General features: G+C 47.1%; 1 protein-coding gene across 1 annotated transcript; it reads right to left on the minus strand.

Moving 5' to 3' along the window:
- Nucleotides 1-9,636: 9,636 nt before the first annotated feature.
- YWHAG (tyrosine 3-monooxygenase/tryptophan 5-monooxygenase activation protein gamma) lies at nucleotides 9,637-41,746 on the minus strand. Its single transcript, XM_032778036.2, has 2 exons — nucleotides 41,462-41,746; nucleotides 9,637-13,078 (listed from the first exon to the last, which is right to left on the minus strand). The coding sequence occupies exons 1-2, from the start codon at nucleotides 41,546-41,548 to the stop codon at nucleotides 12,422-12,424; spliced, it is 744 nt and encodes a 247-aa protein (XP_032633927.1). The 5' UTR covers nucleotides 41,549-41,746; the 3' UTR covers nucleotides 9,637-12,421.
- Nucleotides 41,747-72,089: the final 30,343 nt, after the last annotated feature.

Below are 72,089 nucleotides of genomic sequence, written 5' to 3' on the forward strand. Positions count from 1 at the left end.
GACCCCCCCGGTGTTGGTCACAACAGGCCTAGCTCTGATCCCCAACTCCCCGGGGTCTGCCAGGGGTGCGGGCAGCCTGCAGCTGTTTACAGTGGCCCTACACTGCTCTTGAACTGTAGAAATCCTCCTCCCGCTTTCAGGGCCCCATCCGCTGCCCAGGCAGCATGTGGCAACCAGGCTGGGCTCCGCAGCACACCCCAGGCTCTCCCTTGTGTGCACTGATTGCCCGGGGCAGGCAGAGTCCTTGAGTTGCTCTCTCCAGCCGCCAGCCATGGCGCCAGGCCAGCTCTGCCGGAACAAATGGCATTACTGCCGGGGCAGCAGGCCAGAGCTGGGCCTGCGCCAGGGGTGAGTGGTCAGCCTGGGGCAGGTGAGGGCTCCCTGGGGCCTGGCTTTATAACCCACCACCTGGGAGATTCCTCAGAGAAAGCGCTGCTGCATGAACGGCAAGAGGGTGCCCGCTTCGGCAGGCATGGGCATCAGAGCCACCAGAACGGGTACACACCTGCCAAAGCACAAGGACTGCCCCCTGAGCGGGAACATCTCCTGACCTCATCCTCCCTCCTTCCACCTGGATTCTTAGTGCAAGCCGGCCTGATCGCTCGTGCCTGGCTCAGCACCAAGCGCGTTACTTACGCTGTGCTTAGTAAGTGCACATTCCCCACCGCCACCAAGCCTTTCCCTCCCAGGGGAGGAAAGATCACACTTCTCGAGCACCATGCCTCCCGCCTTGCTCCTGCCTCTCTTTGAGCTGTTCCCAAGCTGAATCACCCACCCAATTCCTTAATCACTTAGGACTAAAGCCAGTACCTCCTCACTGCTTCCAAAGTGCCCAGAGTGGTGAGTGGTCTCCATTCCGCTCCCTCAGTCCATACAGACAGAGCGTGACCTGCCCAGGAGGTCTATGGCCTGCCGGGGTAAGGGAGAAGGCTGGGAGAGATCCCGCGAAGATGGGAGACGTGCTGAAAAGAAGGCAGTGGCAGGAGCTGTGCTAGGATGGACAGGGGGCCAGGCTGCCACGCAGTGGCTAGCACGCACTTTGAAGTGGCTTTGAGTGGATAACCGGAGGGGGCCTTGGTGGTCACCCCTGCCCCTGGCAAGGAAAGCTGCAGGCGGGTTGTGCAGTGCAACATGATGGGGCATGTGGCGGGGAGGGCAGTCTTAGCATGGACTGGCCATGAAAGCTGAGAGGCAAAATCTAATCTAGAATGTGGCTACCTAGGGTCTGATCCAAAGACCATGGGAGCTGACTGGGCTTTGGCCCAGGCCTACAGCCAGCCAGTTAGTCCTCTCAGTAGCCATCTCCCTCCTCTGGCCTCTCTCCAGCTGGACCTGGCTGCTCCGTGGGCAGAGCCATGGTCAGCTAGCAACCGCACTCAGCCCTGTGCTCGTTTAGCAGCGGTGTGCTACAGCCTGCTGCAGAGTCCACGGTGCAGCCCCACGGCTGGGATCACGGCCAAGCCCGGAGCCAGGTCCACGCTTCACAGCGCAGGGCTAATGGGACGAGCTTCCCCGGCTGGGCGAAGGCTCCGGGCCCAGAAAGCAAGCAGCTCTGTGTTAACAGCAGCTACCTAGAGTGCAGCAACTGCCTGGGAGGGCTGGGTACAGGAGAGGAGGAAGGCAAATAGCACTGAGGTGACTCACCCCTTCCGCAGCTTGTCTGCCGCCAGCAAGCACAGCTCTGTGCGTCTCTAGGAGCACTGGGAGAGGGGGAATTCCCAGCACTCCTGGCAAGCTCAGGCCTCCGCACTTCCCTTGCCTACCATCAGCCGCAGCTTCCTTAACCAGCGCCATGCTCGGAAGATGGACCCTGCCATGCCTTCAGGTAGCCCCCACCCCTGAGTCATCTGCTGGGAAAAACGGGGTGGAGCCCCAGGCCCAAGGGAGCTATAACATCATGCAGCTGTCAGCCATGGTTTTTTCATGGATGGTACATTAACCCTACACGCGTGTGCTGTAACGGGCAGCCCCACCTGTACACGTCGACTGATTTCTTACTAACAAACTCCTCTGCCTACTGTAATGGGTTGGAGTGCCTGAACACAGTCACTATTAGCAGGTGCCTGAGTGGTCCAACACTGGGGTGACCGTCAGTAAAAACTGAGCAACCGTTTCTGTCAAAGTCGGGATTTTTCAGTAAAAAGCAGTAAAAGCTGAAAACGAAGGACGTTAGCCATCACCTGCTCTGTGCTCTTCCCTCCCTCCCCCACCTGCGGAGGCCCTGCTTTAAGGGTCCTCTTGCTCCAGGACAGTGCCCAGGGTGCATTTTTATCCTCACCTGGGTTGAGCCGTGCCTGTGGCAGCTTTAATAGCTGCAGGAATCAACAGCTACGACCTACGACCATGGTTTTCAGAAGGGCTCAGCAGAACTTTCTGGGTGCTGAGCTCTATTGAACACCAGTGGTGGCCCCACGTGATCATGGGTGGGTTCCTTGGGGCTCCCAAGCCCCCTGCAGCCCCTATTCAGCTGGAAGAGCAAGTCAGGCGGACGTCAGGAACCTTCTTTCCCATGAGCGGCTTTTCACGCGCGCAGAGGGGTGTTGAAAGCGCTGCTGGGCACACACAGTTCTAGGTTGTTTAAAGAAATTCTGTGAAGGAGGCGAGAAGTAGAGAATGCGGGGGCTGGAAGAGGAGTCAGACTCGAGAGGGGAGGAACTCCTGCTTGCTGAGCTCTGTCATTGATTCCACAGTCAAGGGAAACCTTGAAACAGTCCATTCAGCTCTTGGCGCGACTGGAAGAAGGATTTGCTTTTACTAGGGCAGTTTGAAGAAGCTGGGACCCTGCTAGGACAGCTGCTTTCAAAGAGAGTCCAGACTGAAGGCCATGATGCAGACCAATTAAAAGCAAAGAAAATCAGAGTTAAACCTGACCTCTTCCCCTTTTGTCTTGGACTAGAGGTTGAAGGAATCTCATACAGGAGCCTGTACTTAGCTAGGGCCCCAGCTTCTCAGTATTTGTTTTGTGAAGATTAGGGCTTTCGATGGAGCTGATACAGGCCAGGGTTATCTTGAGCTGAGTAAAGAAGCTGCACGATTGATTAACTAGTAGATGAGATAGAGACTCACCAGATTTGACACAGGCTTTGGAAGTCAAGATCAAAATTTTGTTATTTCTATCACCTAAACGATGGAGAAAAATCAGTTTCTATCAGTTCCAACTCTTTAACCAAACACCAAGACAGCCAGATTTGACAGGATGCTCTTCCTCTTGGATTCTTACATGTGGCGTGCTAATTTTCAAGTCTTCTTCCTCATAAACAAAAGAATGAGCATCAAATAGCTAAAATGGTCAGGAACAGAGCCCATTATAGAGCTGCTTAAGCTAATCAAAGTCTGCATACAGGAATAATATCGTCTCTTATTCAGTGGGTCATTTAAAAATAGGTGTCTACATGAATGATTGATACAGATGTGCTAAGAATGACCATTTTAATTAGAATGATGATGTATTATTTGTATCACAGTAGCAGCCCCTAGTGCCTTGCACCAGGACCCAGCTGTGGTAGGTGGGGAAGTTCTGTGGTCTGTGTTATACAGGAGGTCGGACTGGATGATCAATGGTTCCTTTTGGCCAGAGAATCAGCAAATCATTTAAAGTTCTGCCAAAGTATATTTGATAACCAGTAACACTTGAAAGGAAAGTCCAATGTTATTTAACAAGTACTAAGATCCCCTGCATGTAGACAGTCAAAGAGCAAACGTGACTATTTGTCATGTCCCCGTGTGAAACGAACACTCAGAGCTGATCAGTGTTGATGTCACACACAGTGGCACCTGGCTCGGCTTTTCTCGCTTCTTCCCGATCTAGTGAACGTGCAGCTGGGGGGGGGGGGCAGGGGGAGAGGAGTACTCAACAGTTCTCGGGATCTAGAACTTTCACGGAGGAAGTACCCAAGAACGTCGACACCGCAAATACGTGGCATTCTGGGGCTGCGGGTCGTTTATTTCGCAAGCCCCCATTCTCTGAGTCTGGCTGGGGTGGCGCTTTGTCGGTTGAAGCCAAGCACCAGACACTCAGCTTATACCACATAGTCTGGGCTGCAATGGTCCAGTGCAATGGACAGAGGCGTAGGAGCCCAGGAGTGGTCTACGGTTGAAGGGTTTTGGCCGGCGGTGGCTCTCCTTGGGTTCCAGCTGGTTCATGGCCAAGGCCCTGATTCAGCAAAGCATGCACTTTGGTCCCATTAACTTCAGTGGAAGGGAAGCGTGCATGTAAATGGTTTGCTGAGTCAGGGCCCCAGTAAGCACAGGATGGAGCCCTAGCGTGCCCAGGTGGCGTCTCCAGGGATTGACCAATATACCCTGCAGACTGGTTATATCCCCTCCTGATTCTGACCCCGGCAGAGATGATCTGTTAACCGCAGGGCTGGCTGAGGGCTCCCGGCTCACATGGAAGACAATGAATGATGGCAGCCCCCTGAACCTCCAGGAGCAGGCCCTTACAGAGCCACTCATTTTAATCTAGAGAAGAGAAGGCAGAGGGGGAACATGATAGCCTGGCGTTACATGAAGGACTGTTAGAAAGAGGATGGTGATCAGGTGTTCTCTGTGTCCACCAAGGGTAGGACAGGGAGGAATTTGCTTAATCTACAGCAAGGGAGATTTAGGTTAGATATTAGGAAGAACTCTCTAATCAGAAGGATAATCACTGGAGCAGGTTACGTGGGGAGCTTGTGGCATCCCTGTCAGTGGAGGTTTTTAAGAACAGGGTGGACAAACCGTAGTCCAGGATGGTCTGGGTTCACTTGGTCCTACCTCAGCGTAGGGAGTGAAGAGAGGAAGGGACTAGATGACCTCTCCAGCTCCCTTCCAGCCCTGCATTTCTAGGATTCTCTCAGGCCCAGATTTACTGAGTGAAAACTGACTAAGCAGCAGGCCCACTGAAGTCCATGGGGCTAATCACATACGTAAAGTTAGACATGTGCATAAGTAGCTTTTCCACTCGGGTTTCAAATACCAGCAAGTGGATGTGGCTAGGGTGGAGACGAACGCACTAATTTCTCTCTAGGCAGCACACACAATTGCCCTGTGTTCCAGCAGTAGCTTCTGGAGGACAGGACACCTACACAGCAGCACATCCATAACAAGCAAATCCTCCTCCACTTTAAAACCCTCTTGCCCTGGCAAGACAGAATCCATAAATACCAAAGGACACTAGGTGCTCCCCCATTCCCTGTATGCCACTTCCCAGCATGTTCTTCCCCACCCCCACAGGCAGAGGGAATGATCTGATTCTTCTATAGGTACCTGGCCACCCAGAACTGCGTAAGGTTTTAATCCATCTTGAGCCTCTGAGTCATTCTTGGGGGACAGAGCCTTAGCTGGTGGATATCACCAGAGCTCCACAGAAGGCACCAGCCAAGAATCTGGCCCTGAGTGTTTGTGTGCACAGGTAAGTGAAAAGGGAAAGTAACCTACATTTCAGGCAGAAACCATCATCTGCCCACAGCTGTGTTTTTGTGGGGGGGAGAACCCATAAACCGATGCACAAGGTGGCACCAGCTCCTTGTACAGAGATCAAGTGACCTCATTTCATGGGCTAGATTGTTATCTAGAAACCATGAAAAGGTGCCAGCAGCTTGGGAAAGGTTTAGACACTTTGAGAGAAGTACAAGCAGGTTCAACCAAACAGAGCTCTGCAAACTGGGAGCATCTCCCAGCCACATCACGCTTAGCTGTTTGTTGGAGGTCTGGTGGCTCTGCAGAGACCTTAGTTGTTTTTGCTCTCCCAAAGCTGGGAAGACAGTTGTACACACTGTACCCTCTTCAGCATGGAGCTCATTTGCAGGGTGAATGAGTCAAGCCAGGCACATTGTAGACGTACAGTTTCAAGGGAAGGAGTGTCTCTCTCTCACACACACACACACACACCTCTTAGAGTGGAAAAACCTGGGGTGGGGAGCCAGCTCCTTGCTGTTTAATGCACGTCCCTATTTATTCCCAACAACTCCTGTTTTAGCACTAGAACTGTTCTTTCTCCACCCTTACTCCTCTGAGACCAGTATATTCCTGGAAGTCACAGTGAGTAAACCTGGAAAGTAAGATGCAGCTGTTTTCCCTCACTCCCAAAATCCTGTATAATAAGGCTTTTAATGTGTGTGTGGGGGGGGGAATCAACTGCAGAGCAAGATCATTTATGCGACAGGGTTCTCTCTTTCCCCTCTGAGTTCAGGCCCAAGAGCAAAGGCCATCTGACTTTTGATCTAAGCCAGGAGTCGAAGGTAGAATTTTAAGGGGAAAAACAACTATTAACCCACAGAACAACCCCACAGCTGAGCACGGTTACTTGGAGGAACAAAGTTACTTGAAATAAGACAAAGGCAGGTTGTGTGTTTCACGTACAAGGTGGGTAGTTATTCAAACAGAGCAAGTCAAAGAGCAGGAGATCTATACAGCAGGGCTAAGATTCCCCCACCTCCCTTTTAGATAAGGGTGAGCCATCCATCTTCTCTGATCTCAGCTCAGGACTCATGCCTCCTTTTCTTAGGAGCGGGAGGGGCTTCCCAGCTGCTTGTGCTGTGACAGGCATGAGAGGCATCATTTGCCTGGAGATAAAGCAGGTGGCACTGTCTGGAGGAAGCAGCAGCTGCTACCTGTGAAGCAGGGTGTGGGTAGTTAGGGTAGAAAGAACATCTGTGCACTCATGACACTGCGCGCAGCACGGCGGGGGGGAGTGAACAGAAAGCCAGCTAATCCTGTCGCTGGCCTTACTGAGTGCTAAATAGGGCCCCTCCTCCACACTCCTACTTCCTCATTCCTTTTGACAAGAGCAGGAAGGCTCTGTCCTTATTACTGAGGGAGGGCAGCCCCCTATCCCCCCGTCAGCAGAGCATCCCAGAGACAAGGGCCAAAACACATTACAGGCACCCACAAGTCTGTTACTTTCTGCTACCAACCCTGTATCTGACTGAGGATTGGAGGGACAGCTGCCAGATGTGCTTGGTAGTGGCTGGTGCTTCTCTTACCATCCACTCCCCACCCCACCCGTGCAGATTAGGAGCTGCTGATGGAGCAGTTTAGAGCCTCCCACTGTCTTCCTGGAAAAAGGAGTCTAGAGTGAGTCTTACTAGCTGCACTATATCACCGCCTCCCACCAGCGAGACCAAGATTGGAACTGCTCATGCACATGCATGCACCCTTTCACAGAGGGCGATTTCAAGAATAGCAGCCACAATCGTAAAAGCCATCTGCACAGAGGCTTTAAGCAAAGCACTGTTCCATCAGAGGGCAGAATTCTCCTTACACACAGAATCCACCTTATGAGAGCAACTCCCCTGGCATTAAATTAATATATTAAAGGTGAACTGCAAGAGCAAATCCCTGTTGACACTGATCAAGGTGCCTACACAGCACAAAGGATGCAGTAAAAGGCACAAAGCTGGTGGTTGGCTTTGGACAGTCATGGACAGAGCGAGAATAACCAACCTACAGAAGACTCAAGGCCTCTTCCCCCCCACCCCATTCCATTTTGGAAGGATCACTAGCTACAGTGGGACTTTATGGTGGCCCCAGTGGCTAGCAAGCCTATGCCAACATAGCCTTCTGGTGTAGATGCAACATATGCTGACAGAAGGAGATTTTCTGCTACCATAGTACCACGACCTCCCCAAATTAGGTTAACTAGGCCAGATGCTCTCTGCATCTACCCAGGAGGCTTTGCCAACATAGCTATAGCACCTGGGTTGTGAGACTTTTTCCATACTCCTAGCCCACACTGCTATCCTGGCAAAACATGGACCAGACCTGGACACCTGAAACAGCCACAACCTTCCCCAATCTCCCTACCCCTGCCAATTCTTGGATTGGGACCAGCATGCACAGATTGACAGTGTGGCTAGACTCCTCACACACTAGCAGTAGTTTCAAGAATTGGGTTTGAAACCAATTCCTTCCCCCATGAATACCCCTACAATCTCAATCCTGGTCTTGTGTATGGTCAAACTATGTGAAGCAGGGGGTTGGTGCTTAAGTCACCATGGAAACAGATGGCTCTACACAAAACCTTGGAACAGTTGATTAGTACTTCAGCAGTCAGCTAAGACTCTGAAAACAGGTTAGCTCCCAGCACTTCGGCTCTAGCCTACATCTAAGCGACATGGCACTTTTCTACACTGAAGCTGTCAAATGAAATGAAAGTTCATAGGACAGGGGAAGCCTGTTTAGAAACCCAAATTCCAAGGTGCGGACTCTTCCAAATGTATTCTGCCAAGCTCAGCTAGTACATTGAGTTGTATATTCTGGAGCTGCCTTTTTAAAAAAATTATTCCCTTGCTTGCTGTTTGAGGCTACTCTTTACTTCCAGATCTTGGTCTTACTATTTTAATGTTCATTTTACCAAGGACTAATTTGTGACGTTCAGATGAAATAGGCTGAAAGTACAAATTGTTAGTCCAAAAGGTGTCTTGAGAAACTACTGTTTTGATAGAAACAAGTCATCACAACAGCAAATGTTTTATCTGTGGACATCTACATCTTAATATCCTGCTACTTCCACACAGCACATTGGTCACTATTAGTCACCACAGCTGTATCAAGACACTTTAATCTTAAGTATACAGATGTGTTTGGTCTCATAGTAGTTTGAATTGTCTGAATCCTGAACATGTCTTTACCCTCCATAGAAAAGCAAAAATCAGACTAAACGCTCAACGTGATCTCTGGCCGTCAGATCTTGTACCAAAATTGTCCCTGTTTTCAGAGACCCGATATCTTTCTGAAACCAGGGTTTCATGGGGACTGGTGTACTTGGCGGCTCTGAATTTCAGTGAGCAAGAAGATTTGCATGTGCCTCAGGGCTTAGAAGTCTTCAGTCATGCTGCTGTATTCTCAAAGATGATCTAGTTAGATATCGTCTAAACAAAGACACTGCTGGCCCCTAGGTGATGTTTGATGGAAAGTATCATTTTGCCAGACTGCTTCTCTCTGTGAGGTTTCAGCCCACCTTCACACCAAGAATCAGATGATGTTCCCTGTTCTATTTATATGGACTGCTCATACTTGCCCAGAAATTGCAAGGTGGCTATAGGCACTTTCTGTACTTGAAAGTCTGTGTAAGGCTCTCAGACTGTCAGATGCAGCGTTTAGCTTTAAGAGCCCATCACTGCACAGCAGCTTCTATGCCATTTGCTTTGTTGATACTAAAGATCAGAGTATCTCAGGCTACTCCACATCTCTAGTGATCTGCTTTAGGTGAAGTGTCTGAACTACTCAACTAACACCTTGCTGAACAATGTACCCATCTTTCTTTTACCCCCCTCCCCCTCCAGAACTGGTGCATTAGAAACTGGAACCTGTCAGGCCATTGTCAGAAGATTAAATGGCCAAGGTGACAGTAAATACCAAGTTTCCCTAGTAGACACAAGGTGAGCGAGGAAATATTTTAATTGGATCAACTTTGTTATACAGAGCTGTGTAAGCTTGCAAGCTTCTCTTTCAACAGAAGTTGGTTCAATAAAAGATTCTTTCCCCTACTTTTCCCTCTAGTATCCTGGGACCAAGACAGCTACAACACTGCAAACAAATTCCCCAGTCCACAGTTTAAAAAGATCAACTGGGCAGTGACGTTCCCATCCCAGCAGAGCCAAAGAACAAAATTAATTCGAACACATAATGCAATACAATTAAGTAGCACTGACATCAGATCTGTAAGTTTATTTGCTCAATGTACGACGGCTACATAATGACTCACATTCATGATATTCCATCACTGAGGAAAAACTGCTAAGAATGGTCCGTGAGTGAAATAATTCCTTACAGAAACACGGAGTTGGAAAAATAATCACTGATTAGACCTTAAAAATAGTTCACTGCATAACATGACAAAAAGCACAAACAAAGGCTCATTCAAAGAACATAGTAATTGTTCTCCTACACTGTAATAGTTATAATCTCACCATGACATACACCAGACATTAAGATTAAGCTAACACTGGTGTTTCTTTTGCTTTTCCTTTTTTTAAAACAAAATCATATATAATTGCATGTCACTATAGCAACATCCATAACAGATCAGTTTGTTACGATAACTATTTGGTAGAGCAAACTTTACCCCCAAAAGAGAAAAAAAATAAATTAAAAAAAAAACTTTAAAAATTTTTTGAAGACTAGTTTGTCATAGGAATACATAACATCTACAGTATAAGTTAATAAATTTCAAGCTACTGTATAGAAATACGACACTAGCATGCACAATATTGTATCAATAGAGTAATGGAGCAGTAATCATTTCACTGGAGAGACAGTATCATAGGCAAGTGCATTTCTTAAAAAAATGAAAGAAACCATTCAAGCTGCTTAAAAATCAAGTCCCCGTCCCTATCCCCATTCCACCTTTTAGCCCTCTTGTGCGATCTTTCCTGCATAATTTTCTAAAGCAGCAAGAGCAAAAGCTGAAATAAAAAATAGGTTTTGTAATTCCAGTAAATCACTTCCAAATTATACAAGTAGGGACAACACTACTCACTGGACATGAAGTTAAAGTAAGTTAAGAAGCCTAAATAAATCTTCCAGTCCATGGCATTTACTGTAGGTTTCTGTCAGTTACCTAAGCTGCAAGCCTCTTCCTATTGATCTTTCCAGTAGGGATCATTAATCAGGCTATTTTAAGTTTACAGACTTGGGCTTCATTTGAAGTCACGGTGTAAACTTTGTGCTGTTGCATACAGTACATTCATTTAAAATATATGTGCACATGGTCATTTCTAGTGAGCATATCTTTACATGATTTCCATTGTAAATTCCATTTAAAAGCTTTGACGATATAATTGCAAAGTCACTCTTGGTTATGAATTTTAGCTACATTTCGGTCATTCCTCTTAACTCACTTTCTTAAAGATGACTAGTTATCTTTGCTGTCACATCAAGGAAAAAAGCTCCTTAAGTCCAACAGAGCCAGACTCTGTATCCAACCATACAATAAAACTGATTGTACTGTATATGCAACACCAAGATGCTCTGTTTACAGACTGACTACTGAATGGGATAATGAAAGCCTGTTTGAATATGACATTAACGAGTGCAGTTTCCTTCTACTGCGTAGTTTTAGTTAAAAATCTACGAAGTTCAGCAATCTGCGAAATCAGAAGGAAATGGCAGTGAACTTCCAACAATCGTGTAAAAAAATCTTTACCTCGGATGAGGGTAAATATTACCTGGTAAGCTTTATTTTCTCCCAGCCAAATCAAACAGATCTGGAAAATGGATATTTTCGAAGAGAATTAATTTACAGGGCTGCCGAGAGTTGATAGAAATGTTTATGATGGTAGCTCTTCCTTTGTGGATTTCTCTACCAAATGAGCTTCTAAACTCCTGAGGTTTCACACATTATACCACAAGCTTCCCCAGGAGAATGAACACCAAGCTGCATGAAGACAAAACAAGGAGTCTGGGCGCTACAGAGATCTGCTGGCGAACCTCATGGTACAGTGGGAGAAAGTCAGGGGAAAGTGAAATGGCAGTGTAATCCCTGAGGAAGGAGCTGTGGCACCTTAAATCAGGATGGTCTTTGAAATACCAAAACAGTACATGACATACAGACCTGAATTCTTTTTATCTAATGGTGTTTTAGTTTAATGTTTCCCCCCCATTTCTAATTAAGTTCTTAATCCTTTTGCTGTGGACTCGGTTTAAACAGCCGCTTGCCAAGCATCTGTTAATTTGCTGATCAAAAACTAGAGCAGCTTTGATGTTCCTCAGGCAGTCTTCTGGCCTTGGGAGACAAAGGACAGCCAAGCCAGTCCACAGGGGACTGGATAAGGACGGCAAGCGAAGACAGTTAGCAAAAGAAAGTGTACAATCAATGGCTTGATGTCACATATGGCTGTAATGTAGAAATACTGTAAACTGTAATTTAGTGTTAATACTGTAAGCTACCCTAATAAACATCTTAACAAAAAGATAAATGGCCTAAATCCTGGGGCTTTAGAAGCCCTGAAATGTAAGTCGTTTCAGTTTGGGACTGTAAGCTACGCCATGACAGGCACAGCGCACCCTGGGGATGCACTGCTACATGGTAAACATACGGCACTTGAACTGAGGAGACACATGCACATAAACCTTACTGGAACCACAGAACTTCATTTTTTAAAGTGAGGGCCATTTCTTTCAAGTTATTTCATCTTTAAACCCTTTTATTTCTAGCAATAAAGTTAAATTAAAGACAGCTCCACTTGTATTATTAATCTACAGAACAGTCCATATGCCAGTGTGAGGCTGCCATTCCATACCCAGCACAGCCAGCCTGACTTTCCACTAGTGGTGTTTTGGCAAAAATGTCAAAGAGGCAATCAAGACAGGTCATGGGGGCCTCCCTGGGAAGGTTACCCTTCCCTTCCCCTCCCCCACCCCGACCCCCCCACTCGTGGGAAAAAAATAAAGACTGCAGTAGTAGCATCAGCGTGCGGCTGCCAGTCCATTCGGGGGTCTAATTGTTGCCTTCTCCACCGTCGTCATCTTGCTGATCGCTTGTCCAGAGCGTTAGGTTGTCACGAAGGAGCTGCATGATGAGCGTTGAGTCTTTGTAGGAGTCCTCGTTGAGGGTGTCCAGCTCAGCAATGGCATCATCAAAAGCCGTCTTGGCCAGGTGGCATGCCTGCTCAGGCGCATTCTGGATCTCATAGTAGAAAACTGAGTAGTTAAGTGCCAGACCAAGCCTAATGGGATGAGTTGGTTGCATGTGCTCCTTGCTGATCTCATGGGCTTCGCTATAGGCTTTCTCCGAAGACTCCACCACGGTTGCCCTCTTCTCTCCTGTGGCCACCTCAGCTAGGTAACGATAATAGTCCCCTTTCATCTTCAGGTAAAAGACCTTACTCTCATACTGTGTTTCGCTGCAGTTCTTGATCAGATAGTTGTCTAGCAGGCTCAGCACATCTTGGCATACAGCTTCCAACTCCTTCTCTATTTTCTCACGGTAGGCCCGTACCATTTCGATCTTCTTTTCATTACCATCAGCAGACGTCTTCTGCTCAATGCTACTAATTACTCGCCAGGAAGAGCGCCGTGCCCCCACTACATTCTTATAGGCTACAGACAACAGGTTCCTTTCTTCATTGGACAGTGGCTCATTCAGCTCTGTGACCTGCATCAAGAAGGGAGAGAGAGGAAAGAGGGTTGGATTAAATTACACTATCATTTCCCATTTCCCATCTCGACCTCATACATTCTGCTGTTCTCACCTGCTACCTCTAGAAGAGTGACCTGAACAAGGTGCTAGTTGATAAGACTCCAGTTCATTTTATTTCTGATATCAGAAGTAAAAACCCTGCTCCGGCCGTGGGATGTAAAGGGAAAGGCATTGCAAATTCTGCAAGCTTTCACACACAGCTGGGAAACAACTTATGTACCATCAACGTGGATACTAGAGGCTGTGCTGCTTTACCAAAAAGTTATGTCAAAATTTCATCACTTTTCTAGCATCATTTTTCCAGTTATGAAAAGATGGTGTCTATCAAGGTATAACTTAAGCACCAACTGGGTGGATGTCAGGCCTCAATAAGAAGCAGAAGAGGTGATAGTAAGAGCTATAACAAAGATACTTGTACTCCTAAGACAGTAAGTAAACTAGCTGAATGAGATGAATTAAAGCTATAAAACTAGCTTAATGAATGTTTAGTTTCAGTTTTCTGAGAGGCTAGTTGTCTTCTTTTGAGATGTCCAGAGACTTCAGCAAACTGAGTTTAGACAGATTTCTTCAAGACATCCATTACATCTTTGATCTCTGTGACCAGTTAAAAGCTCACATGGTAGCACTATGCTATCTTTTTCCTACACAGAAGATATTCTCCACTGGTTGCAAGGAGAGTTTAGATGTACAACCCTCTCAACACCAGGATACATACACCACTAAGAGATTAATTGCCATAGCAATGGATGGCTATGGGGAATAGTAAAGAAATGTGGAACTATTTTGCTACAAGACTGCCAGTTTACATCCAGCCAAGATTATACTCTTCAATCATTAGCAAATCAACTTTATTGCTGGTAAGTGTCATATCTGAGCCTGACACCTCATTCCAGTGCCAATGGAACAGTGCCCACATCATCAAATCTATTGTACTGTCACTTGTTACCACCCTTAAGAGTTTCAGCAGTGAGGAAAGTGCTTGAATGGTTACAGAAACTACCTCCTATTTACAGGCAACATCTTTAGGTTAACACAAGGATGCTCATGCTGCAGTTGCCTGTGCTGTCTGTTCTGCTGAACCATGGCTGCAGGTATGGCACCTTTTACTAGCTTAGTAAATGTTAGTACTCGTGAATGTAACTGCCTTGGGTGGTTGTGGCAGTTAGGCTGATCCCTGTAGCAGTTCTCAGCACGGCTAGTCAATAAGCACCCATATTTCAATCTATCTAGCTACTTGAAGCAGTTGCTGGCAGACGGAGAATGAACGTGATTTACACCATTAAGTCAAGGTTACATGTGCCTAGTCAACTCCACTTGATCAAGGGAGATGTGATCTATTTCAGCAAACAGAACAGTGTTCATTCTTACTGAATCAATATGCAGGGGAAAGCCATGTAAAAATGCTGTAATTATCAAAAATCCTATTAGTAAATTCAAACCACCTTCCTCCTGCTGCCCCCCAAACCAAGCATTTCATACAGAAATTCTAAGCATCCAAATATTGTCTACCTTCAACACCACTTCAAAAAGTCAGACTGAGGCCACCTTAACACCCAAAGTTTCATTTCAGAGACCATAAACACCATAAGTTATATAGCGATTGTACTAACTCCAGCCTTTCTAGCCACACAGGCCACAAACATAACTTGCAAATTATTATTACTGTAGCACTAGCAGCCCCAACCACAGACTAGGACCCCATTGTGCTAGGCACTGTACAAACACGAGAGACAATCCCTGCCCCAAACACCGTTCAATCTAAGTGATTCCCAATTAGACAAAATTAGTACATTAAAGGCAATTAAGGGCACTTCCACTATAAGCTCAGAGCTCTGCAGTTGTATACATCCCTATCTTCAAGCCTTTTTCCAACCAGGTAGTGTAGTTATAGCACTTAATGCCCCACACTCACTTTTGCCTTTTGCTTGTATCTAACACACACATTACAGGAGAGTATGTAACTGGCCTTCACGCATCTCTGATCACACATACTAACTTCGCCAAATACAAGACAGCTGCAGGCTCTCTCAAGCCCAGTCCACAACCCAAATAAAATGCAGTAGAGTGGGTTAGAAAGGAACAAGAATGCCATCTTTGTAGAGCAGAGTTAAGGTTGTTTGGATGCATTTCCCTACTCACAGGTGCTTGTTTCTTCATTATTTTGTATCTTCTCTGATTTTCTAGTTTGTATTTTATAACCAATGTGCTGTTAGGTGGTTTATATACCTTTAAATGACACATGTACTCTCAGCCTTACCACTGCATATTGCTTTAAGGGTCACATTGCTGGTGTGTTACAATAATTAGAGCGGAAAGTACTCCCAGGACCCACAATTCAAGGAGTATGTTCAAGAAGGGCTCAGAGAAGAGCGACACAAATGATTGAAGGATTAGAAAACATGCCCTATAGGGACAGGCTCAAAGCATTCAACATACTTAGTTTAACAAAAAAGGCTACGGATTTACTTGATTATAGCATCTTAATGGAGAACAAATATTTAATAACAGGCTCTTCAATCTAGCAGAGAAAGGTCTAACATGAGGCAATGAAGCTAGATAAAGTCAGACCAGAAATAAGCTTTTCCCCCCAGTGAGGGTAATTAACGAGTGGAACAATTTACCAAGGTTGGGGTGGGCTGGATTCTCCATCACTGACAATTTTTAAATCCAGATTGATTTTTTTCCTATAAGATCTGCTGTAGGAATTATTTTGGGGAAGTTCTTGGCCTGGGTTAGAGAGGTCATCACCATGGTCTCTTCTGGCCTTGGAATCTATGAATAAGATTCAAAGACACTTACTTTAGGGCTGGACAGAAGAGACATGTCTGGTGTTGCACTCCTTGTAATTTAATATGTCTCACTAGAGCAGGGTGAGAGCTGGCTAACAAATCGCACAGATCATGTTCCAAATCCTTTTCCAAAGAGATTTTTCTTTTGGTTCATGAATCAGAGCTCAGGAAGTCTTAACTCCCTCACTCAAACAACTGGAATAATCCCTGAGGGTACATCTATATGACTGTGCTGCATAGCTGGGACTACGCCACTGTAGTGTAGATGTTTCCTACACCGATGGAAGGGGATTTTCCATCAATGTAGGTAATCCACTTTCCAAGAGGCAGTGAGTAAGTCAATAGAAGAATCCTTCTGTTGACCTGGCCATATCTACACCAGAGGTTAGGTTGACCAAACTATGGTGCTCAGGGTGTAAAATTTTTCATGGTCTTGAGCAACGTAGTTTGGTCAACCTATGTTTTAGGTGTAGACCAGGTCTGAGAAGAGGAGGCAATGACTAATCTGGGGAAGTTTATAATAGCAGGATAATATCGCCGCCCTTCCCGCCCCATTTTCTAATGAAAGGGCCTTCAGCTGAAAGTTTGTGCGATAGCCTTATGATCCAAAGGATGTGAATTTGAGTTGGCCCATTTTAAAAATACAGTGTTAACCAGGACTGTATTAGCACTGGCTTATAGGCATTTGGTCAGTATTCACATCTCACTGTCGAGGTTCCTGACAAATCAACACTTTCATAGTATGTGGGGATCTAATAAGTGTGTGTCCAAGCTTTGGACAGTTAAATTATTTTGGGCTCCAACAGAAGTTAATCACTATAAGCTTAACTGAGCTTCCACTGAAGTTAAAGAATCTTGTTACGATTTTAGCTTCCCTGATAGTTTTAGAAAGAGGTTTCAAGCACAGGACTAAATTTCTTTGTCTTTTGCATTTTTACTGTTATGCAACAAGACTGGCCCCCTTTGCTGCTCCTGTATGGCATTTTCAGAGTAATTAAGGAATGAAATCAGAGATCAGGACTTTGGGGTCAGGTAACAAATGCCACTGGTACCTAAGCATATTCACAACATCCCCTCCATGGAAGATGAAATATTTTGCTTTAATTTCTAGCTCTGTATGTACTTGACGTGTTAGAGGTATAAATCTGCAGTAAACAGCAAATATCGGACCCTACACATGGCAGGTCAGACAGCAGAGATGCCAACTTCTGATCTGGAAGGAGAAATGTACCCCTTTGCCCAGTGGGAGTTATTGAGATCACTCATTCTATATATAAAAAGGATTTTTCTCCTTATTCTTTCCAAGAAATTGAACGCCTTTCTTATGGGGTAAGAGGTCGTCTGCAAGAAGAAAAAAGTGGGGTTGTGCTCTTTTGCCTCTGCATTAGAGCTGATGAGAATATGGAGATTGTGAAAATGTTCCTATTTATCAAGTTTTCCCACAATCAGCTGCATTCTTTGATACATAAAGGTCTGATTTAGACTACAACTACACTAGAGACCTTACAGCTTCACAGCTGTACCGAGAAGGTGCGCCGCTGTAAGATCTCTCGTGTAGCCATGCTAAACTGACGGGAGAGAGCTCTCCCACAAACATACCACTGTGCATGCTACTAATTCTATTGCTCAGGCGGGTGTTTTTTCACACTGAGCAATGCAAGTTTTGCTGACATAAGTGGTCATGTAGATATGGCTTTAATTTTTGCTTGAAGTCATTCTACTCTGAAAACCACGTCCTAAATTTCTACAGGACTGTCCACACAGATTTTCACCACAGTAACTAGTTGAACTAATACCATAACAAAAGGGTTGTTTAAGTATAGGTGTAGACACTAATTTTTGTTTAAGAAAGTCATATCAGTGAAACCTGAGTCTTTACCAACTTCAGTTACATCAAAAGAAAATATAAATGTCCACACACATCTACACCGAAGCAAAAGATGCAAACAGCACCAAAACAACAATTTCAACTCTGTATAGGCCAGCCCAGTGACTGGGGAGCCAGTGAAACAACATAGGAGTCACACAAGCAAGAGCTGAGAAATCAAGAGACAATTTGTAGTCAGGCTGCTATAGAGTTTGGTTTTGTTAACACCTATTTAACTTAAGTCACCAATATTGTAGATAAATGCAGTCTATTGTGCGAGAGAGATTAAAATCTTTAACAAATGCGACAAGACGAGCTCAAGAAAAGCCAAGACCGAATATATTATATTGACCTTTTCAGCTCTCTTTATATTCCATGATACCAGCATCAGGCACAGTAATTTATAAGTGACACTTGCTAGTAGCACTGAAATAATTTCTGCTCCTAAGATGCAAAGAGCTAACTTCTAGAAACATTTCTCACTAAAGCACAGTTTGTTTGCACAAGATAGAAGCATTCTAGACCAGGGTAGTTTTAGATTTGGAGGGCTAAAATTTGTTTGATAAAAGCATCTGAATCGTTAAGTGTGCACACAACTCTTGTATGCAATGTTGTTGTACCTGTGTTGGTGACAGGATACTAGAGAGACAAGGTGGGTGAGGTAATCTTTTATTGGATAGGAAACTCTTGACAAGCACAAGTCTGAACTCTAAGGCAGGGGTGACCAATCTGAGCCTGAGAAGGAACCAGAATTTACCAATGTACATTGCCAAAGAGCCACAGTAATACGTCAGCAGCCCCCCTTCCCCACCTATCAGCACTGCCTCATCCCTCTCCACCTCTCCCAATCAGCTAGGGGGGATGGGGAGGAGCAATGGCACAGCAGGCTCAGGAGAGGGGGCAGGAAGGGCTGGAGTGGGGGTAGGGCCTATGGCAGAGCCAGGGGTTGAACAATGAGCACCCCCCAGCACATTGGAAAGTCGGTGCCTATACAAAGAGCTGCATATTAAGTTCTGAAGATACGCATGTGGCTCCAGAGCCACAGGCTGCCCACCCCTACACTAAGGGCTTACCTACACTGGCACTTTCGGCGCTGCAACCTTCTCCCCCAGTGGAGATATGAAAAAACTCCTCCCTGAGCTCGCAAGTTTCAGCACTATCAGGGGCCAGTGTAGACACTGCACCAGGCCTGGATGCCGCTCTCCCAGCACTGGTAGCTACTTCCCCCGTGGAGGTGGGCTTTTTAGAGCTCTCTCCCAGAGCTATGCTGTGATTACACAAGCCATAGCACTGGGAGGCCTCTGGCAGGCTTGAGGGGTCTCAGGTGTCACATCACAGTTACCAGCTCAGATGTGAGGTGAAGCTCCTAACAGAGGCAGACCTATGAGGCCAGCTTTCCAGCTCTCCAAAAGATTATATGATGGCTTCTTGGAAGACTTAAAGTATTAAGTAAACTACTTCTAAACCTTGTGCCATTTTGACACGGGGCCAGACTGAAACATGAAGTCATATGTAATTTTATTAGACTTCGTTGGCTCTGCTCTCCCACAACATTCACTGAATATTCTTTCCCTGATCAGAAAGCTGCCGATACAAACCTTCTGAAGTGTTTGTAGTCTTCGGACTTGAGATTGATCTCCTTACAGAGTCCACTGTGTGGTCCTCCACTCAGTTTTACCTGCCTGTTCTATGGAATTCTAGGTTTAATGCTATTCCTACTCCTCTGCAACCTAAAATACTCTTCCGATAGTTCATAGCCAAGAATTACAGTCCCTCACTGATTTGTCGTTCCACCATGTTTCAGTATTGCTTCTGTCAAGGTTCTCTTCCATAGCATTCCAGTTTTGTTTTTATTTTTTGCTTCTAAACTTATCAATGAACAAGAAGTTTATCTATTTCCAGTGTAAAATGTTTTGGGTGAAAAAGCTGGAGCCAGCTTTCCACGTGGACCAATAAGTGGCTTTCCAGTACACTTAAATTAATTTCTTCTGAGCAATAAGGTATCAAGAATACAGGCAAGATGCTAGTAGGAGCCAGTGATGTGGAAAACCTAGATGGACCTTTTAGGGTTTTTCTTATTCTTATGAAGCAGCTTAGTACATTCTTCACTGTGGTCATTGGTAATTAAAACTTATTTTTAATATCCCTGGGTCAAGCAGCAAGTTCACAGTATTCTACTGGCCTGTTTTTCTAGGTCTCCCAGTAACTAAGTAAGATCTATACAATTGCCAGACAAAGCACTCACAAATTATGCTGATAAAAAACCTGGGTCTCTTATTAACCCAGCTGTTCTCAACCAGGGGTATACATACTCCTCGGGATACGCAAAGGTCATCCAGGAGGTACTCAACGCATCTAAAAATCAGTGTTTCTCAACCTGGAGATGGCAATCCCCAGGAGGGCCACAGGACAGGCTTGGGGGGGGTCACAAATGAGGACTAGCATTAGGGGTAGCAAGCATGGCGATTACTAAGGGGCCCATGTCAGAGGGCCCCGCAATGCTAAGTTATATGCTTTAGCCCCAAGCCCCACTGCTCAGGCTTCAGACAAGGCTCACAAGTGAAAAACAGATTCAACTACCACACTGAAATGTAAGTACAATATTTATATTCCAATCTATTTTATAATTCTATGGTAAAAACAAGAAAGGAAGCAATCTCTCTGTAACAATGTGCTGTGACACTTTTGTACTTATGTCTGATTTTATAAGCAAGTAGTTTTTAAGTCAGGTAGAACTTGGGGTATGCAAGACAAAGCAGATTTCTGAAAGAGGTACAGTAGTCCAGAAAGGTTGAGAACCACTGCATTAACCCTTTAATGCCAAGTTCAGAGTTAGATCAGTTCTTATAACCTGGCATTTCACCTCTTAATTCAGAACTCTGGTCTGATGGAGTTTTTAAAGACATACACCAACTTCAAGTTTAGCCAGTTTCAAGACACTTGTTAGGCGTTTCAGGTGCTGAATCTGCTCAAGCCCCATGCCAAGTTCTCTTTAAAAATGTTTCTTCCCTGTTGCTGTATGGGACCTCTACGTAACCAAGGGAAACTGACCACAGAGAGCACTAGCAAATGGCCCAAAATAAAAAACTTCAAACGCCGAAAGAACAGAATCTAATCTCAGTATGTTTGTACTTTATGCATTTTTAGCCCTCTTGCTCCAGGTAACTATCCTGTTACCAAAAAACTTTTGTTAGCTTATGCAATCAGATGTGGAGAGCTATTTGACTTGAAACATGACAAGCTGGACATCATAATACCAACAAACTGGAAGAATAGGTGGTCTTTGTACATATATATTTTAAATACATATACTGGGCAGATTTGTATTTTACCCTCCATCCCTTTCACAATCTTGTACCATGGAGTCTAAAAACCTTCCTTGAATAAGAACTTGCCAAAGTATTTAAACCTGCTGAATTTTTCACATGATCTAGATGTTTGCTTCATGGAACATTAGGGTTGGAAGAGCCTTCAGGAGGTCATCTAGTCCAACCCCCTGCTCAAAGCAGGACCACCACCAACTAAATCATCCCAGCCAAGACTTTGTCAAGCCAGGCCTAAGGAAGGAGATTCCACCACCTCCCTAGGGAACCCATTCTAGGGCTTCACCATCCTCCTAGTGAAACAGCATTTCCTGTTATCCAACCTGGACCTCCCCCACTGCAACTTGAGATCATTGTACCTTGTTCTGTCATCTGTCATCATTGAGAACAGCCCAGCTCCATCCTCTTTGAAACCACCCCTTAAGGTAGTTGAAGGCTGCTATCAAATCCCCCCTCACTCTTCTGCAGACTAAACAATCCCAGTTCTCTCAGCCTCTCCTCGTAAGTCATGTGCCCCAGCCCCCTGATCATTTTCGTTGCCCTCTGCTGGACTCCCTCCAATTTGTCCACATCCTTTCTGTAATGGGAGGCCCAAAACTAGACGCAGTACTCCGGATGTGGCCTCACCAGTGCTGAATAGAGGGGAATAATCACTTCCCTCAATCTGCTGGCAATGCTCCTACTAATGAAGCCCAAAATGCCGTTAGTCTTCTTGGCAACAAAGGCAAACTGTTGACTCATATGCAGCTTCTGGTCCACTGTAATCCCCAGGTCCTTTTCTGCAGAGCTGCCGCTTAGCTAGTCAGTCCCCAGCCTGTAGCGGTGCATGGGATTCTTCCATCTTAAGTGTAAGACTCTGCACTTGTCATTGTTGAACCTCAGATGTCTTTTGGCCCAATCCTCTAATTTGTCTAGGTCACTCTGGAGCATCTGGCACCAGCCACAGACTGTAGACAGGATGCGGATCTAGATAGATCATTAATCTGGCCCATATGACTGTTCTTATGCATTCTCGCATTGACCTAGCTATGTTTGCATCGGGGGTTAGGTCAGCATAGCGATGGTGCTCAGGGATGTGGATTTTTTTTACACCATCGCTATGCTGACATACATTTTCAGTGTAAGCCAGGCCTAAACTGGAGGCAAGCATGACAGTTTACCCCAGTAGAGTGCAAGGACAGCCACCTGATAAGCCTAAGATGTGAATCCTGATCATCCATCTTCTTCTTCCCATTTCAGAACTTTACTTCTGGCTCATAGGCACCAGGCAAATTTGAAGCTGCTTTGGTTTACTGGAGTTATTTCCATCTTCATTTCCCTCCTGCTCACTCTGCTCATCTTTCCTCCATTCCCAGCATTTGACACTTTTTCTGCTTTGTTATTGTGCCATCTACAACATCCCCAGCTTGACACAGCAGGCTTGAACACAGGCAACTCCTGTAAGTTTGACTCGGTTGTTCCTGCTTGGGAAAACCAGTGCTGTTCCTGCAAGTGACATGCATCTGCTACAGAATGAAATGGGAAAAATCTCCCCCATGCACACAGCAGTTCTCTGCAGCAACACAATCTCTTAATGTTTCATTCGGGCAACTTCCCCACTGGCAGATCAAGGCAGGGCTTTGAAGGGTACTTTAAAATGTAAGTTAAACTATTAATTGCTTAAATAAAAACAGATTTTTGTTCAACATATGAACTATGAATAGCTTTACAAACATGAACAACAAAAGTGAAAATATTTTATTAGGTTAACTAATAGGTTCTTTAAGAAGCTAAGTGGGGGGGGGGGGTGGAAAGAGCAAGTTCTCAGCTCCTATGAAACAAGAGTTTCTCTCTACAGTTCTGAGTACTAGATGTACTTTATTCTACTACGACTACTACAGCAAAATGTGCAAAATACATGCTGAAAAGAAAGATGTACTGCAGCCCTTGGATTTCTGTTCTGCAAGCACTGGACAAAACAGAATTTCACGTTTGAAACATGTTGGCGATCATCTGACTTAATAAACTTCCAATCATACCTGTATTTAAGTTTAAACTAGATCCTGAAAAAAGTCTTGTGTTGCCATTGTTTTAATGCTTTAGACCAAGCACTAAATCTAATTCTTAACACTTCAAGATAGTAGTACAGAGGAAATCAAGGTGAAATAACTGTGCTTAAGTGCAGTTTTGCTCTACAGATATGTAAAAAAAACAACTGACAAATTTTAGTAGACTGAATATGGCACTAGAGCAGTGGTTTTCAATTTTTTTCTAACATGTACCGCCATCTGAGATAGGGTCATAATATACCTTTGATTAGATTGCCAAGTCTTACTAAATAAGATGCGTTGTCCACTATTACAGAATTTTTCTTGCATACTCCCTGCCGAGAGCTCTGGTATCCCAATTTGAAAACCACTGTACTAGAGCAATTTTGGCTCCTGAACAGACCTGTCACTGATTTACTGTCTGCCTTGGGCAAGTCTCTTAGCTTTTTAATCTTAGCTGAACATCTATGAGGTGTTCTCCTTCACAGCATAACATAAGTATTTGTTCAGCACTTTAAACACAGCAGAATATAAATACAGCAGGGATAGCTCAGTGGTTTGAGCATTGGCCTGCTAAACTCAGGGCTGTGAGTTCAATCCTTGAGGGGGCCACCCAGGGGGCTGGAGCAAAAATCCATACTTGGTCCTGCTAGTGAATGCAGGGGGCTGGACTCAATGACCTTTTGGGGTCCCTTCCAGTTCTATGAGATATGTATATCTCCATATATTTAAACACAATTCCTACTCATTAGCAACTAGATTCTTGTCCTCTGCGCTACTGAACATGACAAGCCCATGCACCATCATTACGACTTGCAAGGATGCCAGACAGCAGAGACCAGCAACATTTTTAAAGGCACCAATTGTATCCAGTGTTACCTGAAAGTGAGTGCTAGTCTGGTTCCTCCCACCTTCCAAGAAAGGGGATTTATGGTTTAAGGTATTCAGATTAAAAGATTTAGAGCCAGGTTAGTTTTTGGTTCAGATTAGGACAGGCCCCCTTTTAAATCCAGCCTTTACTGATCCCAGTGTTTCATTATCATGATTCTTGCTCTTACACACATATACACACACACACACACACACTCACTCGTCTGGCATAAAGTAGTTGCAAAAATCTACTCCATACTCAAGTAGGCACAAATTGTAACTATGAGCTGTTTTCTAATTTGCACTTTGAGCACCACAGAAACAATGTATCCTTCACCTACCACCTACTTCATACTGTGCTCCTGCACAGGAGTGTTTTGGTGGTTGTGGCTGCAGCAGCACGCAGTCAGATAGGACTCAATGAGGATTTTACTCAAACTCTGCTGCAGTAGTCCTCAGAACCCCCACTCCCAATTCTTCACTGCCTTACACCTAGTGTACTCATTTACATCTGTGCAGAGTGGTTGTAAAATGCTATTGTGACGCATGACCAGAAAGGGTTAAGTATTCTCCAGGATGAATGACTCAAATTCAACCGTAAAAATATATGGGGAGATAATGTTTGTGTTTTTACAAATATATTGGTAAAGCTCAGTGTAACCAAACAGTCCCTGTAGCTGTATCCTGTTATTTAAGAGAGATAAATCTCAGCATTTAAACAAACTGTAAACATAGGAAATCATTGCATTCATCTCTCTGAAGTGTACAGCAAATCACCTACAAATGGTGAACAGGCAATTGCCTTATGTTAATGTGTGTGAATAATTACCAGGTGATGCTTAAGAAGTGAGGGCCTATTGTTTACTGAGGGACTCCAACCTGTCAAAGGCAGCCTGAATTGTATAAAAGATGTTTGGGTCCCAACTCTATCTCAAATCTGCTTAAGCTTCATCGGGGAAGTTTGAGTCGCAAGATTGAGATCCCTGTTAAACTGGAACACCTTGAATAAGATTTGGTCACTGGACTATAACATATGGACTAAATTCTAAAAACTCTTTGCAAATACAAAGCTCATCTAGGCTATGAACCTGAACTTCAAGAATTGAATCATTCGTGTCTGTCTGTATATTGACCGTTTAAACATCCTCTCTTCTAATAAATGTTAGTTTAGTTAATAATAATTGGCTGTAAGCTTGTATTTGGGTAAGATCTAGAATATTCATTAACCTAGGAGGTAATGTGGATTGGTAGAACATTTTCTTTTATACGAGGAAGAGGATTTTCAGTAATCTTCATTGTTCTTGACTTGGGTATCTAGCCTGAGGCTGGGTTACTTTAAGGAAGTTGTGTTGTTGGCTTGTGGACAACCAGTGAGGTAATAAAGAAGCTGTTTTGTGGTGGCTTGGTAAATTTAAGTACTGGAATATCCACCAACTTTGGCCTTGTCTGCCCCATTCTTTGCAGTTCACCCTAACTGAGTGACCTCAACTGACTGGGTCCTAGGGGAGCCAGCTATCAAAACAGAATGGCACAAACCTGCTTAGCACAGGTCCAAACAGATTACACATTATGCTCAATGTCTTAGTAATGCTTAAGTGGAATTCATTTACTCTTGAAGTCAATCCTCTGATGTCTGATCTATGCCTACTACTTGGCACAGGATTGTACACTCTCCCAATGGTCATTTCATTAGCACCGATATGTGCAGAGCCTTGCATAACCATTCTTCCAGATATCATGCCTGTGTTCATTTACATCAGCATTGTTTTCCTTCAGGTTAGCCTTATTTTACACAAAAGAGAGGAACAGATGAACTTTTGCTTCTAAGTAGGATCCTTCTCTCATGTTTCTGTACTGCCTGGACAACTGAGAGTCCTTGAGTCCCTTGTTCAAATCAAGTTACCTGTGACCAAGTTCATCAATTCAGCACCAATGACACTAAGCTCTCAGTATACAATGCCACAGTCCTCCTTAAGTTACATACATGAAGAGCTCTGTGCAGCTCAAAAGCTTGTTTTTCACCAACAGAAGTTGGTCCAACGTAAGATATTACTTCACCCATCTTGTGTGTCTGTAATACAGTACATCTAAGGCAAGACTTTGGTTAAACACTGAGCTAGCATGCGGTTCAGAATCCATATCCACATCACTAGGGCCATGCTTGCCACATTTTGTCACCACTGGTATCATGGGTTGCTTGTGTGCATTTTGGTGAGGGGGGGGGGAATGAAAGATGTAGTGTGAAACTTTGAGAACTTTCATCCTGCGCATTTAGTTTAGCAAGGTAATTAACAACCTGAACATCATCCAACATTTTTGGAGTTTACACTAAGTGTGCCTGTTTAAATTGGGCATAAAAAGGAACTTCATTTAGAGAGAGCCAAAAAGAGCATTACAGTAATTTAGATTGACATTTTATTGTAATAGGCAAATAACTCAGTTTTAACTTGGAGACTTGTGCTGCAGATGCACAGATGCTTTCAAACTCTAATAGAACAATGGCATAAATGCTGTGAACAGATGTTGCCAGAAGATTACTTTGTCTGCATTTTTTGTTCTAACTATTAGTTCTGGAGTTGATCCTTCTGGCTTAAACAAAAAGCCAAGTTAGCTAAACCTTCATTGATGTAGCCACTTAATTGTATCCTAAAGATTTTTTTACTCCAAAGAGATCATTCCTCAAAGATTTGATACTCTCTGCTTATCACCAATGTGACAGAGCCCTTTAAAAATTAGATGAAAACCTGACTCCACTAAAATCAACTGCAAAACTCACTGACTTCCACAGGGTGAAATCCTGGCTCCACCGAAGTCAACAGAAGTTTTGCCACTGAGTTTAATGGAGCCAAGGTTTCACCTTATGGATCAGCTTCCAGCTGACAAAGAGACAAAGCAACAATGACTTCAGCAGCTTATACTACTTTACTCCAACTGAGAATCTGGCCCTGAATTTTCAGCCACTACTGACAGCTAAGTGTTAGCCCAGTCTAGTGGTGGAGTCTACTGAAAGTTTCCATGCCCATGTTCAAACATACAAGCACTATTGTAGCTGTTCCAAAATTACTCATCAGCTACTGATAGTTCATAAGAACACTTCCAGGTACTCCAGAACAGCTACTGTCCAAATGGAGAAGCATCTTCCAGTAAGATTAACCACTGGCAACTAACCTAGTAGTCTGGATTTCTGGAGACTTGCTATGACCTACTAAAAGCCAAATCAAAGAAATACCTCCATGACAAATGGCTGTGTGTCAGGTGCTCTGGTGAAATTCAGTCATGATACGCAACTAGGAAGGCAAAAGAAATTAGTGTGGGGTTACAGGCAAGTAGAGAATTTGTACTACTGAAGTCCTCCATTCAAAACAAACAAACATTTGAGGGAGGAGAGAACATACCATAGAGTTCTGTTTTTTGGGGTTTCTTAACTGGTTTATTTTTTTTATTTTTTAGTAATTTTGAGTTTTATGTAGAGGTAAAAAAAATCAGGGTTTGAGACTCTCAGTTCAAACAGCACTGCATTAAAGCATACTAGGGAACCATTAGCATGCAGGAGCAGGTCTACACAGGCCAATTAATACACGTGCTAGCGTGCTTTAGATATCACATCCCAGTCCACATTACTGCTCCGTGTAGACAAGCACCTTAAATACAAGTAAACACTACTGGTGTTTATTGAATAAATACCCAATTTCATTCACTGGCGTTCTATTGATTAAAACTAAAATCCTGAACATAACCCACGAGGCAATCACATCAAAGCTCTTATAGCCAGGCACTGTAGCTGCCATTCATAAGTGACCCACAGTGAGAAATTGTACAACCACTACACTATTCATAAATACTTTGGTTTAATACTTTCCTGGGGATCTCACTACATAGAGTAATATTTAAAACAACCTTGTTTTTGACAAAAAACTGGCTGCACATATTTATGGATCCATATGCAAGTGTGACATAACACCTGGAAGTTTAACCACATCCCTGCTGTGCTGTTTCTGCCTCCTCACTCTGGCAATTTTCTTCTGTATCACTGCAGCTGCCTCTGCAGTCAGCTGTTCAACAGAGGAGTTTTTCTTTAGCCATGTTATCAATACCATGCCTTCAGCTGCATAAGGTCAGTCATATCTCCAGCCTTGAAGCAGTCTTGCACCACTTGTGACAGCACGTTGTAGCTTGCCCAGTAGAGTTTAGAGAGCCAGTATATGCTAATTGAACATACAAGCTGTATGTTCACTGTTCAGAAGTGAAGAGTTGGGTTCTCTGGTTAATGAGACATTGTGAGTTGCAATTCATATGAGAGTTTTAATATGTAGTGAACTGAAAGCCTCAGAAAGATTAACAGCTGAACAGTTAAAAGTTGGCAGGGATTTTTATTTTATTTTTTTTAAAACAGTCATTTTATTTCACTTTTTCTGAATCCTTCAGATTTGTCTCAGGATTGGATTCTTTGCTATTCACATGAAACATCCTTGAATGTACTGGCAACAGTATTAAAAATATCTAGTGATCCCCTCTCAGGCAAAGGGCACAAGGAATCTTAGAAGTAGTACCCCATTAAGCTTCCATACTTGTAGCCATTGGGGCATAGGCCCTAATACAGCTACTAAAAGGCAATGCTTCCACATACATTAGGGCAACTCTACCATACCATCCAGCAAAAAAACTGGACAGTGGTACTTAAGTGTCATGGGAGGTTGCAAAGACAAGTGAATCACCATAAGAACTGCACAGTCTACATTTGTTAAAGCCTTAAAGAGCCACAGAACATTGACAAACCAACTTACTTTCTGTCTCAACTCCACCCCAACACAGACTTCCCATTCCAGCACTTCAGTGATGACATCGGCTCAGTACAAGTACATGCAATGACTCAGTATGCAATTGCGGGGTAGTAAACCTGGAGACATTCAGTGAAATCCCTACTTGTGGATAGTTCTTCAGTTTCCCCCAAAAGAAACCTTTTTACCTTTAAAGACTTTTTACTAACGTCAAGCAGCAGTTGAGACTACCACACTAAGACCACTCGTGTTGCTTCTACACATTTAAATTGAGTTACATTTGATACAATTAACAATTCTGCATAGCATTGAGTGCACTTACCATCCAGGAAAGGAATACAGAAACAGTGAGGGATGTGAATGCTAATTAGGGTAATAAAGTTAGTTTTGGATTGGAAAGAAGTAGAGACTGAATTTCTTCAGCAAGAATAAGGCAGTCTGTTGTGGGGAAGGCACTCCCTGATAAACAGTTAGTTGCATATTCACTTTTGAGCTGGTTTGTCCCCCAAACGCAGATTTATGGAATTCATCCATCCCACGCTCTGGGCATTCATTCACTGTTCAGAGCATGGAGAGACTGTCATGCACACGCTCTTCCCCAGGCTTTATAACATAGCAGTCAATATTAACAGCAGCAAAGTGGAAGCTGAAAAGGTGGCAGAGGCACGTGTGTGCAGACAGGAAGGGGGATGAGGTGGACCAGAGATTCTGTAGTAGCGCTCTTCAGGCCACCCAACTCTCCCCTTGAACAAGGACCAAAAATTTTATTTAAGTAAAACATAAAAATCCCATTAAAGAGTCCTCTCAGGACCCTGGCTTATCCAAACAAGCCAATGTTTTAAAAAAGTAAATGAATAGTGTTCCTTTTGGATATGTGAGTAGCCACAGAGGACAGTTCTTGGAGACAAAGGTGACCAGCTTCCGTCTCTTTCAAGACAAGACAGGAAGGGTGTCCATTAAAAAAAAAAAATTACAAAACTGAATGCTAAGATTCTGGCAAAGGAGAATGGCCAAAGCCTGGTGATGACAGAACAGATTACCTCAAGGTCCACACCAATCACTATGTTAAGATGGACTCTGGAAAGATGTGACAATCAGGTTTAAAACACCCTGAAACCATAACAAAAGCGGAGGTAAAGCAGAAATGCCATTCTTAATTTTAAGCATCACATCAAGTTATGCATTACACACAAGTTTGTCCCCTCTAAAGTCTTACAGTGGGTTCCTTCCCTTTTTGGCAAGATGGCCATCGCCTGAAAGCAATGTAGCTCAGTTAGAGACCCTGGCTGCCACAAGAGAAGCAAGAAACTTTGGCTCACCAGAATCAAGCAAGAGATTAAACACTTGGTCAACAACCTCACATGAGTTTAAAGGGGTTTTGTTTGGAATCTCTCAAACAAAATATTTCATGTTAGATTTCCAATACACTAATATGAAAGCTTTCACAACATTCTCAGGGGGTGGGAGGGTAGAGGGGACTCAGGGAGAAAATCTAAGTGGCAAAGGAAATACCACTTCATATTGTCTGGGATGAAATACTTGGAATCACATTAAGATCCAAAGAACAGGCCATCTCAAGTTCGTGTGAGCCAGCAAAGTATGGTATAATTGCTGTACCCTTGATACTTTCTGAAAGCACTAAGGGTATGCTACTACTCAAAATGTCAAACCAAGAAACTCAAGCACGCTCATGCTAACAGCACAATACTTCTTTTTAAAATATAGTGTTAGTTTGAGACAGAGTAATCATGGAAATTTAGTATGTCAGCTGCTCTTCAATGACCCATTCAGAGGTGAACTATATCTAAGGCTGGTTATTATGGCACATGGGAAAAAGTCTGACTAGTATTACCATACTGATCAGTTTTAGTGACAGAGGAAGAATCATGGAACATTTTAATTAGTACGATGCTGCTTGTAAAAGGAAATAAATAGTATAAATTAAAAACCCTTACAACTCCACTGGCTACAGAGAGCCTAATTTGTCAATATTCGCAGAGGCTTGCTCAGCTGGCCTTCTTCTGAAGAGATCTACATACAGAAGAGGGTGGCTTTCTTTGTTATGAACTCATGACTACGACCAATAGCCTTACTTCGGATGAAATGACAGCCCATGGAGCCTCATTCCACCTGCTGAAGATCAGCAGTTGTACATGTGCCTTTAAATGTTAATCCCTGACACTTAAAGCTAAAGACTAGAAAATCGAGAGCATAACCGTATGATGCAATGACCAAAACAGGAAGCTAACAGATACTTCCTCTTAATCTTTTTTAGGTCCTCAGTGTGAAAATCTGAGTACTTTACACTTGAGAATACTACCTGTTCTATCCAAATCCCAAGTAAACTCAACAAGGAATCCTGCCTGATTTAGGTAAGCAGAGAATCATTAAGACACCAAGTTTAAAAACCAAGCTGATAGTTTTAGGCATTTCTCCATAATCTTTACAGAAATATATTCCTTGTTTGGAACCAACATCAGCACTTATGAAAAGGGGAGACGGCAGTGATGAGGTGTCTCACTATTTATATCAGACCTTGATTTAAGAACCACAAATGAAAATCAGAATGCTAGCTTCTGGCTACCAATAGCCGACTGGGTTTATGATCAAGCTGGAGAAAGTTTAGTTTGAAGTTTTGCACTGCATTTTCTCAGATACTGATTTACATTGATTGCCGCCAAACTCCTTCCTGTGCCTGTTCACTCTCTGAAATGGTTTTATTGCCTTGAGAAAATCTGTTTGTGCTTTATGAAGCACATCAAGTCCTTGGATAAAGTGGCACAACAAAATATCAGATCTTGAAAACCTTTTGTCCATAGCAAGTAACAGACCTCTGGCTCATGAGTTAGAGAGCAGTAGCAGCTTGAAACAAGCATGATCTTGGTCAGTTTCACTGCTTCCCAACAATAACAGCCCTAAAGTTGACCCATCTAATTCATTTCACTCTGCTGCTCCTAGATTTTTTTTTCCTTGAAGTGACAGAGTAAGGAGTCTCTCCACTCCTCTATCCAATGCACCAAATAGCAGCAGATTGTGTTTTTTACAGATGCTGAGGGGATACATTGTGAGAATTACAAATGACTAAACAGAAGACCTCTGCCATATTGCTTTTTTTTTTGGTTAAAAAATGCTGTTAGACTGCATTAACAGCAGTGGTGACGCTGACCAGAACTGAACCATTTTCACTCTACTGCCACTCAAAGCTTTCCTAAATGCAGAAGAGAATAGGGATCTGAAGACCTCCAAAAAATGCATGGGTGTGAGGAAGAGACAAGAAAGTCCAGGTAAAGGAGTACTCTGAAGAGGAGCCAAGCAGATAGACAGGGGAAGCTGTGAGATTCCCCCTATTGTGACCTAGTATGAAAAACACAAATGTTCATGCATTATTGTCATTGTATGCAACATCTCTAGGGGGAGAATTGATTAAATGTTAAATTCAGGAACCCAACATGCCCGACAAGAATGAACATTTGAGTGGGTTTCCTAGGACATACTTGGAGGAGGTGAATGCAAATTCCCACCTCCAGAGCCAACCTTTTGAAGCTACGCTTGAGGAGAAATCCATTGTGTGCTGATTACATGTTCCCAGTGATCCAAGATTGAAGGCCCAAACTGTATAAAGGAGAGACTCTGATTCACACTGGGTTTCTGTACTGAGCAAAAGGTGTTATGAACTTGTAACAAGATGAAAATCCCCTATGTGGGGTTGAAGTTTGACTCCTACCAGAGCCCTTGTGGGACTTAGGGGATGATCTCTGGCAAGCCTATTAGCACACATGTAGGTTCCTTATTGTTTTACTATGTTTTCTCTGTAATGCTTTCACCTGAAGAATAAATATGTTTGCTTAGAAAGAGCTGTGTGGTACCTTATAGCTATGGGCAATTATGCTGTGTACAGCCTCTGAGGTGAAACCAAAGCAGGTCTGCTTACAGCTTGACTTGCTGGGATACTCACAGCACAGGACGGCAACTTTGCAGCATGGAAAACACCCAGCCAGCAGCAGGAGAGACACGGCTTCATCAAAGAGAGGCAACAACTGGGGAGCCAGAAGTCTAAGAGGAAAAATTCTTAGTCCCAGCAGCTGAGCCCAGGATAAACTCGACACTTTCCCTTATGCCTGACACCACCTAAGCCTTACCACAAGCAGGGTCCACAGACGACAACATGCTAGCAACATGAGGCGCAATCTTTCTGCACTTAGGACTGGTCTACACTGGGGGAGGGGGGGGGCGCGAGGAGGAGAATAGCATAGCTAAAGTTGATGTATCTTAGATCAAATTAAAATTACTTCGCGTCCTTGCAGCGCTGGATCAACAGCCGTGGCTTCTGCCTCTCGCACTGCTGGAGTTCAGCAGTCGATGGGAGAGCGATCGGGGATTGATCAATCAAGTCTACACTACATGTGATAAATCAGTCCCTGACAGATCGATCACTACCCGCCGATCCAGCTGGTAGTGTAGACATACCCTTAGAGTGGTGTACATTAGGTATATCAGCAGGATACTGGACTTTAATCTCAATGCCTCCCCCCTTCAATTTTGATAACTTCTCTTGTAGGCATCATCCACAGTACCTGTTTTGTGGCTAGTAAAACCAGTTTGGCCAAAAGCCAAGGGGCAAAATGGAGTCCTCAGTTTAAGCCAGATAGGACAAACCAACAGGAGTAAAGGTGTCAAATAATGCATGTTTCAAGATAGCATGAAGACTCAATAGGATGTGCTTTAGTGGTCCATTGGCAGGGAGTTTTCTGTTTAATGGTCTGTGTGGAAGAAGGGTGTGGCAGTTGCATAAGGAATTCTGTGATCAATTTAGATTGCTGTTTATAGGATTGAGTGTTTGACAGAACATTTTTCCTTGAATTGCATTTAGCAACCTCTCTTGTAACTTCGCTGTTTTGGAACAATGACCAGTTTGTCACCAGCATGCCAGTCACGACTACAGCAAGGACAAAGGGTCTGATGGGTAGAGGGGAGGGCAGCATCCAGCTGACCTGTGACAGGTTCTAAGGAGAATGAGCCAGCTCAGATCCACCTATGGATAGTTAATTGCCTAACCAGTTGGGCAGCAGTTTATTAGGTCTAGGTGCTCCTTACCTAATGAAGGCTAGAGCCAGAGTCAGGCTAGACCCAGAATAGAAAGGTTCTTCCTCAGGGCAGCTGGCTAGGAAGCTACTTCTCATGGTGTCTCCTTGGAGAACAGAACAACAGGTCCAGAGAGAAGGTGCTCCCAAGGCAAGAGCCCAAAGCAGTCCAGGAGAATGAAGTGGCTGCGGGACCCCCGAGGAGCTACCAGGGAGCTGCTCAGCAAAAAAAAAACAAAAACAAAAAAAAAAAACAAAACACCATTGGGGGGAGGGGGGGAAGACTGGCATGTGGTTGAATGTCTAGCAGAACCCCAGACTCCAGGAAGGGAATCCAGCCTAGGAGTACTCAAGGCTGGTGCATTGTCATTGGAATAATGTTTTTGGCTGTTGTGTTGTCATTCTAAAGAGGGCACTTTAATACTGGAAAGCCTGTTTGGACTGGTTTCTACCCAAGTGAAAGGAAACACACAGACAGGGTTCACCTGTGGCCTGCACCTGACTGCAAGGGGCACGCTGGGATGAATGCCACACCTTTACAGGGTCCATACACCAAGTGTGGATTTTATATGCAGGTCACAGTGAAGCATTTTGCAGTGATCTGCAAGATTCTCCAGCTCTTGTAAACCAGCCATTCTTAACTGGCAGGGTAATTTGCTCCAGCAAGTCCCAAGAGTAATGCTACACTGACCTTGACAGAGCCTCCTCTGCATCTAGCTCTACATCTAGTCCTGCCTTCCTATGTTGCAGTGTTATTCAGATTCAAAAATCTACGCACCTTAGCATAACCACTCATTGTTTTGAATTACTGTTAGCTGAGCTACTTGTACTGAAGTGCTGCTGAGTATGGCAGCCAGGTATATACTTCAAAAGCAAATCCAGTGCATTTCTTCTGTCTTGCAAATAAATCTGTAGGTTTTCCCCAAGATGCACATGTTAAAGAACTAAAGCCAGGGGAGTTCTGCTGGGAGGAAGCAAGTGGAGAAGTCGCCAGGCTTTGGCTGCTGAAGATGGTCAGTTTTAGATCTTGTATTTTTATGTAGAGAGATTTCCTGCTCTCATTTTATTTACACAGTGGAGTGTGGTCACCTATTCTGTGAAATGAGTTGTGTGTGTGGCATCACCAACCTTTAGTACTCCTGGAAAAGGATGTGAATATGGGAAAAATCAAAGTGTCAATTAGCCACTCGGTATGCAGCCGGGGAAAAAGTACTTAAGGCAGATATGCAGTAGAGTAGCTATGTTTGCCAAGGCAAACATCTTAGTAGACCCTAGGACTCCAAAGCTAACGGTCTGTCTCTACCTGAGCTAGGAGCCAGGCTTTCAAGCAGAAAGTTGTAACACAACCACATCATCTGTGGATTGGCACAGAGAAGAACATCACTAACCTGTGGGTTGTATTTACCTATTTTAATATTTCAAAAATACAGACTAACCTTCAATGACAGTAGGATGGTCTGTGGCTCTATTGGGCTACCTTGTTTCTTTCTGTAGGTTTTAGTCTACATTAAAGCAAATAAATACTTCATTAGTTGGGTTACAGAGTTTGAGTGTTGCGCTACCTGTTTTTTTCCACATTACAGTTTATTCTAACTGTCTGAGCAACAACAAGTACCTACACAGGTGTTATTGCCTACAGCTTGAGGGAATTACATGACAACAAATTAGCAGATCCCTTCTAGATACAGATTTATTTATTTTTTTTAATGTCAGTCTACCATTAGTATTACAAATGTAAGTGCACAAAAATCAGGACGTGAAAGAGGCTACAATTACAGCATAGCTTTCCACAGGCAGATTCCACCGCTGTCTCTCTCAATTCCTGACACTGCATAAAATAGGTAGCCAAACATTCAGAAACTGATTTTTCTTCATTTTAGCTAGTTTAGCCAGTAAAACTATGCCCCACACAGTTCAGGCTGCTGCCTAATTTGCCACAGCACCCAATAAAGTGTTTATGGTGTTCCATAAAGAATTTGGTAGCTTTGCCATAGCATTTAGGGTCAATGTACCATGACCCCTTTTGTGGTTGCACTGAAATCATGCAAGGCAACAGCAGGAAAAGATGAGACCAGAAATTCAGAGGAGTTCAGAGGAAAAAAAAAAAAAAAAAAAAAAAAAAGACAGCTGCATAAAAGTTAAACCTTAAGAGAAGCTTACAATTTGCAGGTGGCGGAGTTCTAGCATATCAGGCTCAGAAGCTCAGTATCTTGTCAGAAGCCTAACTATTTGGAAGCCCCTTCTTAGGGCTCATGGCAACCTCACTCAGTTATGACTCATGCCCACTGAAAGACCCCTTCTTGTGGCAGACAGGAACCAAGATGGCCAACACCTGTATCACCTCAGAAAAAGCCACAAGAGAATTCAGAGAACTTCAGTGAGGGTCCTTAGTAACATGAGTTCACTCACTGTGAGCTATCCACAATGAATGCTGTGGATACCATGTGTATAAAAAAGATCAGTGGTATTCACGAAATCCTAACAGACTAGCACATGTTAACAGGTGCTAAGGTTACAGGGAAGAGTTGTAATACACAGAACTTTAAATATGCTCCTTGTGCCTATGCAAATAGCTTTGGCTCTTTCACATTTAAGACTTTAGCCATAATGGTCTAGATTTCTCTAGAAGAAATATTAACACAGCTTGCTGTCTGCTATATGCTCACTTTGATTTTTCCCCTAGTGCCTAGGCATTATAATCTTACTACTTCAGTATACATCAGTAGATCCTACTCTGTCCTGATACCAAGAAGATTTCCAACTTCACCTCCTGTTTTATCCTCTGCAGCCACTTCCCCTGTGAATTCCCTACTTCTCATTGTGTGCCCCTCCAAGATGTGGTTAAAATCATCTCCCGCACTCTCTCCCTTCCCCTGAGTTTGAGGAAGCCAAAAAGATTTAAAAAAAATTAGTCATCTTCACAGTCCAGGCTCTGCACCGCTCCATTCCAGATCACATATTTGCTCTAGTTTTCTCCTTCCTCATGCCTACCCATTCATTCCTGCCTAGTCATTCCACACTTAACTGTCAATATGGAAAAAAAAAATACTAGGACTGGAACAGCCTCTATGATATTAGCCAACCACTCTTCCATATCCCTTTCTAGTATTTTTGCTCTCCCCTGAGGCCTTCCAATAAGCCAAACATTTGTTACATAATTAAAATTTGAGTTTTTCAGGACCAATGAGAAACTTGCAAATTATTCACTCAAGCTGAGTACAGCCGAAATAGGTACAAACCCCTCCCCCAAGTACAATTTGTACTTTGATTTCCTCCCCACTCACTGTGGCCTTCTAGTATTATGTTCCTGACCCAGAAGAGACTGTAAACTTCAAGCAGCAGTAATCTCTGATATTTATCTGTTTGTATAACACTATGTACAGTTATCACACTATAGCCTAACACTGTTATGTAATACAGACATTTAGATGCCCGGAATCAAGTAACCAGGGAGTCAGACAACAAGAGACATTTGTTGAAAACTTTTCAAGCCACACCTAAATCCATTCTTTCTATCAAACTTGTGTGTGTGGTTTTAGACACAGCTTAATGATTTTCTGTAACAATAATATTTTGGACACCTGCTTAGAGAGAAATCATATAGGGTTTATTAGTTTCTCTGAAGTTTCCATTCCCAAAAAGTCTATTGCTGGATTTGTTAATTTAGTTAAGTGAAGACTGTAAATTTCTCTTAATGTAGTAAATATGAAGGTGATTCAGTATTAAAACAGCATAATTGAATTTCCCTGGAGATGACAAATTTTTACAGGAGACAAGATGTGACTGAAGACAGACAAAACCAGGGAGATAGTTTGGACTGCTCTTGTTACATGGTGCATAAATGCAGTCCCTTTAAAAATACTGCTCGCAGAACACTGAAGAATGCAAAGACCATAGTCCTGAAGCCTTAAAATGCTTCCAAAAACTGCCCTTCAAAAGTGAGTTTCTTACAGATAGTGTTCACTGAAAGTCACTCCCGTCTGGCAGGACAGGTGGAAGAATAAGGCTGAAAACTGTAGTATAGAAGTGCCCACCCAAAGGCAGAAACAATTCCCCACACATCACATGACTTGGATGGTTGGAAGAACTCCACCTCTGAAAAGCCTGCAAAGGCATCACCATTCCATTACAGCTAATGAATACTGATTTATCTATCCTGGCATAAGCAGCTGTATAACAGCAAGCTTTAAGCAAAGTTAGGATCACCTCCTAGAGACCCAATTCAGAGAAAAAGAAAAAAGCTCACTTCCACTTAAGGCACGGACAGGGTTCCTAAGTGCCCATACTGATGTTCTGTTCAGAGTCTTAGTAGCCTACTCAGGGAGAACCTCCAACCTTCTCCCGCTGGCTTTTTAGAAATCAAGCTACGAGTTGACATTATGACTGACTGAATAGTTAGAAGAATACAGAGACTATCCAGAGAGAGACCAATCAAGAGCCTTATAAGAATATAATTTTATCCTGATCTTCCATGGCAAATGCAACACAGTATATTCCACTTTACTGGGACATCTCAATAAGCCTAATGAGCTCAAAGACTAAACAGTAATACTAACCTGCTTAAACAGAATCACTAACAAGTTCTGTTTGCATATGCCTTGTCTAAGTGCATCAATGGGTTAAGTGGTTTTAGCAAGTTAAAAATCCTGCTTTTAATAAAGATGGTTCCTACTAGAAAGTCGAGTGTTAAAACACTGAATAATAAAAAGACTGCATTTTCATTCAGTACACTTTTCTTTTTAAGCTTTTTCAGAAGGCTTCGAGAGTACATTCTCCTTCCAATGATGGGTTACCCAGTGAGCGATTTAGTCAGAAGGAGTCTACTGTACCAAACTGATTCTGAACCCTTAATAGGGAGGCTCCATTTAAGAGCTCCCAAAAGGATATGCTGGGCTCATTTAATTAGGTAATTGGAAGCTGCATCACATACAATCAGTCATTAAGTTACTGATACAATTCAAAAATGGAATTGTCATTTAAAAAGGCAATTATCCTTCAAGTATCTATTGTTCACTATTAGCTATTGCTCTCTACTTGAGAGTCTATTAACAGAAGAGCCACCACAAATATTTAATGTCTTATTGTAAAAACTGCTTTGTACAACAGGAAGCAAATGTGAAATTGAGGTAATAAAGCTCATTATTTGCCTGTCAGGAAGTGGTAGGCACCAGCTGTGGAAGGACAACTGAAAAATACCTAATAGTTTTCTGAGGGGGATATCAATCCAGTTGGATCACCGTACTATTACATTTCAGCACTACCTTGAATATATGTAATTTGCATCCTCTTTGCTACCGCCTGGGTGCATTGCAGCCTCTTCCATTGAGAGACACATCAATGTGTGTTGCTACGGAAATGAGTGTGAGGTCACAAGCCTCCCGCACAACTGGAGTTGGGGGATGGGATAAATATCAGGCAAAACCAAATGTGACAAGTCCACTGATGGAATTGAGCTCAAATTTAAGCAGTATTTTACAAGTATTGTAAGAACAAAGCTCTTCTTCCTGTTTGAAGAAGTAAGAGGCTTTAGCACAAACAGTCCCAGTGTGAATCAGTTTCTAATGGCTGAACTGCATCAACTGGTGATGCAGCATTATCCCAGATTGCTGTTTCAGTGATGGCCAATAAAAGATTAACCCCCTCCTTGAGTACATGAGAATTTTTCTTTTAAATCTAAAACTGGAGTTAAGAATGCTAGTCAAGTTTTTGCAGGAATGGAAATACTGCAATAAGGCTACTGCTTGTAATGTCCTCAGCCATACTACATTCTGCCTTGCCATAGTAATAGATACATTACCCATACAAAATAGGTTTAATATTTGCACTCTTAGCAAGCCACTGCCTTAAACTGATAACTGAAGCGATTAGTATAGACACAGACATGTATAAAATTCATATTGCAGTAGAGAAGATCAGATACTAGAATCACTGAGTACTGTCAAGCTAACATCTTATTCGGATTTTTCTGTGTTTCATTTGATATACCTCCTCCTTCCCCATTCTCAGTCAGGTTTTGACAATTCTGTCTGTTCGAAAAATGCAAGATTAGTGACAAAATGGTGCAATATAGGTACTGAGAGTTGCATCCCAGACAGACTGCGACATTCCAAGATCAGCATTCACTTTTCTTCAGCAAGGGAGGACACTCCAGCTTCTCTTAAAGGCTCAGACCTGACTAACAAGGCAAATATAAAGAAGAGTTTTCCCCTTTAAAGCAACCCCTCCCTCCCTCCACCCAGTCTAGGCTCTCTGCAATATGACAAATGCAGAATCTTCTGGAATGACTTGATACTGCCTCCCACGATTGCTTTGTTTGCAAGATCAGAACAGAGTGATTTCTTACTTATTGATTTCCAAATGATGTCTGCATTTATTAATAAGGAACATTAAGTATCACAAATCAGATCAGTCTGATAAATGCAGAGTCTTTATTTTAAGAGTGTAAAATGAAAATAAAGCTAAATCCATAAATCTTGAAACAAACATAATAAAAAAATAAACAAACTTAGATAACTGAAAAGACATGTATACACTCTTCCCAAATACAGGACAATACAGGACAGAAGACATGAAAAAGGGATGCATTAGAGAAACTGGGAGGTGTTTAATAGCTATAGTTAAAGACATGCATAAAAATCCCTCAGTGTGATTTTATATAAATTACACACGATTATGAATTCCCCTGAGCAGCACTGTGACCTCTAAGAAAGCAATTTAAATGATACAGCTAGAGACAACACAGATGTAAATCTCTAAGATGAGGTTTTATAGGTACAATCCCAAGATCTCAGGTTCCAGAAGAAGGCTCACTGAGACCTGTCAGGAGAAGCAGTTTAAGAGAGGTGGCAGAGGATGATGGAGGATGTGTTTAGGGGGGAGGGGGGGCGCAGACTAGCTGAGTTAATGGGAAAAGCTGGCAGGGAGCGGCACCGCCCAAATACAAGGGAGGGCGAGGAAAGGAAAAAAGCAACTGCATCTCTACAGCTCCAGTGCTCTTTAGACTCCTTTGGGGAAGCCAGGACTCACTCGCCCCCCCCATGCCCCCTCCAAACACATGGGAGGGAACAGCTTAACCATAAGTCACCCACAGAGAAGCAATACGCGGAGGTTTCCCCCTCCTACGCGTGTCCCCTCTACCGCTTCCCCATGACACCCCCACCCCAGAGGGGGACAATGCGCCCCCCGGCCCAATGAATCAGAAGATAGGAGACCAACCCCGGAAACAGACCGGGAGGGAAAGCGACCCTAGAGCCCCCCCGGGAAGGGACAGAAGGACAATAGCCGGGGCAGCCCCGCCCCGAAAGGGGGGTGGGGTGATCGAAAGGCAGAGCCAAGGGGGGGCACAAGCCTGACAGGCCATCTGCGGGGGGTAACCCCGTTAGCTGGGGGGACCCCCCAAACCACGACCCACGCTCAGCTCTAGGGGGAGCCTGAGGCTCGCTCAGCGCCAGCTCAGGGGACCGTTCTCCGGGGGAGGGGGGGGACCGGCGGCAGCAGCCCCCCCGCAACGGTGCCCGCCAAGGGGGCGCAGCCCCCCCCCGGGAAAGGCGGGGCCCCGCGCCCTGGGGAGAGCGCCCAGCGGGGGAGGGGAGGCAGGACTCACGTTCTTCATGGCGGCCGCCATGTCATCGTAGCGCTCGGCTTGCTCGGCCAGCCGGGCTTTCTGCACCAGCTGCTCGCGGTCCACCATCTTCCCGGCCGGGGCGGAGCGGGGCTGGGCTGGCGGGCGGGCGGGCGAAGCGGAGGGAGAGGCGGCGGCGAGCGCGGCTCCCGAGCCGCGCGCGGCGGGGCTGGGCAGCTCCGGCTGAGGCCGGTTCCTCGAGCCGCCGGCTGAGCGGCTGCACACCCGGCCTGCTATGCGCGCGCCGCCCGCGACCAGGACAACCCCCCTGCGGCCACGCCCCCTGCCCGCGCGCCTCAGTCCGGCACCGCCCCCAGCCCGGCCTCTCCCGCGCGGGGCACTGTGGGAGTGGTAGTTCTCCACCTTAGCGGGCCTCAGTCTGAGCCTGCAGAGGAAGACTCCATTTCCCAGCGCACCCCGCTCAGGGGCTCAGTGGAGGAGTGGGCCCCCTCCCAATACTCACAACCTCTTTCCTCTGTGTCACCGCCAGGCTGTGGGGCCCAGGGAGGAGCTGGGCCCAAGTGCTGACTCTCCAGCACAGCCGCCTGGCAGAGCTGCAGCGGCTTCCCCCCCCAGCCCAGGGCTCAGGGACCCCCGCCCCAGCACCTCCATAAACCCCCCACGCAGCAGGGTCGCCGGGTGGGGGGAGCAAGTGGGGCAGTTTTCCCCAGGCCCCTAACCCCGCAGGGACCCCCACGAGAGTTTTGCGGGACCCCTGGAGCAGGGTCCTTCACTTGCTCCGGAGGCCCCGGAAAACTCTCGCAGGGCCCGGGCCCCCAGAGCTTCTTCCACTCCAGGTCTTCGGCGGCAGGAGGTCCTTCCGCTTGGGGACCCGCCGCCAAAGTGCCCCAAAGACCCGCGACAGGGTCCTGCCCTGGGACCTGCCGCCGAAGTGCCAGGTGTTTGGCAGCAATTCGGCGGCGGACCCCAAACCCCCTGAATCCTCTGGGCGGCCCTGCCACGCAGTGTAACCTGGGGCTAGCCACCACCTCCATGGACATAGGCCCAGCTTAGGGTTGCCAACTTTCCAACTGAACAAAACCGAACACCCTTGCCCCGTCCCTTCTCTGAGGTCTCGCCCCATTCACTCCATCCCCCCTCCTTCCATCGCTTGCTCACTCCCACCATCACTCACTCGCCGGCAATGGGAGTTGAGCACCTGAACAGCTTGGCTGATCTGGGACCTCTCCCTATCCTAACATATTGGTTATTCCTGCCGCAGTGAAGGGGAGTCACAGTGGGAGAATATCCCGTAATCACGCTTACATCTGACATTGCGGGATTGTCACAGAAGCCTATGGGAGTCAGCGGCTAAACCCCACTGAAAATCAATGGGTGTTAAGGACCTAAGTACTTTCGGCACCTTTGAAAATCCCCAGTTGTCTGTAGGTCTCAAAAAGCACCATTGCCCCCCACTGTAGAGCAAGGGAAGATGAGGTGCAACGAGCTGAGTGTGCTGTAGTTTTTGGGTGCCCATCTTGAAATGGGTAGGGCCTCATTTTCAGAGGCATGAAGCGCACACAGTTCCTGTTAACTTCATTGTTCAGCACCTCTGAAAATTAGGCCTGAGGCATTTCAAGTTGGGCAGCCAAAAACAGAGGCCTCTCAAATGAGTGGAGACTTTAAAAGTTCAGGCCTATGTGACTTGTCCACTGTCACTCAGTTGACAAAGGCAAGTATGAAACCCAAGTCTCCTCACTTCCATGCCATACCATACTGGGATATTATAGCTATGGCTAAGAACCATCCAACGTTGCCATTATGGGGAAGAAATGCTGACTAGTGATTCTGCCGGGAGGGTTGGATGCTATACCTGGCTCTACCACTGTTTTCCTCGGTGACCTTAAGCAAGTCACTTAACATTGCTGTGCATCCCAGAGTTGCAGGGCTGGTGCAATCTGTTAGGTGACCTAGGTGGTCGCCTAGGGCACTAGCATTTGGGGGGTGGCATTTCGGGTCCTTCAGCGGCGAGCACGGTGGCCAGATCTTTGGTTGTCCTGGTCGTCATTGGCATTTAGGCGGCGGGACCTGGGGAAAGGAGGCACGAGGACGGCCGCTTGCAGCAAGTAAGGGGGGGCGTGGCACACAGGGGAACCACTCCTCGCCCCAGTCTGTGCTCCACCTTCTCCCCTGAGCATGCCGCCTCACTCTGCTTCTCTCCCTCCCAGGCTTGCGGTGCCAAACAGCTGATTGGCGCCGCAAGCCTGGAAGATGGGAGAAGTGGAGTGGCAACGGCGTGCTCGGGGAGGTGGCGGAGCAGAGGTGAGCTGGGACAGGAGCCGCCGCTTGGCTCCCCGGGCCGGGGTGAGCTGCCAAGGAGGGGGTGCGCCTCAGGGTGGAGGGGCGGAGCTGCTCGGGCGGGGGGGCGCGCCTCAGGCGGGGGGGGGGGCAGAGAGCTGCCACAGGGCTCAAGTGTGGGGGGAAGCGCAGGGTGGAAGTTTCACCTAGGGCACGAAACATCTTTGCACCTGCCCTGCAGAGTTGCCATCTCTCATGATTTTGTCAGGAATCTCGCAACATGTGATGTTCTTCTTTATGCCCCAAATCCTACAGAAAAGTGGGAATTTCAGCAGGCATTAAAAAAAAAAGGAGTTTCTAGAACTCCTGGTTGCAGAGAAAAGCTTGAAAAAATGATCAGAGTATCCCCTAAAGGCCCCAAAACAGAATGCAAATAAAGAAACCCCAATCTCACAATTTTTAAGGTGATCTCATGATTCTGGGGGCCTGGCTCATGATTTTTGAACCTCTAGGCCTGGCAATACTTGATTTGCTATATTAAAGGAGGACTGTAAAGTGCTTTGAGATCCTTGCATGAAAATTACACTGTTACAGACGTGCAAAGTATCGTTGTAATTTGGCAATTTGTCCCATAACACAAAAAAGATACATCATGAAGTTTGTATTACCATATGATGACATTTCTGACATGATGTTGCTGAGTCATCTTGTTGCTGGCAATCCTAACTGGGCTTCCCTCAGACTGATCCGCAAGCTACAACGGCTGCAGAATACAGCACCTTGTTTGCTCCTCAGGGACTGAGGGAGTTGTTTGCACCTGCCTGCCATGAACTGCATGGTTACTGTTATTCCAAAAGCCACAAGTCAAAGTCTTCATACTTGCATATAATGCCCTTCATAAACTAGGCCCTCTCAGTATTTGAGTGATCATGTCTTACTCTATATCCCTGCCAGGAAGAGCTGGTCAGTTGGCCAGGTCTGCTCGTAGACCCTAAACCAGAGCCAGGATTTCACCCCGTCTTTTTTCTTAATCCCTGTAAAGCACTGAACACATTTATAGCTCTATATAAACATATACTGCTAGGTATTCATAAATGGACAAGGCAGGCAATTCCTGCCTTGGGTTGCATATTAATGATAATTATTAGTCGTAGTATTTATTTGTGTAACCATAAGACTTAGGAGCGCTAGTTGTAGACATAACCCCTAGATGCTGTTAAAACAGAGATGCACTATAATTAAGCCCCTTCATTTTCAGTTTAAACCCATTTTTACCAAAAATATCCTGGGTTTTCCAAAAATTATTATTTGCTTTTTTCCAATTTTCACCCTACTTTTGTATCATTCAAATATCTAAAAAATAACTTGTTTTATTCAGAAAATACAATACATTGCATGAGATATATGTAGTACAATAATACATTAGCCAGTGTGTGTATGCTTATGTATGTGTAAAAGATACACACAATAAATAAACAGGCGCGCACTAAAGCTCTGAAGTGTGTGCGCATCTGAACATACTGATGACTCTCATGCCTACCTCGTACACATTTCAAGCAATTAGCAGATAACAGTTTAAAGATCTGACACACTAAAATGGTAAGAAAACGAAAATCTGTATCACAATACATTTCAGGACACAAGGAAGTATTGGAAAGTTTTGAAAAAAACAAAAACAGGAGAAAAGAATGAAGCTGAGTGTATGCGCTGCAAATGGTCCGGCCCAATTCGTAAATGTTTTTATAGGATAACAGTTCTAAATCTACAACAGTAAACTGTTTATTCAAATGAAAAGTTTTATTTGGGGATTAGCGACATATTGTTTTCTTAAATTCCGAGGTAGCATTGTGTTTTGAGTTCTGTGTTAATTCTGCACCAACCACACTGAATTCCATTCATCAAAGCATTAATCTACTCAATACATTTTCCTTGGTCCTTCCGTCCACCAAAATAAACCCCAATATTTACCTAGACAAATTATTAAGAGTTTTTTGCCCTGATTTTCACCTGTTTTTGTTGTTGTGGTAATAAACACAGATACATTCTTAGGAAAAATAGAATAAAAAAACCAAAAATGAAGGGCTCTAGATGTGAAGGAAGATGGGGCAGGGCTCCTATTCCATTGCTACACACCTGGGCTGGGAATTTTCTTACTGATCTCTTGAGCACTTACACCAGCATGTTCACAAATGGCTACCGAGTTTGAGTGTCAATGGAAACGGTAGCCTTAAGCACTGAGGGATGCATTCAAAGCCCACTGAAGTCCATGGGGAGACTCCCATAAGCTTCAGTGGGCTTTGGATTAGGCCCTAGAAGAGGCCAATCTAGCTAATGTACCTACTGACACTGCAGCCCCACCCCCCTCAAGGGGGACACAGTCAGGAGGCTCGGGGGTGTAACCAAGCCCACCCTGACCTGTAGGCTGCTGATAGCCACTATCCTGTGCTATTGTTTACATTTACAATATCCTTTAGCTACAGAATAGCAATTGATTCGTCTTTTACAAAATGGTATATTCATTCCTCTAATACGGTTTTGCAGTTTCTAGAGCAGTGGTCTCCACCCTTGTACATTTGAGGACCCCCTAACCTTTTTTTTCAATTAACAGTACAAATCCCTTTGGAAATCTTAGAGCCTCAGGTTGAAAACTGCTGCTCTAGAGAGGCCAACAGCGTGTTTGGTGGTATGCCATGCTTTGTGTCTGGTTTTATGTATAATGCACAAACAGACAATGATACAGGACTAAAGAGAACGTTAAAGATATTATGTGGGTTCCGTATTAGCGGTAGCGTTTCAGATAAGGACCTGCTGTTGTCATCTTTATTTATATGATGCCAGTGCCTAGAGGGTCCAATCACATCGGGGCTGTCTTGTGCTACGGTCTGGAAAACCAGAATATGAGACACTCCCTGCCCCAGAGGTAGGGCCCTACCAAATTCATGGTCCATTTCTGTCAATTTCACGGTCATGGGATTTTAAAAAGTGTACATTTCATGATTTCAGTTATTTAAATCTGAAATTTCAGGGTGTTGTAATTGTAGGGGTCCTGACCCAAAAAGGAGTTGGGGGGGGGTCTCAAGGTTATTGGGGGGGGCGTTTGCAGTACTGCTTCCCTTACTTCTGCATGGCTGCAGGCAGCAGCGCTGCCTTCAGAGCTGGGTGACCAGAGATTGGCAGCTGCTGGACGGGAGCCCAGCTCTAAAGGCAGAACTGCCGCCAGCAGCAGCACAGCAGTAAGGATGGCATGGTATGGTATTCCACCCTTACTTCTGTGCTGCTGCCTGCAGAGCTGGGACCTCAGTCAGCAGCCTCCTCTCTCTAGCCCCCCAGCTCTGCAGGCAGCAGTGCAATAGTCAGGGTGGCATGGTATGGTATTGCCAATCTTACGTCTGTGTTGCAGCTGGTGGGACGCTGCCTTCAGAGCGGGGCGCCTAGCTAACAGCCACCGCTCTCTGGCTGCCCAGCTCTGACAGCAGCACAGAAGTAAAGGTGGCAATACCACGATCCCCACCTAAAATTACCTTGTGACCCCCTGCAACTCCCTTTCGGGTCAGGACCCCGAATTTGAGAAACTCTGGTCTCCCCCATGAAATTGGCGTAGTAAAAGCACATAAAAGACCAGATCATATGGTCTGTGACGCATTTTTCATGGCCGTGAATTTGGTAGGGCCCTACCCTTAGGGCTTACCGTCTAATTTAAGACGTGATACAACACTAGGTGTGATAAGCAAACCGAAGATACAGGGAAGAGAAGAGAAGGCTAAGGGCTTGTTTACATTTACCAGGGGATCGACGTGTGGTGATCGACGCATCGGTGGTCAATGTAGCGGATCTAGTGAAGATTGCTCTTCCGTCGACTCCTGTACTCCACCTGAATGAGAAGCACAAGAGGAGTCAATGGGAGAGCGTCTCCCGTCGACATAGTTAGTGTGGACCCCACGGTAAGTAGATCTTAGTACGTCAACTGCAGCTACATTATTCACGTAGCTGAAGTTGCGTAACTTAGATCAATCTCCCCCTGTAGTGAAGACAAGGCCTGAGACCTGCAAATACGTGAGTAACTTTACTCTCAAGTGGTTGAGATTACATGCACCAGTAAAGTCGTGCACGAGTGTTGGAGGATTGAGGCCATAGGTAGAGCTGAGTTTTATTCTTTATTATTAAGCAAAGATGTCTACATATATTAACAAAGATAAATCCCAGCCACCTACCTCTGCAATCATTTCCCAGTGACACTGTAGTAGAAATGGGGCTGGAGGAGGAATCAGAAAGAGGACAGGATAGCGGCTTCAGGAACTGGTACATGCAGGCAGTTCTGTATCCAAAGGGCAGGATGGAAGAAATCACAAAGATGCTGATGGGACAAATGAACAAACAGATGATGGCGGCATTGTGGACTGATTTGTCTTTAAGGGATATGGATTTACTCTTTCATACTGTCAAACTCTATCCTCCCCCTCGCTGAGGCAGAACTGCAGCCTGTTTCTGAATGCCTGGGCTTGAAGGCTGCTCTAAATGACGCTGCTAGATTTGGGCTGAGTGAACTGCTGTTTTAATTTGCAAAAATACTACTAGCTTCTAGATACTGGAATTGGCATAGATAAATAGATAGATACATATAATTTAACACTTACATAGTCATTTACATACATGGGACGAATTCTTAGCTGGTGTAAACTGCTCTAGCTCCACCAGTTTACGCTACCTGTGGATCTGTTCCATCCTGTACAAACATCGACTTATTCAGGTCATAGCATGAAAGTAATAAACAAACATCACGTTGCAGAGAAATTAATTCCTCATAGAAAATATTTCAGCTCAGATTGTACTATGTATTGTATATTGTAAACTCTTCAGGGCAGGGAACCTGTTTGAATATTTCTCTGTAATGCATCTAGCACACTTTTACTGATCTATAATTAATCCTCAACAAATCACTCCTTATAACACCATTGGTAGGTGGACACAGAAATAACCTTCATCTTATTCTACAGATAGGGAAATTGAGGCAGGGAAGTTAAGTGGTTCTGTGAAGGCTACATTGAAAATGGCCAGAGGTGGTATTAGAACTCAGGACTGCCTGGTGACCAGTTCACAAGACCAGACAACCTCCTAGAGCAATTTATTCATAAAGGTTTTAACTTGGAGGAAGCTCTGAAGGCTGGTCAATGAACATTCATCTCCAGAATCCACCCCGTGACACAGATGTAACCCCAATGACTTAAGGCTGTATGAGAAATAGTTGAGAACAGAGAATACCCTGTGAAGTCGAGGCTGCTGGTTGTTCTGAATGAATGCCTGGGTCAGAAAGTTACAAATAACCAGAAGACTTGCAAGATTCAAATGTATATTCAGTAAATCCCCCAGAAGGGCCTAATAACCCTGATTCTGCCTACACTATTAAAATAACTCAAAAGCATTCAAATGCACCGCTTCATTAAGTCTTGCGCAGGGACGGCTCCAGACCCCAGCACTCCAAGCGTGTGCTTGGGGCGGCATGCCGCAGGGGGCGCTCTGCAGGTCGCCAGGAGGGAGGTCCATGGGAGCCACCTGGCACCCTCTTGGCGACCAGCAGAGCACCCCCCGTGGCATGCCGTCCTGCTTGGGGCAGCGAAATTTCTAGAGCCGCCCTGGTCCTGTGGCCTGGGAGACAAGGTCGTCTCTTCACATTTTCTCCCCTCTCATTTTGCTTGTGGTAAATGGCTTGTGACACATTAAAGGAATATTCTAAATCTGCTTTGACTTGGAGGCTTGTTTTGATTGGCTGCTTAATATTCTGCTAGGTTATCCGGTGATAATCACCCCTTAACTTCAGCAGCAATGAGAGATTCATGGTGATGCTTTGATTATCTCCTCCACAACCAGCAGAGGATCTTCAGATCTTCTGTGGCGGCAGCCTCATAGGAAGCCCTGCAAGAGGTGCATATGTGCCTCTACCTCTAAATTTGCTGATACCTCAATGTTATTTCTGTTGCGACAATGCCTGGTCGCCCCATTCATGGATCAGGACCCCACACTGCTAGAGTGTGGTAAAAACACCGAACAAACAGAAGCATCCTGCCCTAAACAGTTTACAGTCTAATGCCTTGACCAGAGCCAATGCATTGTGTTTTGCCCACTGCTGCAACATAGCCTCTCATTTAAGCATCTCAGTGACAGTTGTCGGGCCTGAGAAAGAGGAACATTCAGGAATGCAGCAGCATAAGGGGATCACTGTTTACTGACCGTGTACCCAGACTTTTGCAGCTAGAGTTCAACGGTGGATTCAGCATTCTGCATCCCAACTGGAGGAAAGTTGGACGCCTGAGAAATGGTCCATTAACAGAAAAGATGGAGCGTGAGGGAAGGACTCCAGAGACTCAGCTGGTATGAGGCGGTGTCGCTCTCCCTTTCACTCGGGGGCTGAGTATCCCGGATGGATTCCGGAGACTCTGGCAGTAACTTCTCCCTAGTCATAGGTTCCAAAGCCAGAAGGACCACTGTGACCATCTAGTCTGACCTCCTGATAACACAGCCCAGAGAACTGTCCCAAAAATTCCTAGAGCAGCTGCTTTAGGAAAACTTGTAGCCACTGATGAACTGTTCCATGTGCACGCTACTCCTCTCTGAAGGTGGGTTAGCACATCTGGCCTCTGTGTGCCCAATTCCCCTAGGAATTAGAAGAGTCTGTGCCATCCCCGGATCTTCAGACTGGGTGTTGAGGAAGAGCTGGCTATAGCATCCCCCTTGCTGGCCCCCCATTGCCCACTTGCTGAAGACAGTAAAGCCAGCGACAATGCAGCACCATGCGATGTGAGTTGGGGGAAGGTGAGTGAAAAATGGCAAGCTGAGTCTAATCTCAGATAGGCAGCCCCATGGACGGGCAAAGAATCCTGTGATTTACACAGTAATGACCAGGAACAGCTGCGATGGGAGCACCACCCTGTAATACAAAGTCAGTGGCAGAATCAGAGAGGATCCAGACAACTTCATAGGGTCAGACACACGCAGAGAGTAAAATTCACTTCTGGGGAGGAGGCCCCTTGCACCCCCGTAGCCCTTGGATTAATGTAGGTTGCAAAATGCACACATTACTAATAACAGATTCTTTCCCTAGGCAGCTCCATAAGAAGTATAATAGAAATTGAGACGGGTGAGACACCCAGTGAGACACGGAGACTTTGTTTAATACAAACAAGTGTAAATGAATAAGATAAATGCAACAGAACAATCCCCTGCATTGTGCATTCTCCTAACCTTGTGGAGACCATTAGAAGTGAAGATAACCCAGAACAAGGGTCTGCAATCTACGGCACATGTGCCAAAGGTGGCATGCAAGCCGATTTATGATGGCATGCACTGCTCTGGGGTTCCGGCTGCTGCCCCGTTGCCAGCCGGGGTCCCAGCCACCGCCCATCCTCAGCCCGCTACTGGCCTGGGATTCTGCTCACTGGGGCCGGCAGGAGGCTGAGCGAGGCTGGCGGCTGGGACCCCAACTGGCAAGAGGCCAGCAACTGGAACCCCGGGCCGGCAGCTGGAACCCCAGACCAGCAGCAGGCTGCATGCTACTGGCACCCCAGACTGACAGCGGCCTGAGCAGGACCAGTGGCTGGACCCCAGAGGGGCAGCGGGCCGAGCGGGATTGGTGGCAGGAACCCCAGACAACAATCTCAGGGAAGGATCACACTAAATTGATAAGATCTGCATTTTAATTTTATTTTAAATTAAGCTTCTTAAATATTTTTAAAACCTTATTTACTTTAAACACAACAATAGTTTATTTATATAATATAGACAGAGAGAGAGAGAGAGAGAGACCTTCTACAAATGTTAAGGCCGTAAATCTTAAATTACAGTGAATTTGGCACACCACTTCTGAAAGGCTGCTGACCCCTGAGCTAGAAGAACAGGAAGTGGAGAACATTTTAAGTGGGATGTGACAGGCCAGACTTCCGCCATTCTGTCACCCCAATGTGCCCACCAGAGGTTGGACTTGCATGTTATTTTATCCCCCTTTCATATACACCCATACGTGTCAGGTGGCCATATGTAGATTAAGTCTCAACCCCCTGCCCACGGATGGTATTCCAGGGGCCCATGATTAGGGTTCCGTGTGCTTACGCAAGCGATTTGCATCAATGCATTTCCAACACGCTAAAGCAGTTATCCTGGTGGTTACCTATACCAAAACTCCATTAGAAATATGTTGGTTTTGTTCTTTTGCAGCTGACTTGTTCATCACGAGATATTTATTGCTAATTCCTTTGACCTTAGCACTCATGCTAACTCTTACGCTCACTGCTACCTGCTGGGCTCTGTTAGGCCTCAAGCATATTGCAAAACCTACTATTACAGCTAATTCTTCCCTACTTCTATTACAGCTTTAATATCAACATCTTTAAGCATCCTAGCTTCCCTCTAAAATATAATTTAACACAAGCATAAACCTTCCAAGGTCAAGGTCAACAGGGCTGTCTTTGCAGCCTCCTCTTTGGTATCTGACACGAGGGATGGTTACCCTGGAGAGAGCAAGAAAATTATATGAATTGTGTTTTCAGGGTTGTTCCAAGGTGTTCCTGTTCCACTTCTCCTGTCTTCTTGTCAATCCATCCGATGACCCATCTGGCTCCCTACCTGTCCCCATTCAACTTCAAAGGACTTTCCCTAAGTCCATCTTAAATGTCAGCAGGCTTCCATTCTCAGGCATGTCCCAGAATCCTTTGCACCCTTACCAGGCATCCTGGACATGATGTGGGGCTATAAGAGGTCACCAGTGCACTCACTAGTACTACATGCCTATGGGTGGCAGACATTATAAGAGAGTTTGACAGTTGGGATCCTTGTGCAACTGTGCTGGGTACTCCAGGAACAGGCCTTTAGCACAACCATCTCTGCAAACGCCCAGCTACTTTAGCAAGCTGATGTTATTTAGTCATCAAAAACGATCATCTCCTCACACCAGCTCCAGCGGGTCAGCATTACGGGTTTCCCAAGAGGCTGAAAGACTAATTAATTTGCTTGGAGCATCATCTCATTAGCAGATTTTGGAACATTAAGAAGTCCCGTGTTGAGGACAGCTTTCCTATCTAATCTATCTGCCAGCATCTGAGCTATCTGCTTAGCTATCTCCAGGATCTATTTACTGTATCTAATCCAGCGGCACGCACTTCCAACTTTCTAGGTATTTATACCCCGCTCATTATTGTGGGTTTTGATCTCCTCATAGGGGAACTTTTCACAACTGTCCCAGGCAATGCATCCTTAAAATACATTTTATGGACACATTTACAAAAATGTCCCCAGGAATGATCAATCTGAAAAACCCAGAATGCCACAGAACAGAGTAATATGAATGGTACAATACTGGGGTTATGACCGTTGTGAGTCTGCCCAGCAGGACAAGCTGTGTGTTGCAACCTCTTCAATTCTCCTGGTCCATTCCAAAGCCATGTGACAGTGCTTTGGTGCGATCAGGGAACATTGCATCCAGGCACCACAGTGTTGTGAGGAGACATCACAAACACAATGGCATTTTTATCAGCTTCCCCCAAAGTGATTTTGTGATTGTTGCTTGAGGGAAGTGGGCATGACCCCCACCAGACAGGACAATCCTGGGAATACCCCAGGCTTGTGCTGCAGGGCGTGAACGGATCACCAGCATGAGGAGGAGCTTTCCTTCTCGTCACGTGGACAGCATGCAAACTGGCACATTTTATGAGAGTACCAGTCTGCTTCTGATGCACATTGATCATTGCGGGAGGCAGGATACCATTTGATGGACAGGTGGTTCGAGCCGGTCTAGCAAAACTTCAATTGGTATGGACTTTAGGCTTCTTAATGAGACCACGCCCTTATATCGTGATTGATCCACAACGGCAGCGGGCCTCTTGGCTTCGGATGACAGCCACCCTCACTGTGAGCTGTTAACTGACCGTGTGTGACATGGGATGCTGAAACATTTTCCTCTGATCCAAGCATCACATAGCTGGCAAAGGAAGCCAGAACAGAAATGATACTCTGCATGTACACAGCACCATTCCTCCAAGGCCTTCTAAAGCTGGGTGGGTTTGATCCCTACGTTACAAGTGAGGGAAACTGAAGCACGGAGTCGTGAAGAGACTTTTCCAAGGAGTCAGTGGCACAGCTGGGATTCCTGATTCACAGTCCCCGGCTGTTGCCGATAGCCAACATTATCTCCCACTCTTATTCCTGTTGTTGCCTCCATCTATACACATGGCCCGCGCCGGGCTAGAGTGATACCCTGCTAATTGAGTTAGTAGAACTAATGCTCTGCAAGCCCCCAATCTCAGCAGTAATACAGCTGCTGTTACCACAGCACAGAACTGCACTGAGGTGGGAGAACTAAGGGCAAGTGAGAAGAGGCATCATCTGCTCAGCTTGCATTGCACCAGAGCACCTGCAGAGCACAGGGCAATAGCACTGAGCTGACTCCATTTCAGAGCTTCCTCCAAGGAGCCACAGAGGATGTAGAAAATGTGCAACTTGCTCTCTTCCCATCCCGCTCTGGGCCTGCTCCAAAGCCCACTGAAGAAAAGAAAGAGGCCCCTTGATTTCAGGCTTTTCTAGTGATCCGCCACCCGCAAAGTGGACTGCCTCTTTCAGATGATTCCTGATGAAACGCAGAGACTTGCCGCTCAAGGGCGCAGGTCAACGATGACTGAAAATCATTACACCCAAAGGCTGCTTGATGGCCTGTAAGAAATGAGTCGGGTGGGCTTTGGGTTCACTTCCTTGCGCTCAGCGGTTTGCATCACAACCGTGGGCCTTTATGATGGACTAGCCCTGACTCAACAGAGAGGACTGAATTTGCATGGGAGCAGGTCTAGCTTTGGCCTCTGTCTTTGGCTGAGGCACTTTGGAGAAGGGGAAAGCCTGGGGCTGTGAAAGGTGGGGGGCGGGGATGTGTGCCCCAGCCCAGCCTGTAGAGAAACTCAGGGCTGCCCGGGGGGGGGGGGGCAAGTGGGGCAACCTTGGCCCCGTAGGGGCCCCCACAAGAGTTTTTTGGGGCCCCTGGAGCAGGGTCCTTCACTCACGCCGGGAGGCCTGCAAAACTCTCACAGTGCCTGGCCCCAGAGCTTCTTCCGCTCCAGGTCTTCGGTGGCAATTCGCGGCAGGGGTTCTTCCACTCTGGGACCTGGCGCCAAAGTGACGAAGACCCGTGGCAGCGAGTCCTCTCTGCCCTGGGACCGCCGCCCAAGTGCCGGGTCTTTGGCGGCGGGGCAGGCCCCCGAATCCTCTGGGGCAGCCCTGGAATACTGACCTCTTCCGTTTCGGCTGCTGCCAAGGTTCAATCGCCCCCTCCACACCAGTTTGGTTTGGGTCCATCTCATAAAGAGTCCAGGCTTGATGTTCACTCGTTAGTACAGGTCGCACTGGTGTAACTTCACTGAAATCAGGCCTGAAACAGGAGTGACAGGCCCTAGATGGCCGCTGCTGTTGCATGGTGGATGCATTCAGTGCAGAAAGGAAAAGGGCTCCAGAAAGCATCCTCCAAATAGGGGCTGAAGTCCTCACCAGAGACAGGAGATGATTGAGAGGGCAGGGAAAGATGAAACAGACCAGACAACAGTTGTCAATGGATAGCGTAGGACAAGCCTGCTTGCTGTAGTTCATCGGGCTTTGCACCGGTATGGGGCCTTTCATCTGCGGATTTCAGCACCTTTGCAAGCATAAATGAAGCAGGCTCCCTGCCTGCCCCCTGAGGTATTTATCTATTAGCGCCAGTGTACAGAAGGGGAATGCTTCTCCCAAAGTCACCCAGCAGGAGACGATGCTGCAGTCCTCATGCCCAGGCCATCTTCCTGCCACTATACTCTTGCCTCCACCAGGATCTGCCTCATTCCCCAGTTTGACCCAGTCAGATAGGACAGATTATTGGCTCTATGTTATAGTCTGGCAGCTGTATCTAGTAATTGACCAGTGGTTTTTCTGCGAATGCTAACATTAGAGTCACTCTGCGGGTATACGGGCCTTGCGTGGCGGAAAATAGCTCCTGTCCCCTTTTACTGTTGAGAAACCACACTCAAAAGAAAGGAAGGAAAGAAAGAAGATAGGATTTTTCAGTCCCATCTCCTTCCTGCAGCTGTTTCTGGTTCGATTGCTCATTAGAGGGGAGCACTTGAAGTGAGTCGATCCTTGGTATTTATCAGATCCGTCTGAGGGGGAGGGGTGTTTATGATGTTGAATGGTGGTGGGTGGGTTTTTTGGGGGGGGGGGGGTTGTACAGTGCAGAGATAGGCACAGCAGAGTTCAGCAGCTGACACACAGGCAGAGGAGGGGGATGGGGCGAGGCAGAGCTCAAAGACACTAATGCTGTCAGGACTGCTTTGCAGCCTTTGATTTGGGTCTGTGCCGGCAGGAGCCAGGGGGCGGGGTGCGGATTCTTTTGCGCTGAATCTATCACCGTGACTTGCCGGCTCTTCCATTCCTGGTGGGGGGGAGCCTGCACTGAAGGAGATGTGAGAGGTGTAGTCCCCTTCCTTCACGTGTGCTTGGAATCAAAAGGAATTATGCAAAACTCTCACAGGGGGAGTGGACCCCCTAAGCATCTGAGAGCAACCCACTAAAGCAAGAGACATTGGCACTGAAAGGTGAAATGGGGTAATTAGCTGTCATGGCTTGGAAGGCTTAACACCATTTACTAACAAAGACCCCGCTGCTGCAATCAGATCCACGTGAGCAGACCCCTGTGCCCCTCCAGAGCCCTGTTGGGATTCTGATCAAGGTCTGCCAGAGGAGATCCGACTGCAGGATCAGGGCCTGAAAAAGGAATGCAGCTATCTCCGAGGAAGCCCTGCCCGAGAGATATTACATGCTAGGAAAGGAGGTGTCAGAAATACCCATCTATCTTACTAACTGCAGCTCGGAAGCACTGACTCATCCCATTCTGGGGTGGTTTGGTACAGCTCTGTATTGAAACTTTAGGCATCTCGGGTGAAATTCCCCCCGTCCGTTGCACTCATGAGGCAGGAATAGACTTTAAGCCAGCTTTGTGCTCACTGCATGCTGGCACTATTGGGACGGCTTGTCCTAGACCCGGGGAAGCAGAAAGCAGCTGTAGTGTATTTGCCCCCCCTACGCCGCCTCTCTGTCCACCACACTACGGGCTCGGGCAAGATCCACCTGGGGTGGGTTTGCCCCTGGTGCAGGGAGTATCCTCAGGGAGCTGCTTTCACCTCCTTGAAAATCCCTGTAGGCCAGACGTGTTCTGCTCAGGGACTGTCTGTAAGTGAGGATCAGCCTCTCTTGGTTCTGAACTTCCCCAGGCAGATCTTTCTGTGCAAATCTGTGCCATCCCCAGTGAGAGTTTGCAGCTGCCGCAGTTAGGGGGAAATAATCATCTTTCGGCTGTAAACAGGGCATATTTGCTCTGTATGTCACCTCAAGAGACTAAATATAGACCCTCCTCCAATGGCATGTTACAGAGACACTTTGCCGCACACAACAGTGCTGCGGCCATCGGGAAGTGGATGGTTGTCTAGTCCAGAGAGGTCTGAGATGAAAATGCTCTGGCCATTCCCATCTCCTGGCCAAGGATGGGACCGACACCCCAGATGTCCAACTGGTATAGACCAGGAGCCTGGTCAGCGTAAACTCCCCAGAATTAAAGCTTTAAACTGAGTGCTCAGATAAACCCAGGCCCCTCTCTGCCCACTTGACACTGCCACAGTGGCGTAAAGGGCCCTTCCTCTAATGGATAATTCAGGCCCAGGCGTTTAAAAGGCCTCTGTCAACCAGGTGGCTAAATAAATGAAACCGTGCAGGAGAGCTTTGTGCTGCTAAGGCATGAATCCCTGGAGGCAGAGGGCCAGCTGGCTGTCAGGGAGGCCTGGCTCCTGGTACGAGCCAGCCCTGGCTCCACTAGGCACAGGGCTGAGGAATTACGTCATTCACCAGAGCTAGGCCCAGCCACACTTCCCTCCTGGCGGTGTGATGGGGATAATGTCGATGTACCTGCCTCTGGGGGGGTGCTGAGGGAAAGATAGCTAATATCTGTACAGCGCGGGGAGCCTCAGTGGCTGATTCAAAACACATTGAAAGCCCTGCAGAGCCTCCCCATGACTTCACTAGGTTTCAGAGAGCTGTAGCCCTGCTACCACGCAGCCACCTTTTCCTGCCCTCTCTATTCTGGGCTGCGGCCTGGCAAAAATAGGGCAGACAGGAACTGTTCCTTTTCACAGCAGCCTCCTGAGGGCTGCCTGTGTTACATTATGTCCGTGCCAAGAAAATTCTGCCCCCGCCAGCTACCAGGCTTTTAGCTGTGGCCAACAGCATCCTGTCTTCCTTTGAATTGGTTTCGGCCTGCTTCTTCATGTTCTGAACAGGGCACTGCTAAACAGCTGCCACGTCCCCACCCCAGAGGTGGCTGCATTACAGTGGCGTGGGAAGTGACCACTGTGAACGATCTGCAGAACATCTTCAGATTCTTTTGGGATGGAGACCGCCGCCTAAATGGAAAGTATTTTTGAATCACGGTAATTAACAAGTTAAGAAGGAGAAAAGGGGTGTTGGAGGGATCATGCACCAGGTCCGTGGAACTCATTTCTAAGTCCCACGGAGACATTTCAACAGCCGCTCACTGAAACCTTTGCCCAGCTCTTCTCCTCTGAACTCAGCTTGGGGAGGTGAAGTCTTGTGTACACAGGAACATTTTGTTGATATACCCTAAAGTAATTATACCGCTATTTTCCCTCATTCCCTCTTACTGTAGTGTAAGAGTGTCCTCACAATGAGTTATACCTGTACTACTGTGGGCTTGTCTACACTACCAAGTTTTGTTGACAAAACTTATGTCAACACCCAAAAGTCGACAAAACAAAAATCGCCAGAGGGTCCTGATCTTGGTTGGGCCTCTCAGTTCTACTGTCAACCAATCAGCCCAGACGTCGCTGAGTTACACACGCCTCGGTGACTCCCACATTCTTCTGGGCCCCACTGGAGCACACTCATGCTCCTAAATTGTGCCTCAGCTTCCCACCCCCTGACCCCAACACACAGTCTGTGCTGGGGTCTGGGGCTGGCTAAGGGCCATTCCCAGCCCCGGTAAGGTCCCTTCTGCCTCCAGTGGACTGGAACGGGAAATCAGCTCCCTTGGCTGAGGAGGGAGGCACCCAGGATCCCTTTGCATTCTTGCTCTTGTTCTGTTAGCAGACAGGTTGGGGTGGGGTAGGGGGGGTACTCCAGCAGGTTGCCCAGTCACCCCGCATTGTAAGCAGCAATCCCGGTCAGTCTAGCCCCGACTGAAGGCAGCTTGGCAGGGCAGTGGCGAGGTCCCTGTGGTTCTGGCTCTCTTTCCTTCGCCCCTCTCTTTTGCAGCCTCGAGCTGCTGCAACCTGGGAGTGCTCTGATCCTTTGAGGACGGACAGTGGAAGACCCAAGCTGAGACCTCTGAGACTTCATTACACCCCAGATACCTGGCTGCATCCATACACCTACTTCCTCTTCCCCGCTTCTCCAGCCCCTGGGGCTCCAATGTATTGGAGCTGGGCACATGTAGGTCAAGTTCCCCCCCTTTGCCCCCCCGGGCAGCCCCAGAAGCACTGTACTCTGTGCTGTGTGAGTCAGAGCTCAGCCTGCCCTCTGCGGCTGGCTTTCCAGCCAACCCTGTAGCCCAATCTCTAATTAAAACGTTAAACACCTTGTAAATTACATAGCAACATGCGTTGGCAGATGATTTGGCAGTAACAAAGAGGGAGAAAGGGAGAGAGAGAAATACATTTTTTATTGTTCCCCCGCAGCGACCTCTGGCGAAGGCGGGGAGGGATCTAGACCCCCTTTATACCATAGAGATGATCATTCTGGGAAACGTTCTGCCATCTGTTCTTCTCGATAATTATACCATGGCCATCACAGGGGGATCTGAATGGCTGACTGCTCAGCTGGGACAGGGAGGGGAGTAGTATACTGAGGCTACGTCTACACTACAGGATAAATTCGAATTAGCTTAAACCGATTTTATAAAACAGATATTATAAAGTCAATTGTGCGCGTCCACACTAGGCACATTAATTCGGTGGTGTGTGTCCATGGTCCGAGGCTAGCGTCGATTTCTGGAGCTGTGCACTGTGGGTAGCTACTGTAAAATAATGAGGCCAATAACGTCGATTTGCGTCCACACTAACCCTAATCCGATATAGTAATATCGATTTTAGCGTTATTCCTCTCGTTTTGTAGGAGTACAGAAATCGATTTAAAGAGCCCTTTAAATCGATATAAAGAGCAGTGCAGTGTGGATGGGTGCAGCGTTAAATCGATTTAACCAGGCCTGAGACAGAGATGGCCACGTATGAGAAGAGGTAGATAACAGAAAGACAGAGAGAGAGAGCCTTAAAATTGATGTTATTCCATGCCTAATTACATAGCTTGGAAGACAGACACAACCCCATTTGGTATTTACCATAGCTCCTTTCCTCTGATCCCCTCAAAGCACCTTGTGGATAATTAACTCAACTCCCCCTCCAAAGAGGCTGAGACTGTCCCAGGCCATGCAGTGTCAGCAGCAGAGTCATGTCACTCTTACAGTGGCGGAGTTACAGAAAAGAGACTAGATTTCAGGGGACAGCTGGAGTAGAACCCAGGAGTCCTGCCTTCCAGTTCCTTGGAGCCAGACTTCCCCTCCCTGCTGATCCCCAAGCAGCACTCAGATGATAACTAGCCAGTGCATAATGACGTAGCAATTCCCCGGGCGATAACTCTGTTCTGCAATAGTGCACATCAGCTGCTAGGTTACAGCAAGGGCTGGGGATCGGCTGTTTAACAAGAAGCTGAGGGCAATGTGATTCAGCAACAAGGAACAACTCACTGCCCCTCACTCACACCCTGAATGGGGCCAGGTGTCCCAGGAGGCAGTCTTGTGCCCCACCACCCCCGCCCCCATGTGCTAAGGCAATACAGACTGCTCTGGGAAATGCCACAGGGAGAAGCCATGGGATCTGGGCATCAGTGCTATGACCCCATGGAGTGCATCTTCCGACAGTACGGGCTGTCCCCAGTCTGCCCGGGGGTGTGTGGCCCAGTCAGTCTTAGGAGAGGCAGAGGACTTTAGAGACGGAGCTGGGAGAAGGGTAGTTAGATCATCAGAAGGCCCCTGTGTTCCTCCTGGCAGGACCCTGGCCGCAGCCCAGCCATGCAGTCAGACACAGGCTGCTGGCTGGCTTCCACTTTAAGGGACGAGACGGTGAAGAAACTCTGACCCCTTAACTGCTGGGGCTGGTCCCGTCACAATCAGCTCCCTGCAGCCTACGCCACGCCCCTCTGGGAGCCGAAGCCAAGAGAGATGAGACAGCCGCTGCTGTGACTAGACAGAGCGGATGGCTGAGGCCCTGATCCACCTTGAAGTAAAATGCCTCTTTGGCTTCCCCTGAGTCTGCATCCCTCGCATGGAGCCCCCTGGACTGGAAAGCCAGCTCCCTCCGAGCCATGTCCCCAGCACCACACACTTACTTAGCATCCTCCATACAGGGCGCAGGCTGATCTCCTCAGGCGGCCAGACCCTAGGATATGGCAAACACCTTCTGTCTCAGGTGCTGGGTTGGGCTGCTGGCTGGGGGGCATCTCCTCCAAACACAGGCCTTCCCTTGTGCCTCGATACTAAGGAGATGGGCATATTAAAAAAGCAGTTAGATAGATAGCTAGATGCTAGGTGTGTATGGAGATAGATAGATAGATAGACAGATCACTGTTACAGTTGGAGCAGTGCAAAGCAATGGAGCCGCCGCTTCTTTAACAATCCCAGGCAAGCCGTCCTCAGTACAAACCCTAGCCCTGCATGTCCCCCCTGCAGCATGTGACTTCACGAGGGTTCTGGAAAGCGCGCTCCCGGTGGCCCCCCAAGCCGAGGGAACTTTAATAATTAAGCAGGCGAGTCAGGGCCCAGATGTCAGCTCTTATTTAAGGAGCTGATCTAAATATCGCAGAGGCAGCACTTCAAGCATGTCTAAAAAAAGACTCCGGATGCCTTGCTCGCTCCAGAAGCAGCCTCCTGTGCTCTGCGAGGCTGGCAGGCAGCGCAGCACCAGTCAGGGCCATGACAAGGCAATTGGCATCAGCCGGGGGGCCAGGGTGGGATCAGGGCTGGGCGTGGGCTGGCTGGGGAGGACTTTCCCATGGGAGGTACTGGGGAGTACAGAGGATGCTGCACTGTATCCTCTCTTCTCCCTGCCCCACCCCAGCCAATCCAGTTCCCATCCTCTCATCCACGGTGGCTCAGGGAGGGTAGGGGGTGGGACAGTGGCGTTTGGAGAGGAAAGCACCAGGGGGTACACGAAGACATTACCTCTCCTCTGCTCCACCTGCACTCTCGCTTCCTTCCCTTCATCTGTGGGGGTCCGACCTGCAAGCCACCCTCACCCTGATGCCCAGGCCAGGCCAAGATGTGAAAGGGACTGATGCCCTCTGCTGGAAAAGCTCCTTCCAGCCATTCTTCCCAAAGACATGGTGCCACGGCTCACCAGTGCAAGCAGGTATGCGGCAGAAGCTAGCAAGTCCACCCTCCGCTGGGTGGAGACGGGCCTACCACACGCATGCTGGGAACCCTGAGCCTGCAGAGCCTCTGCTTTGAAGCAACGCCAGGGAACAGGGCAGGGCGGACGTTCTGAGTAGGCTCAGTTTCAGCCTGAGGCAGCGTAAACCCAGCAGCACCATGAGTTTACAAAGGGAAGGCAGCTCCTTTTTCCCAGATGCCACTTGTAGTCGTGCTACCAGGGTGCAGGATGCTACCAGCTCATCCAATCCCTCCGGCCACTGAAATACCACCTCCACCTCCCACCCCAGCGCAGTTGTTTACATGTAAATAAATCACCCTCCGGGGGCTATGTGGGAAGAGTCTGGCCTGTTCTCCGTAGCCGACAGACACTAGGGTAACCAGATGTCCTCAATTTTATAGGGACAGTCCGATTTTGGGGTCTTTTCCTAATATAGGCTCCTATTACCTCCCACCCCCTGTCCCGAGTTTTCACACTTGTTGTCTGGTCATCCTACCAGAAACCCCCATTAATATCTTTCTCCTCAGATCACCAGTGGATGCCACAATACACCACTAAAGTCATTATGCTGCTTAGTCTGATGGGTTCTCTGCTCTCCCCATGTGTGATGGAGTAGGGTCTGTCTGTGTGGGGAATGGGAGAGCAGGGGAGGACTTTAGGGGATGGACTATACCGGAGCCTGTAACCTGAGCTAGGTAAGGGAGGGGTAAGATCAACACCTTTGCCCAGGAAGGAGGAAAAGGAAGGGGCCGGCAGGTGGGAAGTAGTTTTCAGTTTGGGTTTGGGGCTGTGGGGCAGAATTCAGGGTATTCTAAGCTAGGATCCAAGCACCCTGAAAGCCCAGAAGGACTCAATTGAGGGGTCCTGACTGTGCCTGCAAGCTCTGCTGTAACCTGCGTTCCTGTTGTCCAATAAACCTTCTGTTTTACTGGCTGACCAAGAGTCACTGTGGGTCCCAGGAAGAGGGGTACAGGGCCGGACTCCCCCACACTCCGTGACACCATGTCACCAGGCCAACCTCCCAAAAGCCTCAGTCACTTAGGGTGACCAGATGCCCTGACAGTGCCGATATTTGGGTCTTTGTTTTATATAGGTGCCTATTACCCCTCTTTCCATGTCCTGATTTTTCACACTTGCTGTCTGGTCACCCTACATTCCCACAAGGCCCCAGGCTCAGCTGCAGGGTAAGCTCTGTTACCTCCCTTTGCTAATATTTCCCTATCAGCCAGAAGTCATTTTAACTAAATCCATTTTTAAAATTCACATAACCATTTCTCTAACAGGACCCATGTTCTGCTGGCCTCGGTGAGGCCCCACTCGCTCACTTCTGTGGGGGACTCAAGGCCCCTCCAGCCAGCTGGCATTATAACCTCAAAGTCCTGGGGTGTCTACACAGTCAGGTTTGGTCTCAGCACTGTGATGATGGATCTTGTCTCTGGAACAGCCTGCAGCCTTCTAGCCTTATCAGAAACACGAGCGTCGCATGTAACTTCCTTGGATCCACCCCGGGGCACAACAGCACTTGGCTGCTTATGCCCTAACCAAGTTCATTTGCACAAAAGAGGAAGGGGGGGAATTTTTCAGTCAGACTCAGTGTAGAGTTCTGCACAGCTAGTCGCTGCATTCAAGCAAAAGCACTTGGTAAGTTGTTACTTATGGCCCTATCCACAACATAAGGGGGGTAGGGATAGCTCAGTGGTTTGAGCGTTGGCCTGCTAAACCCAGGATTGTGAGTTCAGTCTTTGAGGGGGGGTCCCTTAGGGAGCTGTGGCAAAAATCAGCACTTGGTCCTGCTAGTGAAGGCAGGGGGCTGGACTCCATGACCTTTCAGGGTCCTTTCTAGTTCTATGAGATAGCTATATAACCACTGGCTAAATCAACACTCTTGTCCACATGGAACATGCTGAATAACTGGTGAATCTTCCTCCTGCACCATCTGGCACATGCTCTGGGTCCTGGAAGTGGTCAGACATCAGTGTCACTGCAGTAAAGGCAATCGAGCTATGGCCTCTAGGTGCTTTGTTACATGGCATGGTGCCTCTCCCTATGCCACTGTAATCAGAGATCAAATCCCACCTCCTGCCATAACACTGCCTGGTTAGATATCCCAGAGTGCACTTGCTTAGGCAATGCCTCACCCCAAGGGAGCTTTATTCCCTGGGTGTAACAAATACCGGGGGGCTTACCTGGCTATGGGACCCAGAAACTGCAGGCAGGTTTAAAATGCTGGGATCCTTCTTTGCTGGGCATAACATTCACACCACTATCTGGACAGTCATGACCTCCCCAGTGCCCCTTCTCCAGGGAAACCTGGTCAGACCAGGAGATCACAGCCCTGCTGGCTGGCTGGAGTAAAGAGAACATGAAGGTCCATTTGAACCCCGTCATATGAAATGGCCAAGCTCTCTGGTCACTGTGCTGAGAGTGGGACGCAGCAAACTCCTTGTGGCTGATGGGGTTGCAGTAGATCTCCAGCCGCTGATGGACAGCACATCCATATTCCCTGGAGCTGGGCTAGGTTCTCGTGGACCCACTGAGAAGTCCAGCCTTGCTGGAGGGTCTCCGTGCGCATAACCTTTAGCAGCCCCACAGCGCAGTGGCCCAGTGTCCCTGGGACCATGAGCTCATGAGCATGCCCAGAGGAATGGTCAGTGATGTCACAGTGGGCAGCTGGTGGCTACGGACACCAGCGCAAGCCTGTAAAACTGCCCCCGGTGCTGCGAGACTGACTTTGAAATCCTTGCCGGCTTGGCTCCAGGCGGAGCATGACCCAGTGGGACCTAGGGTGATCAGACAGCAAGTGTGAAAAATCGGGACTGGGGTGGGGGGTAATAGGAGCCTAAATAAGAAGAAGACCCAAAAATCAGGACCGTCCCTTTAAAATTGGGACATCTGGTCACCCTAGTGGGACCTCAAGGAGAATTTAAGTTGTGCCAATGCCTTGTGCTAGCTGTCTGCACTCCTAACAAATTACTTCCATCATGGAGATTCTTCCGCCCCCCAGAAAGCCAGTCTGCAGGGCACGCTGATGTGGCACCACCATTCTAGAAGGAATGTGGTACAAAGCAGTAAGGCGTCAAACCTGCCACTGCAGTGAAATCTCCAGAACGTTTTGCAAGTCCTAATCATCCAGTGCAACGCAAAACCTCCCAGGCTGCAGTGAGGTTTCCAGCCTGTCGTGTAAGGGGTTAAGCGAGACTCGCCCAGGTCTGCAATGCAAACCCACGGGCTGCAGTGAAATGCCAGGGCTGTTTTGCAAGTCATACTAAGTTAGGACTGCAATGCAACCCCGGCACTGTAGTGCAAACTGAGACCGCAGAGCCGTTCCAGGGCTGCCCCTGTAAATCATACAAACCTGAGCCCGTCAAAGCAAACCTGCCATATGGGAACTGCAGGGAAATGGCTGAACTATAAAGGAACAGAAGCTGTCTCCCCTTAGAATATCCTCTGCTCTGCAGCTTGAGCACAACCCAGAGGGAAAGTAATAGTTCTTCCAAATATGGTATTCACTGCACATAACTGCCCAGATTCTTTCTCTCCTGACTTCATTGGCTGCACAGCTGAATTTGCCCTGCTAGTTGCCACAAGCAGTTGCCAGCCTGCCCCCCCTACTGCAGGAATGCAATGCAAAGCCAAGACTGCAGTTCTAGTGGTCCTGTTCCTAAGGGATCAGTCCCCTTCAGATAAACTCCTGCCAAGGCTCTCAGCTCAGGGAGAATCAAGAAAGCACGGACCCCAGCAGGGGGAGCACAGCACTTTGCAGGATTGGGGCCCTAAGGTGCAGGCCTAGGTGACTGCACTGCAGACAGTACTTGAGAACCCTTCACTATGGCTCCTTGAAAGCAGCTGCCTTTGTTCCTGATGCTGAAGCCGGAAATAAGATCAGTGTCAAAACAGAGGTTCAGGCAGGAGTTTCTCCCCACTCTCAGGCTCTGAGCCACTTGCCTGCAGTGGTGGATTAGAACCAGATTAAGCGAATCAACCAGAGTCTTAACCCCATGTCACAGAGGGATTTCCAGTTACCTGGGTATGGAGGAAACAGGCAGCCAGATATCTAGGAAAAGAGGCGTGTTTCTCAGTGTAGATTCCTGGCAGTGCCCACTTCCCCACAACAGGGATGCTACATTTTCTGTCAATCCAGGTCACATTTAGCCACTGGATTCCATTGGTGCCTTTGTGAAACTGACCAGAAGTTCTGTAATGAGATACTCCAACAGGCAAGGGGGGCAGCTTCCTAGTCCTCTGTCAACTCTTCCTGGGAGCCAGGTTCTCCTTTCACTCTGGCCCTTGGAGTCTTTTGGCGATAGGGATTATGGGGTTAGACCAAAGCATGTTCCACATTGTACCAAAAAGTTGGTACAAATGAACTGGAAACTGGACTTTAGTTCCAGTGTTGTTTGCTGCTGCTTCTGGAAAGAAAGAACGAAAGAAATTTGCAATATTTTGGCATAAGTGTTACACTTTTTGGGAGGTGTTGCACTTTTACAGCTGACTAATAAGTCCTCGAGCAATAACATTTGTACCAGAGAAAGAACCTTGGTCAACCATTGTTCCTTGGTGACTATCAAGTCCTCTATTAGCAAACGCAATAGAAACTGCCTCTGGCCCATCATTGGGCATGGGGTGGGGTCCACACCTGAAATCCTACATCCAGATCCACATATTCCAATGTTCAGGGGTGTTTGGGTCCTGGCTCAGGTCCATCTTTAATTTAAACCTTCAGGTGAGGTGCCCTATATACACTTGGTGCCCAAATATAATGATGGGGTGGGGGGTAGGTAGGTAGATAGGCAGGCAGGCAGATAGATAGATAGACACTGCTTCTCATTATGTGTTACAATAAATCTCTTAGTCTCCCTTTCCCACTCCAATGTGAGTTGCTGAAACCCATTAGTAAGGGTCTTGTCTGAAGAGCCTCTGAGCCCTGTCCAGCCTTTGATTCATTGTACACCTCTCCCTGCCCCGTCCTGGTTGACATAATTCATGGCCCTTGCTGCTTTCTCCCAACCTTTGCCTTGGGTCTTTGCAGACGTGATCATTCATGCACAACTGACACAATGCCGGAGGAGTGTGAGCGACATAGACCACTAGGAGAGCTGGAGACAGAGCCTCCTGCATTCTTCCTCTAAGACGTTACCCCACAGGGCCTCAGAACAGGAGCTGGGAGGATACTTTGGCCACTCCAGCCTATACCTGAACCCCACAACCACCCTCAACTGGGATCTTTGCCATCTTGGTTAAACCCAGGTGTGGACAGGGAAAGGGTTCTTCTGAGATTCATTTTGCATTGGAAAAGGAGATGTGAACGGTACATTTTTCATGAAACAGACTGTCCTGAAGATGAAAGGTGCAGGATTGGCAACTCCACAGCTTTGTCTGCACACAAAAGTTGCACCAGTTTAGGAACTGATTTAGTTAAATCCATGCAGTCTCGTAGTATGTGTGTATGTGAACAAGGCCCCACAGTCACAGAGAACTTCCTCTTCCTGCACTGACAGACAGCCATCTTGCAGCCCTGGAGTCTGAAGTCCTCTTCTCCATCCATCCAGCACTGTCTAGCTTAGGCCACTATCCTGTCCCACAGGAGACTAATGTGTCCTTTTATCCTTCCTGCAACCGACTTTACATCTGGAGATGGCAGTTCTCCAGTCTTCATGCCTTGATGTCTCTGCTGAGGCTGCCGACCAAGGGAGAGAGTTGTCCTGCTGGCTGACGTATTTGGTGGATCTTCTACAAACATCTCGCTGGACATGGCACCCACAGCGTGTCTGGGTGGCCAGTTTTTGACCAGAAAGTCCAGTCAAAAATAGTACCTGGCAGGGTCCAGTCAGATCTACTGACTGGACACCCGAAGTCTAGTTTCTGCAGGAGTGGGAAGTGCTGCGTCATCACCCTGCCAGTCTCTGTTCAACCGGGACTGCCTCCTACCTGCGTTGAGTGGCTGCAGCTCCCAGCCCCAGCTCTGCAGGGAAGTCCCTCATGACCCAGGCAGAGGGGAGTGTGGCGAAAGCAGTGAGCAACAGGGGGAGGGGGGCAGAGGAACAAACGGGGGCAGGGCCTTGGGGGAAGGGGCAAGGCAGGGTAGCGGTGGGGACTCAGAGGAGGGAATGGAGCGGGGGAGGTTCTAGCACTCCTGTTGGAGTGTCCAGTTTTTAAATATTACAAAGTTGGCAACCCTAGGCTCTCAGTAGGCCGTGGTTAGCTGCTGTTAGCCTCCGGAGCATGAGCTGATAAACCACACTGTACTGGAGTCAATCCACAATCCCCCAGCCCCACCCACCCACCACCTCATGTGCTAAGGCCTGGGAATAGCTTGCAGGGTGATATTCGTCAGGAGCGCTTGAATCCTCCACGCCACATAATAGAAGGAAACCATGGGAAACATGGGGCCTGATTCGCAGCCCACTGAAGCCAATGGGAGTCTTCCTGATACCGTCCCAGATCTGCAGGCATCTGGCCCCGCAGCCCCCCAAGGAGCCGGGCTGCAGATTCTAGCAGCAAGGCAAAGACACTGGAGCTGGCACCTGGCGATAGGGAAAGGTCAGCAGGGCTCCCCGTAGGCTGCAGCCTCTCCAAACCAGGACACTAGGGATGAGCCAAAGCTGGCTTTTCAATTGCTCTGCCACATAAAACGTGGGTGGGGGCTGGGGGGTTGGCTGCAGACTTTGGCTCCAGGCCCAGCGAGGGAGTTGGGTCAGCTATAAACTCCAGAGCTAGGTTCAGAGTGCAACCCCTTCCTCCAAGGTTAAGGGGCTCTTGCACCCCGAGTGTAGTTTTGGGGCCCATGGAGAAACCAGGGGTGACCTCAAATTATAAAAAAGCTGCTGTTCATATGATGCTGTGTGATGACTACATTGCAATGGGGTGGGGGGGGCAGCAGGGGAGATGGGAGCACAGGAGCCCCGTCCGCTGCCCCATTCCTTTCCGTCCCCCCGTCCCGGCTGAGCACACCACTAGCTTCTTACTGAACGCTGCCTGGCAGAAGCCACCGGCTCAATTAAAGCTGCCCTGTGAGTGGATTGATTTCTAATGGCTCCATTTCACCTTGGCTCTGAGTTATTCCTTGTCCCTATAGCCCTGCATTACTCTGCCCGACTGGCGCGGGCTAGAGAGCCCCCCAGGGTTCCCCTACCCCTTCAGCTGCTGCAGGGGAGGCGGAGAACCCCCTCTGCAGACAGCAACACCTTCCCCCTCCAATCAGCCAGCTCTGCAGATGGACTCAGCGAGAACAAGCCAGTGAGGCTGCGAGGGATAATCAGCTCTCTCATTTATTTTCATTAGGGGCAGTCAGCATGGTGCGGCTCAGCCAGTCCGGCTGCTGCAGTCTTGCTGGAATATGGCTCTGCAGAGTGACTCAGCAGCAGCAGACGCAGCCTGGAGCCACTGAGCCATTCCTGGAGGGTTGGGAGAACCTCCCTGCCTTCTCCAAGGGCAGGGCACCCCCTATTCCCTCTGTGTGTCATGGGAAACCAGACCTACCCCCAGCCACACCGGAAAGTCTCCTTCCAGAAGGGATCTGCATTCTAGCTCGGCTGATGGTCAGAAGGAATCCCAATGCAGAATCTACAGGGATCTCAGCAAAAATAGAGACATCAGCCAATGAGCACGTGTGCACAAATAGGTACTGCTTGCCAAGCGGTCAGATTAAAATGTTGGCCTAGTGGTTAGAGCAGTGGATTGGGGGTAAGGGCATCTGGGGTCTCCCTCAGTGCAAAACTGTCTCTTGCAGAAGCTTCCTTCAGCGCTAAGGAAGATGCTCTCTATTTAGATGGTAAGCTCGTTGGTTCAGGGGCTGTCTTTTACTATGAATCCATGCCACATGGGGCCCTGACCTCAGCTGGTGCTTCTAAGTGCTACTGCAATGCAAATAATTACGAGTAACACACTCCTCAGAGAGATCAGAACCGTAAGCCACTGTTTTATCTCTGCCTTAGCAAGAGAGAGCTTTGCCGCATGAGAGCTCTCTGTCACATCGGTCTGTCCACCTCATCAGCAAACGCCTCCAGGTTCTGCAAGTCTAAACTTGGCCTTGCAGGTAACAGCCAGGTCCCGAGTGCCCCTTTTATGGGGACTTTATGTTTGTTCTTTCTTATCACTCTCACAAAGTCATTTTCATCTGAACACAGCCAATCTGCGTGCAGGGAGGAGCGTAACACTACTAATGAGGGACACCACCAGAGTTTGGGTTTTGCAAATCTCAATTTTATCCAGGCCAGCCCAGTGCAGAGAGGCGGGAGACGCACACTTTCCGTTTTGTCCTATGTCCCTTTATTGCTGCTGCCACTCATGGATTTCCCTAATGGACTGGCAGCAGCAGGTGGGTCTTTTTTTCCCTGCGCGATGTGGATGAACCAGTGTGTGTAATTTGAGTGGTGCTGCAGAGACCTGGCTCTATCGGGGTCGATTCAAGCAGTTGATGACCAGGTTCACAAGGTGAGCGTGCAGAACCTGAGGCAAGCACCTGTATGTAGCCACTAAGCCACATGGGTGTCATGTCCCGCGGTTGGTGTGAGCACCTCTAATGCATGCTGCATGCCTGCCCTGAAGCAAGATGGAATCAAGTCCTGTTGCTCATCACCGAGGCTCAGAATAAGCAAACACTAGCCCCAGATCCCAGCAAACGCTTCTACCTGCCCACAAGGTGTCCTCGAGTTGCAGGCGTGGGGGAAATCCCTGCTCCAGAAGGAGATTGTTAGGATCTGCTGAGGGGTCCCACACACAGCTCTAGAGGAGTCAGAGGAGGAAACAACAATTGCATGTCCAATTCCCTTGGGGGGAGAAGGAAAAACTCTGCCCTCCCTTACACCACTGATTCCCTGCTGTCTCCCAGGGTCTTTCACTGGGGTAGCAGAGGGCAGACATGGGTTTAAGCAGGGGCAGGATTTGGCCCTCCAACTGGAATGCACATAACAATTCTGGGGATAACCTGTGAGCTAGAGCAGAGTAGGGCTACCGGGAAAGAGGGAAACAAAGGCAGCTTTCACACGTTTTTGCGCTTCCCATATTCTGGAGCAGCCAATCCCTATGCCCTATATGGGCCCTGACAAGCAGTGCACTCTGCCCCATCCCTGCCCTCAGCCCGCTCCTGACATGGTCCTGACACTCTGGGCTGGGAACAGGCCGGGGGGTAGCTGGGACTTGCAAGGCCCCTTTTGCCACCAGAGTGTCCTGAGGCCAAGGGGGTGGATCTGCTAGGGGAAGAGGTCCCATTGGTACTTGGACATTTTCGACCAGGCTTCTCTGGCTTTGACCATGGGCAGCCCTGATCGGCAGCCAGCACAAGGAAGGAGGGGCAGATGCTTTGTGTGGGACCATGGCCTATCTGGGATGGTTTCCTCCCCTGTCCCCCTCTCTTTTGGAAAGCGAGGCTCCCCCCAGCATCCCTCCTGTGGCTCCAGCAGGGTGTAAGAGGAGCTGGTCGCAGCCATTAAAGGGACAGCGCCTCGCTCTGCTCCTTGGGCTCCGACCCAGAGGCAGTTTTAAGGACCTCTGACCCCCGGAGAGCAGGGAGGCAGGCCGGAGGCTCACCAAGGGGGCTCCAAGGCAGAAGCAGGGAGGTGCTGCTCCACTCGCCTGGCCCCCAGGAATAAAAGCGGCATGCAGTGCGCACACACACACCCCAGCTCTCTCCAGGGGCTGCTCCGAGCCCTGGTGTGGGGCCGGAAGGAAAGAGTGACAAATCCCCTAAGCAGGAGACTCTGCTCCCCAGCAACCCCGCCCCACTCCACCTCCCCGTCAGAAGCAACAAAGGATGAAACCAAACTGGGGCAGGAGGCCCTGGCCCTGTGGGGAGGAGGGCCCCTTCCCCAGGAGGGTGAGGGGAAAGGAAAGGACCCCTCCCTTGCCCCAGCAAGGAGCCAGGGACCACTGGTGCCTTGCCCCCAGGGAGG

Source organism: Chelonoidis abingdonii, chromosome 20 (genome assembly GCF_003597395.2).
Source record: "Chelonoidis abingdonii isolate Lonesome George chromosome 20, CheloAbing_2.0, whole genome shotgun sequence".
Classification (NCBI taxonomy): domain Eukaryota; kingdom Metazoa; phylum Chordata; order Testudines; family Testudinidae; genus Chelonoidis; species Chelonoidis abingdonii.

Excerpts from the sequence above, each read along its gene's own strand:
- YWHAG (XM_032778036.2), bottom strand. The coding sequence starts at position 41,548 with ATGGTGGACCGCGAGCAGCTGGTGCAGAAAGCCCGGCTGGCCGAGCAA. Across the intron at positions 13,079-41,461 it reads TGGCGGCCGCCATGAAGAAC|GTCACAGAGCTGAATGAGCC; the intron begins GTGAGTCCTGCC and ends TTCTTGATGCAG.